The 72,089-nt window shown below is 43.6% G+C and overlaps 1 protein-coding gene across 1 annotated transcript; it reads left to right on the forward strand.

The window, feature by feature from the left end:
• The first annotated feature begins 18,732 nt into the window (after positions 1-18,732).
• OLFM4 (olfactomedin 4) lies at positions 18,733-39,332 on the forward strand. The gene is made up of 5 exons (XM_036832067.1): positions 18,733-18,927; positions 23,832-23,984; positions 29,824-30,036; positions 31,869-32,028; positions 38,493-39,332. The coding sequence occupies exons 1-5, from the start codon at positions 18,733-18,735 to the stop codon at positions 39,293-39,295; spliced, it is 1,524 nt and encodes a 507-aa protein (XP_036687962.1). The 3' UTR covers positions 39,296-39,332.
• The last annotated feature ends 32,757 nt before the right edge of the window (positions 39,333-72,089 follow it).

Below are 72,089 nucleotides of genomic sequence, written 5' to 3' on the forward strand. Positions count from 1 at the left end.
GTACATGAATACAGCTTGGCCCTGCCTTCAAAGGCTTTCGAATGCAAGGGCCAAGGTGGTGCTTTTTTGTTCATTACTGGATACCTGGCACCCCACAATGCCTGGAACATAGCAGGAATTTGAGAAATGGGTGGGAGCTAGGCACCGCCCCAGCCTTGCAACGTGCATGACAAATGCCAGTCGTGACGTGTAGTGGGCACTGTGAGTGAGTTTTTCAGAAAAGCTTTAGGAGGGAGAGGAGACTGAGGAGATGCATACAGGTGGGGGGAGAGCGAGGGGTCAGGGATTGTTGAAGAAAGAGGTGATCCTGCTGGGAACTCCTTTTCCCCAGCAGGTCTGGGATGCTTGGGTGGTGGAGACCCCAGAAGAGGAGGATGTCAGTGAGCAGGGAGAGCTGGGGAAGAGCTGGAATTGGGGGGCCAGCTGGGGCAGAGCTGGTGGTAGGACGGCTCTAGGGACCAGGTGGGGCTGGTGGTGGCCAGCTGAGAAGGCTCTGCTAGGTGGGCATTCAGGCCAGGCTGCTAGCAGGCTCCTAGCCTGTGAGGGCTTCCCATGAGGTCCTACTAGGCGAGTGGAGAGCCACAGAGTCCCAGGGTCCCCGGTGGCCCTGGCCTCTGTGATGTCTGCCATTGGTCTCATGAGAACGCTCCTTGGGTAGGAGTTAGAGACCTTTCCCAAGCCCAGTGTTTTCATGCTTCCTGGCACCTGGAGAAAAGGGTTATCTCCCAGCCCTCTTCCAGATTTAAGTGATAATTTTAATAACTGCAGGGTTTTATGTTGGTTATTCTCCACTGATAACAGAGCTGTTAATTGCAGCTCTTATCAACGGCCGTTAGAGCAGAATTGTGTGAAGTGAAAACGATGTTTTCAGGTGTGACTTGCACTGTCTCCCAGGTTTGGCACCTTGACTTAGTTTAAGGTCAGGACATCCTGTTAGATACTGGAAGTGAGGATCTGAGCTTGACTCATATCTGTGGGCAGCACTGGCAGTTTTTCCTGGTTCCTGCAATCTCACCGACAACATTTCAGCCTCCTCTCCTGCCATTCCAACCCTCAGGACGAGGAGCCAAAGTATTTGCAGTTACTGCACAAGCCGATGTTTTCATACCTGGAGACACTGGATGATTCTGCCTCTTTAGTCTCTAAAAGCCTTGATTTGTGCATTTAAAAAATGGGAATAATCACATCTAACTGTTAAGTTGCTGTGAGGAAGTGTGGTGTGGTTGAAAGAGCATAGATTTTGGAGTCAGATGGAAAAAGGCTGTCATTTCTTCTCTCCCATTTACCACATTACTGTGTGATCTTGTGTTATTAACAAGAGTCTCAGTTTCCTCAACTGGTGAAATGCATATAATCATGATGACCTTCATTTGGCACATAGAAGGCAAGCTTGGGTGATCGCACCCTCCCTTTCTTCCTCATGCATATGCCAAGTCTTAACTCCTTGTGGACACGTAATGGAGGCTCATCATGGCGTCTTATCTCTCACCTTCCCTGAGCTCCCAGAACACTCCTGAGCTGGGTGGTTCTCCCTTTCTCAACCTACTATTCCCTTTCTTGCGAAATGACCACTCCTTTCTCCCTCATCCCACTCTTCAAAGAAGTTGGCCTCCATTAGGTGTTGGGAGGAAAGCAATCTGATTAAATTGATTCATATCAATGTGCTAAGGAATGATCCACCTCTCAGCTTTATAGGAGTATTTGCATTTTCTAATGGAATTCATAATCAATGGTAGAATCATCTTGGTAGAATTTCTGGGTGGAGGACAAAGGAAAGTGTAGAATTTCAGGCATTATGGAGGAGGCAATGGTGTTAAGATTGGGAAGGTGTTGAGGTTGGTCAATTATGCAGCCCAGTCGCCTGCAGTGTCTGCACCTAAATCTGTCCCTGGGCAGTGTGTGAACAAAGAACACAGCTCTTTGAGAGCTAAATCTAGAGGGAGATGCTATCTATCTGCATCCAAGTGCAATTCCTTCAAGACCTGAAGGATTAAGATCTGGCCTCTTAAAATTATTTTTTAGAACTTGCATGGCCCATTTTATTTTCAGAGTTCTTTTATTCATTAATTAGTTATTCATTTTTGGTTTTTTAAAATTTATTTATTTATTTTTGGCTGCATTGGGTCTTTGTTGCTATGCGCGGGCTTTCTCTAGTTGTGGTGAGTGGGGGCTACTCTTGGTTGTGGTGCGCAGGCTTCTCATTGTGGTGGCTTCTCTTGTTGTGGAGCACCGGCTCCAGGCACGCAGGCTTCAGTAGTTGTAGCACGCGGGCTCAGTAGTTGTGATTCACGGGCTCTAGAGTGCAGGCTCAGTAGTGTGGAGCACAGGCTTAGTTGCTTTGCGGCATGTGGGATCTTCCCGGACCAGGGCTTGAACCCGTGTCCCCTGCATTGGCAGGTGGATTCTTAAACACTGCACCACCAGGGAAGCCCAGTTATTGATTTATTTAATGCAGTTTTTAATTGTGTGCTTATTCCATCTCGCAAAGGTGGAATTATTCAGAGGAACATTTAAAAGAAATTAACAGTATGACAGGGCTTATAATTGTGCTTTTATCTTAAATTAATATCCCTCCTGTTTTCACGTTACCACGACGATTATCCTGAACGGTACCAGAAGCAGGAAATTATGTATTGCCCTATATATGGCATTCCCTCCTGGAGAGCACACCATTTATCATGGCTTTTTAATCTTCTCCATGTGCAATGGAAGATAAAACATCTCAACAATATTTCAGGGTTTGGAGAAGATTAAAGCCCTGCAAACATTGTGTTTGTTTCACCCAGTTCCTCTGCTGTATCTAACTGGGTCAGAGTTTACGTGGGTTTGGATATACCTGCAGGAATGTGGTTGTTTATTTGGGGTTTCTGGGGACCCTCTGAAAAAGTCACATAAGTAACCCCAGCAGGAAAAACTGGAAACATGTAGGTTTCTCTCAGTATTTTCTTCTCCCAGAACTTGCTTTTTTCAGTGCTAACAGAGCATGCCTGTGACATTTGCTGAATTAAGAGTAAAGAGGGCAAAGCCGGCATTTAGATCCTATGACTGGCTGTGGATTTCTTTTTCCTTAGAAAAAGGACCCTCATGGTAGGCTGCAACCCCCCAAATGGAAGTGCTGCTGCCACCTTTTCTGCCCTCAGAGGAGGCCTGAGAAAGATGCTTTGAGACCCCTGAGAACAGCCTATTGGAAATTGTCTTAGTCAGGGAACTCCAGAGAAACAGGACCAATAGGGTTAACCAATATAAATAGGAACTATATAAACCAGTATTTATATAAATTGGCTCACAGCCCTGTGGGAGCTGTCAAGTCCAAAATCTGTAGGGCAGTCTGGACATTCAAGTAAGAATTGATGTTGCAGTCTTGAGTCTGAAGTTTGTCAACCCAAGGCAGAATTTCTATGTTTCAGTCTAGAGGCAGAATTTCTTCTTTTGAGGGAAACCTCAAGTCTTTGCTCTTAAGCCCTTCAACTGATTGAATGTGGCCCACCCACATTATGGAGGATAATCTGCTTTACCTAATGTCAACTAATTGCTGCAAATGATCTTGGCCAAAAGGCTGAGAAGTGATAAAAGTCAACTGATTGTAAATGTTAATCACATCTAAAAAAAATATCTTTCCAGTAACACCTAGATGAGCGTTTGACCAAAAAACTAAGCATCATAACATAGTCAGGTTGGCACATAAAATTGACCAGCACTGAGACCAAGCATCTTGCTGACTGTGGAGTCTGTAGTGCCTTCTTCACATGACAAGCAGGGAATTCCAAAGCTGCCTGTTCCCCTGACCATGACTGGTGAGCCTGCCCAGTTGGCAGTTTCCTCCATCAACCAGATTCCTTTCTTTGGAGAAAAGCTCAGTGTGGCCCTTGTAGGATGGCCAAGGTTTCTTTCTGGGCATCTCTTCCTCTCTTTGGCATCACTCCCCCTCTTCCTAGTACAGCATTCCTGACCTCCCACTCAGGGGCACAGGGCATTTCCACAATAGCATTTTTGAAGAGCAAACTCTTTCATCTATGTGTAACATACATCCAGAAAAACACACAAACCATAAGAGCACAGTTAGATGAATTTTCACCAAGAGAGCCTCCTCATGTAACCAGCCCCAGACCAAGAAACAGAGCATTCCCACTCCTCAGAAGCCCCCCTTGTGTGCCACCCCAGTCACTACTCCTGACCCTTAAGAGTGACCTCTATGTTGACCTGTAGCAAAACACATTAATTTTACCTTTATTTTGAGTTCCATATAAGGGGACAACATGGTAAGTCTGCTTGCACCATAGCCTGGTTTTGTGTGGAGAAATACCATGATGGGAAATCCTCTGAGTGCCCCTGTCCTGGTCTTTCATCTCTGCTTGCAAACAACAAACACGGCAGGTCTGTTACACATGGGACATTGTGCCAGAGACTGTGGAAACACACGGTTGCCTAAAGGATGTTACAAACAGCACCTGGTGGGGACATCGGAAAGGGGCCCTGCCTCTGCACTCTCAGAACTGGCTTCAGCCCCTAGTGTGTCCTCTCAGAAACCCCCTCCAAGTGAGGGCAGCACTCCCGATTTGCCCGGTGGAGAAAGGGAGCTGGAAGTGCTCCCTCGAATTTTCTTTTCCGGGCAGAGCCCCAGGCTGGGAGCTTCTGTCACTGACCCACTGTTCTCACCTCTCAGGGACCTCCTGGCTGTCTATTTCTTGATAGGCTGCTTGCTGATAAGCACTGTGATGGTAGCAATTTACTGCACCACCCTTCTGATAAGGTGCTTGTATCTTAATAACATTGTAAGCCACAGGGCAGCCTTGCTCCCGGGGTGTGTGTGTGTGTGTGTGTGTGTGTGTGTGTGTGTGTGAGACCCGTGGGGGCTGTTTGCTTCCATCTCCTTCAGTGGCTTCTTTCCTCCTCCAGACCCCTAAATAGGATATTACCCAGGGTTGAATCCTCCTGCCCCTCTCTTTATTACATTGCTCTTGATCATAGATATTAATTCCTTCCATACCTCCAAGTACTCCTGAATCCTGCTTTTCCACGGCCAGAGGACGATTTCCTCCTGGGATCTTGCCCACGCCTTAGACTCCTGCTCCTGAAATGTCCTCCCCCATCACCACCGTGCTGCTCTCCTTGCCCACCTCTCCACAACCCACCCATCTCTTCATTCTGCCTGCGAGATGCCCATGTGTCTGTGCCTTTTTTCCAGGCCCCCCTGCCATCACCCTCATCCTCTCCCTTTTTACCTCTGTCTGGATTGTTGAAAATGCTGCCCTTCTTGCCTCATCACTCTGTATCCCCATATTCCTTACATCATCACTGGATGCATCATTTAGTCAGCCTTAAATTGCTGCCCAGAGCCTATGGGATAAAGCTTCACTCATTGGCCGGGCATACAAGCCCTCCATGACCTGTCCCTGAAAACTCATCTCAGTGGAGATCCTGTGATTTCCCCAGGCGCCGGCAGCCACAGCTCGACATTTCTCTCTCCTGCTGCTTTTGCTGCTGTTGCTTCTGTGGGACAAAATGCTTTAGCACTGGACAGATGAGTGGGATCACAGAGATCAAGCCCTTCATCTCATGGCGTATCCTGGTACCTCCTGCATATCACACAGCCGCTTGGCTTGGGAAGCCTTTCCTGATGATCCCAGCAGGAAGTGATCTTTCCCTTCTTGAACTCCGTGGCATCTATGATCTGCATGGTTCTTACCTTATTTAGAATTAATTTTATATCTGAGTGTTTAACCTCCTTGTGGTTGACAGAGTAATGCTCCTCACCCACCAAAAATGTCCATGTCCTAATCCCTGGACACTGTTATGTTACAAGGCAAAGGGGAATTAGGGTTGAGGATGGAATTAAGGTTCCTAATCAGTTGACCTTGAGATGAGGAGGTGATCTTGGATTATCCATGTGAGCCCAATGTAATCGCGACTGTCCTTAAAAGTAGAGGAGGGAGGCAAAGAAAAGAGTCAGTGTCAGAGTGATGTGAAGTGGGCAAGACACTCCTGGCCAAAGACAGAGGAGGTGGCCATGAGCCAGGGAATGTAGGCAGCCTCTAGAAGCTGGAAAAGGTAAGGACACGGATACTACAGAAGGGAACTCAGCCCTGATAACACCTTGGATTTTAGCACAGTGAGATCTGACCTAGAATTATAAGACAATAAATCTGTGTTGTTTTAAACCAATTTTGTGCTAATTTTTAATAGCAGCAGTAGAGAATTAATACACTAAATTTTGAGGACGGGGTGAGCAGAAGACATTCCTTATACTTCTTTGTGTTTCTCACAGAGTGTAGCATAGTGCCTTGTATATATTAGGTGCTCAGTAAATGTTTGCTCTATGGATGCAGACTGGTTCCAGGAAACTGAAGAGGGCAAAGCCAGCCTTTGTGCCTTCCCATCACCCCCTCAGAATCTGTTATGCCCTCCTGGGCTCTCATCCTGGCCCCTCATCATCAACCTTTTCTGTGTCCCATTCCTGATCTTATGTAATTTCTGTTAATGGATAATATTTTAAGATTAGACCCTTCCTGGGAATACTTGCACTGAAAAAGGTAGCCCTAGAGCTATAAACACACCCACACCCAAAGGCATTAAGCCATAATGGTGGAACAAGTAGGCCAGGAGGTGATGTTCGTGACCTTGAATCAGCTTCCCATGGGGTTGTTAGTTCTCCTTGTCCATTTCTACTCCGATGGACAAGGACCCAGAAGACATGGGTCCTAAACTTGGCTTCTTCACCAACTTCCTGGGTGTCTTTAGAGGAATCACTTAACCTTTCTGACCCTGAGAACAGGTTTATAAGCTTTCCCCACCTCACAGGCTGTAACTCCAGGCCACCTCCAGAAATGGGGTGAGGGCTGACCCTGCCCAGAAATTCAGCAAGTGAGATAGTGAGTCGAGAATGTACCCTTGTTTGTTTTAATATAAAAATAATATTTAAAATGGACACAACTGGAAGATGCACATTTATCCTGAGGCTTTCTACACTCCTGGCACATTAAGGGTAGAATACCGCAGTCTAGGTGCTTAGTTTGGCTACCTTGTGTCCATTTTAAATGCTGTTTTTATATTACAAAAAACATGGGCACATTCCAGACCCACTGTCTCACCTGCTGAATTTCTGGGCAGGGCCAGCCCTCACTCACGCCATTTCCCAAGGTGGCCTGGAGGTACAGCCAGCAGAGGCCCCGGCTACTGGCCCTGATCTCATTTACACTTTCCTTTTACCCCAAGCCTGGGCTCAGCTAGGTGAACAGGACCCAGAGATGGCCACCCAGAAATTTAGCAGGTGAGATAGTGCCCCTCCTAGGCAATCACATTTCCCCCTCTTCTTCCCCCTGGGGTTAGTTCCTGACCCTCTTGCCTCACTGCCTGGTGCGATGGGCTCTGTCACCTTATCTGCTGTGTGGAGCAATGGCACTTCCATTTCTGTTCAGACACACCTGTGTCCTGCAGGTGGGGCAGTGGAAGGACCTTGTGGGATTGAGGTCACAATCAGGGTTCTGGTCTCAGTTCTGCCATCAGTCAGCTGGGAACACTAAGCAGCTCACCTCACCTCTATGGGCTAACCATCCCTCAATTAAAAAGATGGGCTTGGAGTAGATGGACTTGGAAAATGGGGCAACCAAGAACCCTTACTCAGAATTCTTTAAGGGCAACCATCCCCATCAGGAGGAAGCCCAACCTTCTCACTATGGCTCACAAAGCCTTTTGTGGTCTGGTCCCTCCTTACCTGGAGGGCTTTTTCTTGTTCTCCTTCTCAGATTCCAACTCCTGGCAATAATGAATGCCTTCCAGTTTCCAGAATATGCCATGTTCTCTCTTATTCCCAGAACTTTGCAAATGATGCTCCTCTGTCTTCAGTGTATTTCCTGTGCCCTTTCCTGCCTCTCTCTCTCTTCGATTCTTACATACTTTGGGGGGCTCAGCTAAGACTTCACTTCCTGGGGTAGTCTTTCTGACCCCGCCACTCAGATCCTATTAGGAGCTATTTTCCTGCAGCCCGCGAACATGCGGCCTTTATTTTGGCACAATTCTAATAGCCTGCTTACTTGTCTGAGTCTACCCCTACTAGTCTGCAGGCTTCTCCAAGGCAAGATCTGTGATTTTTTCCCTGTGGAATCCCCTGTGACTAGATCTGTATTGGCCAATATGGTAACCACTGGCCACTTGTGGCTACGGAGTGCTTGAAATGTGGCTACTCTGAGTTGAGATGTGCTGGAACTATAAGATAGACGCTGGATTTCAAAAATTTAGTACAAAAAAATACAAAATAATTTTACACTCTTGTTCATAATTTTTTTAAATGTTAGAATGATAAGACCTAGGATATACTGTGTTAAATAAAATATATTACTAATATTAATTTCACTTATATTTTTTTACTCCTGCGGCTACTAGAAAATTTAAAACCACATATGAGGCTTTGCATTTGTGGCTCAAACCGTATCTCTGTTGAATTCTACTGGCCTAGAGTGTATAGCCTGGCACATCTGTTGAGTGAATGAGTTGGTGGATGGATGCATAGGAAAGGGAAAGGGTAGGTGACTGTCTTTTCGCCTCAGCCTCAGCTCATGTTGCTTTAAGATCTGACTGCTTCAGGTGTGACCCCATGGTCCTATCCTGCTGAATGCTCTGAGCTGGGCAGTCTTGCAGCTGGCCTGGGTTCCCAAGGGATGGAGAAAATTGAGGTGAGACATGCTGCCTGAAGTCTATGGGTCCAGTCCTGCAGGCATATGGTGCACCTTGCCCATATCCTCAGGAATAAAGTATTAACTTGACATCCTGAATTGGGAACGGGGTAGATGCTCATTTTGAACAATCGCCAACGCCCTTCAATAACCATCTGGGCCGTGTCTCTCATTAGCAGTGGGTGAGGACACTTCTCTTACTGGAAACTTCTCATTTTATAATATCTTGATGCCATAATCAAGAGGAGTTGATTGATTTGGGAATTTTCCAAGGCTCTGTACCCCTGAAGAACAAAGACCTCTTTTCTTAAAGACTATCTGTAGCTTTCTTTTGTGTATAGAACTTTGACTTTTTCCTCATCATGTACTTTGTGGGCTGATTGTAAAACCAGATTGCGAAGGGGAGTTGAGTAGACCATGCTTATCACTGTCTTTGAACTTTGATTTTTTTTGAGGATTTAGTGATTGCTTGGAACAGCCATGGGTGTAGTGAGAACACAATCTTCTGAGGTGCTAAAGCTCTAACCGGGCACAGAAATGCTTCAGTCTGGCTGACATTTTGAAAGCCATATTCTTAGAACACAGAAGGTTCAGGTTCTTACAATCATAGCCAGCATTTACATAGCGCATTTATAATTCCAAAGCACTTTCACGCACGGTATCTCACTTGGTCCTTATATTTTATTGGTGCCCTTTTAAACAAATCTCTTTGATTGAATTGTCTGTACTTTGTGGCTTCAGTTTCTTTCTTCTCTGTCGGTTAAATGTCCTCAATCATTTCAAGGCCCACTACTCTGTTAAAACTGCTCTGTCAAGGGTCACCCTGACCCACACATTGCTAGGTCCAATCATCAATTCTCAGTCTTCTCATTTTGCTTGACTCATTTGAGTCATTTGACACAGTTGGTTGCTCTTTCCCTCTTGAAATTCTTTCTTCATTTGGCTTCAACAATGTCACACTTGCCCAGCTTTCTTCTGACCTCACAGGCAGCTTCTTCTCCATCTCTTTGGCTGTTACCTCCACAACTCCCTGACTTTTAACCTTGGAGCCTTCTAGATCTTAGATCTCAGACATTAAAAAAAAAAAAGAAATCTATAAACACTTCATTGGTGATTTCACCAAGTCCCATGGTTTTAAATGTTGTTGATATGCCAACAGTTCTATAAGCCTGGACCTCTGCTCTTAATTTCAGACTTCTATACCCAACTGCCTACACAACATTGCAACTCGCATGTCGAAGAAACACCTCCAACTTTACATTCTCAAAATGAGTCTCTGAACTTCCCCTCTAGACATGCTCCTTCTGTGGTCTTCTCCATTCCAGATAATGCCAACGTCATTCTTCCGTTTGCTAAGACCAGAGACGGCAGGGTCAGTCTCCTCTCTTTCTTTTACAGCCCACAGCAGATATTTTCATCTCTAACATCAAGTTTCATCCAGAACATGACCACGGCTCACCATCTCCACTGCTGTCAATCTGGTCTGTACACCATCATCTCCTGCCTGGATTATCTCAGAAGTCTCACAATCGGCTCAGGACAGTCTGATGTCAACCAAGTAGTCAGAGTGATTCTGCTAAAAGAGAAATCAGATCATGTCATTCCTCTCCTCAAATGGCCGCCACTTACCCAGAGACAAAGCCAACATCTTTGTAATGGTCTTAAAAGCCCAGCACAACATGGCACTCCCTCTGACACCACTGACAGGTCCCTTCCACCTCATCCCTTGCCAGCCAACCTGGCCTTCAGGCTGCATCATTCAATTCCAGGTGACGTGCCTGCCCTGTGGTTTTGCATTTGCTTTTCCCTGGAATGCTCTCCCCTCAGACAGCCTTGTGTCTTCCTCTTCTACCTCATTTGTGCTTTTACTCAAATATCTCCTTCCTACACGCAACCCCTGATCTCCCTATTTCCTTTTCCTTCTGTATTTTTTCTCCATGGCACTTAACACCATCTAACACACTACATATTTTACTTATTTATATTTTTTATTGCCTGTCTTGTATTAAACTGTTAGATCCATGAGGGTAGGCATTTTAATTTTAATTACTATATCACATGGCATCTAGAGCAGTGCTTGACACATAGGACACACTCATTAAAGATTGGTAAATAAATGAATGAATAGTTTTATTAACTAAGAAGAATTATTCTTCTTCTCTCTCTTCTGTGAATGAAAGAATTGGGAACTCAGTAAGGACCCAAAGTGACACCAAACATACATGCACACCTATAGATACCTATACACACAAAACAAAACTTAACTAAACACAGGTATGACATAACTAATGTGTTTGACCCAAAGAAGTGGGTGAGGTGGGGTGCAGGGTCAAGATTATGTAGAGACTACTTATATTTGGTAATGGTTGGTCTGGTCACTGGAGGGTTGTAACCAAGCAATAAACTGAAAAAGAATTCAGCTTAATGTTTTATACATGTTACTTATTTTTCAAATAATCTTGGAAGCTTTTCATTAAATATTAATTTTCATGAAGACATCAAAGTCACCATCATTCTAACTCTAAGCTTTACATCCTATAAGAAAAATTGAAACTGTAAAGTGTCATTATATAGCAACCAGAGTGGGAAATTCTTAAAAGCTAGATTAAATTAGAGAAGGCTCAGTTCCTCTCATCACAGTATTGCTGGCGCCTTCAAGTTCTAGTTGCTGGTTGCCAAAGGCTGCTTGATAGGAACGGGGGGAGTTCAAAGAGTACCTCTTCCATCCTGATGCTGCAAAGTCCATTTTTAGGTGGTACAGATTAGAAAATAAGGTTTCAAGTATCATTTTGGGATTTTACCTCCCGTAGGAAGACTTTCTTAACCCTCCAGAATTGACTAGATGTCTCTTGCTGTAGTCAGGGCTGGCTTCATGGGCATGCCACTTGTGCGGTCCCACAAGGCCCCCTACTTAGAAAGGTTTTGCACTTGGTTTTATGCTTTACTATCACTGCCTTAAAATTCTTAATCATTTTTGAACAAGGGGCCCACTTTTTCATTTTGTACTGGGCCGTACGTGGGCCAAGCCTCGTGGCTAAGTCATAGCTGAGCTAGGTAGGGAGTGTTAAGTGAGGCTCAGGATGGACAAGGCAAGAGCCAACTTCAATTATGTTTAAATGATCATACATGAGGTTGGGTTATTTGATAGTTTTGTGATCATATTTGCATGAATTTCCTGCACATGTTTGGCTATGGCTTCATTTTATGATTCATTAAATTTAGTTCTATTTAAATTGCAGTTTCAAAATTTGTTTCACTGTGTTCTGATAGTTTTCCAAAACTCATAAATCTAAGTTTAGTGATATGGCATGTAATCCTTGGTAATACATTCTAACATGATGCTGTTCTTCTGATGAAATAGGGGAAGTGCAATATCTAAATTGCCACATTCTTTTTCTTTTTTTTTTGAGGAAATGTTCTTTGCCTCTGAAAAGCTGGTTTTTCAAATCTGAAATCATTAGAACAATAATTGCATATCCAAAAGTCCTATAAAGGCTAGATAGATCATGCACATAAAGGAAATAGACTGGGTGTGAATGATAGGAACATGGCCAAATGGGGAATAGGCGTGTGGTGTAAAGGGGCAGCTGCTTCCCAGCTCCAGCTCACTGATACGGGGAGTGTAAGTCTGCTGTCACCAGAACTTTCTTTTGCCCCTGAAGGAACTCCAAACATAGGAATTTATGTGAAATTTCTTGGTTTTTAAAAATGTGGGCTCAAATAAAATACCTTGTGACCATTCTTAATTAATTAATTAATTAGTTTTTGGCTGCGTTGGGTCTTCGTTGCTGTGCGCAGGCTTTCTCTAGTAGCGGCGAGCGGGGGCTACTCTTCGTTGCGGTGCGCGGGCTTCTCATTGCAGTGGTTTCTCTTGTTGTGGAGCACAGGCTCTAGGCACGTGGGCTTCAGTAGTTGTGGCACGTGGGCTCAGTAGTTGTGGCTCAGGGGCTCTAGAGCGCAGGCTCAGTAGTTGTGGCGCACGGGCTTAGTTGCTCTGTGGCATGTGGGATCTTCCCGGACCAGGGCTCGAACCCATGTCCCCTGCATTGGCAGGCGGATTCTTAACCACTGCACCACCACGGAAGCCCCGATGTGACCATTCTTGTAGAGGTAATTCTTAACATGATTCCTTCACTTTGCCCCAAATAGCTCTCCAATATTTTTCCTTTCTCTTACATGATAAGCATTTTAAGATAAAATCTATAATTTCATTTTGAGGCTCTTTAGGGAGAATGTCTGTAACATTTAACACTTATGAAGAAATGTTAAATTTGAAATCTAATGACAGCAACCCACCTGCTTAACTAACCTCCTATCAGTGGGAAGGGCCAAATGGTACAACTTCCAACATTTCTGTAACCTTTAGAAGCTTCTCCATCATAGCAATAGAAATTTAATGTAAGCCCCACAAGTCATCAAATTTTTTCTAGGAGCTACATTAAAAAAATAAAAAAGAGACAGGTAAAATTAATTATAACAATATTTTATTAAATTCAATAAATCTAAAATATTACCATTACAACAGGTGATTAATATAAAAATTACTAATGAGGTATTTTACATTCTTTTCTTTTATACAAAGTCTTTGAAATCCAGTATGCATTTTATAGTTATAACACACTTACGTCTGGCTACTTTATTGGAAAGCTCAGGTTTGACATGTCCTGCTGTGCTTACATGTCCAAAGACACTCAGCTAGCAAGTTGGTAGATCCAATAGTTTTGCTCAGTATTTTAGACTCTTTGCCTTTTTCACTACATAGACCTGTCTCTAAGTGCAGAATTCTGACACCTAGCTTGGGCTTGGCATTTGTAGGGTTTGGGAAGATTCAGGCAGGGAAGTAATGGAAACAGAAAAATAAAAGACGAGACTAAATCTGAAAATGCTGCAGGAGTAGCAGGGGTCACACTTAGAATTTCAAGGTGACAACTCCTCTTAGGTGCAGAAAGTGTGCTTCTTTCTCACCATGAGAGGTGCATGAGGCTGAACATGTACAAGTAACACTGGGGAAAACGGGCCTTGCTGAGACAGCTGGTATCGTTAACTCAGGTGGTTTGGATGTGAGGCAAGCAGAGCTTCTGCAATGGAGCAGGTAAGCAAGAGGAGGATGCACCTTCACCTCTGGTCGGGGAAACCAACTCATCTGGCCATTTGAGGTTGACTGGGTGATTTACAATATCCAACTGGTGTGGGAAACTCAGGTGCTGCTGTTGGGACGAAGTGAAGGCAGTGGTCAGGAAACAGCAAGAGGAATTTATGTGGCAATCCTTGGTCCCAAGTCTCTGGGCAGAGTCTCTCTGGAGGGGTCCAGAGATAAGCCTGGGGTCTGGTGCTTCCTGAGTCCATTGGCCCCTTATGGTGGCAGGTGTTTCCTGACTGTACACCGACAATCCTAAGGGAAATAGTTTTGAGCACACTTGTGGCTCATTAGTCCACGCTTTGTCTTAGAGGATGTAGAGTTTCTCTTTTTCCTAAAGTATTAGCATATGTTGACTTTCAACACATTTTTTTTGGTTGTTGTTTTTGCTTTTCAGCATTTGCACAGAACTTTGCACTGGTTTCCATCAGTTGCGCTTTTGACTAGCTTGGTTCTGCATTCAGTCAACGTCGATGATTTTGCTGCAGATTAAAAACATAAGTATTTGGTTGAAAATTCTGTATTTTGGAGTTGGAATTCTCTGAACCATGATTGGATGGCTAAGTCTGTGAAGTTCCTGATACAGGATATACTTAGGGAATTAGAGTGTTTGGGGGTTTGGGTCAGGCCGAGGAACAACCTTAGGAATTCTGATCTGCGGATGAGTTGCTAGGGTGGCCACGTGAAATTACAGGGGCATGGCCAGCATCATGACCTTGGAGAGAATTCAGGTTGCCTGAGTTCTTGTACTCATGTAACTTCTCTTGCTGGGAGCTCACTCTCTTTTCTCCAATAATTTTAAAAATTCACAATTTTTCACAATTCTTCTTGAATCAACTCATTCATTCATTCACTCATATATTTATTAAATATGTCCCTTCAGTGTACAAATGTCTATTGGGCACCAAGTACCAAGCACTGGGCCAGGTGCTGCGATTCAAAACTAACAAGGCCTTCGTCTCCATCCTTAAGAAGCTCAATACCTGGTGAATTCTTCCTAAATCAGCTCACTCAGACTAGGTCCCCATCATCCAACCGGTCATTCCTCAGTATTCATGTCATTGGCTTTGAGTCCAATTTGTTGTTTTCATTCCTAGGATATTCTCTGAAGTGGCCTGCCTCCCCTGAGCGACCAGACATTTTTATTAGCAATAATTATGCTTTCTTCCTTCTTTTTAAGTCTTCATAGGGCCTGATACTTTGTACAGAGTGGGGCCTGATACACATTGTTAATGAAGGCCTCATACACATCATTAACCTTCTTTCCAGGGTGCATGAATGATGTCAGTTGATTATTATTTTTACACATCATTTCTAGTATTGCTAATAGCGATTCTAGGGTTGTTGGAGGTGGGGAACACCTCCACCTCCAACCTCCAGACCTCCTTGCCTGGAGGTCAACAGATGTCAAAAGGGTCACCCCAGCACAACCTCTGTAGTCAGTCTGTTGACTAAACTGGCCTCTATTGTCTTTTTATAGACCAGCTACCCTAAAGACACTGTCTTCTGAAAGTACCATGGTATGTTTGGCATTGCTTTTTAATGACAGGGGGATTAAATTAAGGCTTTATCTATATGATTATTTTTTCCTGTGTGTTGCAACTGGTCAAAAAGTACAGCTTTAAGGAATTCCCCTAATGAAATGCGCACACAGTAACTTTCCTTCAAGCTGTCGGTGAAGAACGCAGTGTTACTCAAGTGAATTTCAGTGACCTCTTCCTCTAGAAGGAGCCCATTGTCGGAACACATTTTTATAAATAATACACTGTTTGCTTTGCAGTGCTGATAATTTCTTCCTGTCTTTCAGGCTGTCAAATAACAAGGAGGCTTGTTGTTTCTTTGGACAAAAGTATTTGCAGAGGAGCTGATCAAACTCTTATTATTAATAATCTCATTACTGAGTCATCACCAATGCTTTTGTGCATTTGCAGCTACCAAATAGTACAGAATCTGAAAACTATGGAGGCACACAGGAACAAAGCAGCTTGTGAGCACAGTGGCAGGGAGGCGGGTGGGGAGGGGGGAGGCGGGTGGGGGGGGGAAGGGGAGGGGGAGGGGGAGTATCTTCCTGCCTAGGGCACACTTGTGTTTGAGAGAATTGCTACCTCATTCCTGCAGGACTGCAGCCCCTCTGGAAAGGGGTCTCCTAAAGGATTGGTCATAGAGGGCTCTAAAGGTAGTCATGACTACGGGCTGCCATTGTTAATGAGATTTTTTATTTTTTTGACAAGGGCACTGACATGTTCCTTGAAAAAAGGAGCAAGGAAAGCTCATTATACCCACAGACAGAGGCTACAAGCAAATGAGAAGAGATTTTGCCCTTTGCTTTGGTGGGAAGCAGGAGGAAGCGGGAAACCACAATGGGAAGTAGAGGAAGCTTTCCTCCCTCTATTTGTAGTCATAGTGTTCAATCTCAGGATAGTGGGTTCAGTTCACCAATTTCCACTCTCACACATGCCCTCCGCTTTTCCTGTCTTGGGCCAGACGTCTCAGTGGCTAGACCATTCTGCCAAAGAGGCCGAAGCTGAATTGCTTCGGTAGAGAACAGTGAGCTCCACAGCTCACATTCTTTCCCAGGAGGCCCTGCCCAGGTGGAGCAAGCAGCCTTCAGCGGTCAGGTTCCCAAACAAAGCACAAGATATCCGGTTCAACTCAACTGTTAAATAAACAGCCTATAATTATTTTAGCATAGGTATGTCCCAAATATATTGTATGGGACATACCTATACCAAAAAATGATTCGTTACTTTTTAGAAATTCAGTTGGACTGGATGTCCTGTATTTTTGTTTGCTAAATCTGACAACCCACTATAGCGCAGAATATGAGAGGTAGGGGCTTCGAAATACTGCTCCTAATTTTATAAATTAGGAATTTTGGGCTAACATATATATACTACTATATATAAAACAGATAAAGAACAAGGACCTACTGTGTAGCAGTAGGGAGCTATATTCAATATCTTGTAATAATCTATAATGGAAAAGAATCTGAAAAAGAATATACATATATACACACACATATATATGTATACACATATATAAAAATTTGAACCACTCTGCTGTACAGCTGAAACTAACACAGCATTGCATCAACTATACTTCAATAAAAAAATAAAAAAGAAAAAAAAAATACTCTTCCTATCCCCTAACAGATGGCCATGAATCCCCTGTCCCTGACCTCAGTCTTCATTGCACATTGCCTTAGAGCAGATAAGGTAAGCAGACCCTGTTGCTTCCAGAAAGCTTCTGGGAAAATGCTCCTGACCTTCCTGGGTCTGCTCTAACTGCCTATCACCACGTCCACGTGAATGTGGGTATAAAGTTGGCCTGAGAAGGCACCCTGTGTGGCTGGTCAGGTGTGTTTCAATGAGGAGGCAACAATGACAGACTGGAGGGCGGGGGTGGTGTGGACCCTAAAGTTGGGGGACTGGTATAGGTGAGGTGTCCAACTCAGCGCTTGGGGTCTGGGGGCTACATGGGGCGCTGGACCAGGGTGTACCCCAGGGCACCTTGGGTACATCAGACAAAGAGAGACTTGTCCTTTCCCCCTTTCCCTCTCTGTCTCTTTTCCTTCCCTCACTCTCTATTCATTCATTCGTATTTTTCCTGCCCGTCCCCTCCCCTGTATCTGAATAATGTACTAAGGGTTTAAGACCCTGCTTCTCACATGAGTACAGTGTTGATTCTGAGAGTTTGTGCAGCCCATGAGGTGCAAGGATCCTTCAGACCAGGTCTTCTGAACTGCTCCTGGCCTGGGGGTGGGGACAGTGAGGGGCAGGGACCTTCTTTCCCTGTTTCGAACCCAAACCACATTGAGCCGGGCTTTAGGAAATTAAAAATAAAACCATAAAAGCACACACAAAAAATCTGACATTTGTATAGCACTTCAAAGCTTATAAGCAACTTCTTATACAATAATTCATTTAATTCTAATGATTTAGGAATTGTTATAACACTAGGGGGCTCAGTGATTTGCCTAAGGCCACTGACTAAATGAGAGAGCTGGTTTTGAATATTCAGGCCAACACCCTTTTTCCCCTGCAGGGAGGAAGGCAGAGGTCACAGAGGTGTGTGAAACGGTGGAGGGGTGTAAATGGGCCTGAAGACCACCCCTATTTCTCAGTTTCAGGAATACACCTTGAGCTCTTGAATGCCTAACCAGCTCACAACAGGGTCTGGGATAAGGAGGTCAAGAGAGAACCTTCTGGAGAAAGAAACTGTTCAACCATGGGCCTCCCGAACTGGGTCTGGGGCAGCCTCCTGCTTGGGTTCTTTCTCCTCTGTCAAGCTCACGGGGCCGAGTGATTGATAGCGCAGAGCCCTGACTGAAGTCCCAGGGCAGACACGTGGCTGGTGTCTCCTTCTGAGTGGGGCTGTTGAGAGAACTCTGTCTGGAAGCAGACACCGCAAGGGAGCGGTCAGAGACAGCCTGGGCAGTAGCCAGTGAAGAGGGAATCCCCTGGGGAGAGTCACAGTCTCCAGATGGAGTTCCCTAGCTTTCCCTGGAAAGCAGCATGCAGGACAATGGGGGGCAGGGGACAAATAGAGATGGCTTCTGGGCAAAAGATTGAGGCTTACTTTTCCTTCCTGGGGTCCCCAAGCTCTTTTCATCCACAAAGACTACTTTCATCCCATCTGTTTCAAGGAAGCGTCAAGTCGGAAACCAGACATTGGGCTTGAAAAAGCGCATTTGAGCTAAGATTTGGTAAGAGATACCCAGATTTAAGGGCAGCCAGCAGAGTGGGGCCCAGGACCGGATGTGCAGGTGACTCAAGTTCCCGGCTGTCCTCACCTTCCTGGGTGCTCAGGTGCTCTCTGGCAGCTTCCTCTTTCCCTGCAAACTGGCCCGAGGGGAAATCCCCACTGGGCACTATAAGAGGCCCTGGAGTTCCTGCAGCAGCCAGTGGCCCCAGCCCAGAGCACAAGATGAAGCCGGACCTCCCCTGCCTGCTGGCCCTTCTGTGCCTCCTCCACTCAGATGCTGAGAGTGTTTGGGGGACCACCGCCACCTCTACCCACTTTCCCACCACCGCCTCCACCTCCTTCCTCACCTCTGACTTCAGCACCAGCTCCACCTCCACCTCTGGCTCTGGCTGGCCCAGCTCCAGCTCCAAGTCCCAGGTGAGGATGCCCCAGAGTCTGATAGCCACGTTCCTTCCCTTCCTCTGGCTCTTTGGGGAACTGAATATAATTTCACGGATGGCTAGGCCTGAACACTCGAGAAGATTTACGACTCCCTTTGTTAATTGTAGGTGCCCTGAAAATGAATTAAAACCTGGGTAAAATAATTGAATTGTTAGCAGGAGAGACAGCCTTTCGGTTCTCTGGCTGGGGGCTTTAGGGAAAGAATCTAAGCTTTCAAGAGGTTCTCAAACCTGGCTGCACTTTAGAATCGGGGCAGGGTGGAGGGGACTAAAATAAATGAAGATGCCGGGGTTCTCTCCCAGATACCAGCTGTTAGGTGATGAGCCCTGCCAGTAGAAGCTCCAGAAGTTTGTCTAATTGATTTGCGGCTATCAGGGACCCACAGTGCTTTGGTTGGAGACCTGACAGTTTCTCTGAGCCTGTTTGTAAGGGAGATAGGTGACAGAAGGTGGAGGAGGGGTCCCTGGTCTTTGGGAAAGTGCTGTTACACATGCACAGTTCCCTGGAGGAGTGTTAACTCTTTTCAGTCTTTCTTATAAGGAATCTTAAGAGCCATTTCCAGCTCAGAATGACAATAGCAGTAGCAACAAACAAGACAAACAAACAAATGAATGAAAAACAAAGCATGCACTAGAAAGGGACTGGTCCAGCTAGCCCACATCTCTAGAACGTGCAGTGAGCCTCGTTCTTTAGGGGATGAGCCCTCTTTGGATCTCCTTTGAAGAAAGGGAAAGAGGCACAGAGGGGTGAGAAGTTAAGGTGCAGGAAGCAGTTCCTCCCTCCATCACCTCTGGGCTTCTCTGTAGGAGTCCTGCTCTGCAAAACCTAGGCTTTCCTTGCTAAGCTGTGATTTGGAGTGGGGGAGTCTCAACTCCCCCCGAGGCTGTCCTCTGCACTTCTATGATCTTTACTTACAGGTCAGGTCGCTGTTTATAGGATCATCTGAATGGAAGGGCCAACGGGAAAAGAGGAGGAAAAGACTTTTGTTTTCCTTTCACCATCAGAACCTCAAAGGCAATGAAAATTTGTCAATTATGAAATGAAATGGTTTGGACAGGGCTCAGAAATGGCAGTAACAATGTTTACTGAGTGCCTTATAAATGTCAGGACTACGTTAAGTGCATAATATATATTATCTTATTTAACCTCAGAGGTAAGTACAATTACTTGTCCCATTTTAGAGATGTGAAAACTGAGGCTTAGTGAGATGAAGGCATTGGCTTAAAGTCAATAAACCAGCCAGTGATACAGCTCAAACTTAGTTGTTCATGCTCTTCACCATCTCTCTCCATGCAGCTTTCTATATTTTCAGAGAGTATAGATTTAAAGTGCTTATTTTGAAGAAGAGAATGGCTTGGGAATCATGAATATGCACCAAGATTCTTTGTAGCCAGAAATCAGACATATCATTTTATTCCATGATACTAAATGACTTCTGGGGACAATGAGAACTGGTTAGCATTTTTTAAAAAAGATTAAAATGAAAATTAATAGTATATTTTGAGATTTTATCACCAATCAGAAACCAGTTTTTAGGTAAGGTGATCAGCTAAAATAATAGAAAAGAAAATATAGGTCAAGAAACAGAGAAACCCAAAGTGTCTGTTGTTTGGTAAGAAGATAAATATTTAAAAGTAGATAAGGAATCGTAGTTAAATTATACTTAGAGTTTTTAATTTCCTTCCTGGTTTACTTATCTCCCTCTGGTGAGTTAGTATCACATCTCCAACTTCTTTTTTACATCAGGCTAGGTGTCACTTCCGCTATAAACCCAGTTTTCTAGGGCTGCTTGATGAGCTCTTTGCAAAGTGGAAAGGAAAACCCCTTTATAACTGTCATTGAGCAAGTTCCAAACATATCATTTTCTGTACTTTGAAAATGTTGAGTACCATTATTTTATGCCTTGAATCTTTACAGGCACTTAGACTTGGCTGCTAATTAGAACCAATTGCAACCTGAGATCACAAATGTGAGTCGCACCTTCGCTGGAGTGCTCAGAGCACTCCGCCAGCCTCAGGTGTCGCCCTCCAAAGAGGGGCGCTGCTATAACGGTCCTCAACTCACAGACAAGAAAAGGCTTGGTGCTTCGCCTCACACAGCAACTGGCAGAGTCAGAACCTCGAGTCACATGCTTTTGTCATCAGGCTAAAGGGCTTGTTGAGGAAAAAGACACTAAGGCTTTCATAATGACAAGGGGCCTGACTCACTGGGCCAGAAGTGGGTCTTATTTGTCTCCTTATTTGTCTCTTATTTGTCCGGCTCCAGACCAGAGCCTGGCAAGTTGTAGACACCAGTAAATGTGAAATGAACACAAGCCGAGTGAGAACTGATCAGTGTAAGGTGTCTGTGGGGTCCACAGGGGGATCACATACCCTTCCAAAGGCCAAGGGGACAAGTGCTTCTTTCTGTCTCCCATCCCCCATATTACACTCACATAGAGATTAAGCATTTGCCACAGAAAGAGACCCATCACCATTAGTTTCATGGTCTTTGAATACGAGGAGCAGAAATATCTCTAATGGGAAACACTGATCAAACTTATGGACCATTTTGATGTCAGCTGAGCACGCTGGGCTGATGATAAGCAGGATGGAAGGTGGGAAGTCCACTGTGCTAGGACAGAGATGTTCAATACAAGACAGTGGAATGGCTATCAGCAGGTCTCATAATTATTTGCCTGCCTTTCAGGTGAACTTCAGGATAAAAAAGTTGTGAGCTAGTAGTTTCTAGTTGATTGTCTAGAGACTGCTTGATGATCTCTACTGTTTATGGAGTTGACAGAGCTTTTTCAAGAACTCTCAGAATGGTCCAACCCTGTCTTGTACAGCTAATTGACCTCCCCTTGTCAAAATGCGATGCAAGACCATTGTTTTTTTGGTAGACAGTTATTATAATAAGCTATTTCTTCAAAAGTCCATGATGACATGGACAGGTCCTCCTGCAAAAGCCTTGGCACGCTTGAGCTAGAGTCTTTCTACCTTCCGTGGGAGTGATAAAGCTGGTTCCCAGGGAAGCTGCTCTCTGACAGGCTCCTGGTGTGGCTTGTCTAGTCTTTATTTGTCCCTGGCAAAGGCCCTTCCCTTACTCTCCTCCCACCCCCAGTGTTCAGCATAAACCTGCTCGTCCCTCCTCCTTACTCCCCAGTTTTTGCAGGTGTGGGGTGTGATTGGCAAAGAAAGTTGAGGCCAATGTCAAGAATTAACGTGGCACAGAGAGTTCTGCGTACAAATATATATATATATATATATGTATTTGTTCATCTTATAGAAGATTAGGTTAAAATAACAAGCAATTTGGCTGCAAAAGCCTGAATTAATTGGTTCAGAGGTCACTGATGGACTAGATCTTGATTATAGAAGCATCCACGTCCCGCTTGTTCAGGAATCAGGGAAGGTGGTAGACATTAAATCACTGAAATATTGAGAAGTGTAGCCTGCATTTCTTCAGACTCTGAAAACCATCGCTCTCCCCTTGGTAGTTTCAGAAAGAGACCCTTCGGGCTGATGTTCCACAGGTGAGTTTTGGGCTGGCCGTCAGAGAAGATCATTGAAAGGCACAGTCAGTCGCTGCCAAGAGTTACTCTGTAAGGCAATTGTAGTAATAAAAAAAGTTAATTGTGCCGGGATCCCCTTGGGGAAGTTCAAAGGGGACAAAAGAAAAACAGGATCTTTCAAACCTGTCATTTTAAAATATGCAGTGGCACCAAAGTGTGAGCCTGAATATATTAAAGAAACATCAAATATTTTAAAATGACTTTTCTGCAAGTGATAAGCTGGAAAACTTAAAAAGAATTTGCACAAAATCTTCAAACTCATACATTGCTCAGTTTTTAACAAATGGCTGGTTTGTTGCCATTTTGAAGGCTGTTAATTACACACTTTCCCAGGTGAAGAGAGGATGTGAATTTGCATTGCATAGCTTCACTGTAACCCACATCCTTGATGTTTTCCTCACTTTCCTGAAAGGCATTGGGTTGGGGCTGGGGTAGAAGTGTGGAAAAGAAAATGAGGGCGTAGAAGGAAAAGGAGAGTGACATTTACTGATCACTTGCCATGTGCCAGGGACTTGGTTTACATTACTTGGTTCCTCTTGGGAACAACCCTGTGAAGCAGGTTATCTCTATTTGACAGATGAGGAAACAGAGACTTAAAGAGAATTCAGGTCCAGTAAGTGATAGAATTGCCAACTTAGGACTCTCATCGCGTCTTCTTTTTCTTTTTTTTTTAATAAATTTATTTATTTATTTATTTATATTTTTTGGCTGCGTTGGGTCTTTGTTGCTGCGTGCGGGCTTTCTCTAGTTGTGGCGAGCGGGGGCTACTCTTCGTGGTGGTGCGTGGGCTTCTCACTGCGGTGGCTTCTCTTGTTGCGGAGCACGGGCTCTAGGCACGTGGGCTTCAGTAGTTGCGGCGTGTGGGCTTCAGTAGTTGTGGCTCGCGGGCTCCAGAGCACAGGCTTAGTAGTTGTGGCTCACGGGCTTAGTTGCTCCGCGGCATGTGGGATCTTCCTGGACCAGGGCTCGAACCCGTGTCCCCTGCATTGGCAGGCGGATTCTTAACCACTGCGCCACCAGGGAAGTCCTCTCATCACTTCTTTATTTCTTTTTCCTTACATGGGGACAGTAGTAGTTTCCTTAAAGACTCTTCCAGAAAGGAGAATGATATGGTTTGCTTAACAGGTGGAGAGGTGGCTGAACACTGAGCTACACTTGGGAAACATGGCAGCAGCTTTGGGGTGTTTCTATGATTCCATTCATTTATGTATTGAACTCCACTCGCTTGCCTCTGAGCACTCTTTTGACAAGCCAGTTTCTGTCACTCCCCTTGCCAAAGGCTCATTTCCCGGCTTATTACTGATGTTGAACTTATTTTTATTTACAGTCGTTGTCCAATTTCACCGGCTCCAAGGATGACCATGGGACCTGTCAGTGCTCCGTTATCCTGCCAGACACCACCTTTCCTGTGGAGAGAGTGGAACGCTTGGAAATCATAGCTCAAACTGTCACCAAGAAGTTCGAGAAAGAGCTTTCTATAGTAAGTATTTTATTCTTTTTTCCTCTTCCAACAATATCTTAAGAACAAACAAAATACTTTTTATTCAGGACTTTATAAGCAGCCTTTCTTCACTGTATCAAAGAGCACATTTGCATCTAATGGAAGCTTTAGCATTTATTTCACAGTAACCTATGGAGTTCTTTATAGCAGGAAGAGTGAGAGCACAGGAAGAAGATGGGATGGAGGTGAGTCACGCCACAGGATAAACTCTCTTCAGTATCATGGTGTGCGTGCAGCTGGAAAGAAGCCTGAGCTCTCCCTGTAAATTTCAACTCTGAAATCTGTATTTGGTTTTGTGGCTTCTTCCTTTTGGTCTTCTTCTTGGTCATTCCTCCAGCTTTGCCTTCTTTTCTTTCCTCTCCTCTGTCCTCTTTATGTTCTATCTTCCTGCCCTTGCATTTTTTCCAGCCTATTCTATTCCATTCCTCCTTTCCTTCATTTCTATTTCTCCTCTTGCCTCAGTCCTTTCTTTCCCTTTTCCTTCTTATTTTGTTTTTGTTTTTTACTTTTTTTGGTCTTCTCTTGCTTTTGGTCTTTCCCCTTCCTTCTCCTCCTCCCCTCCCACAAATCTCCCTCTCATCTTCCTTCCTTCCTCCCTCTTTTCCTCTCTCTTCCTCCTATTTTCTCTTCTCAATTCACTCTCTTTCTTCTCTCCCTCTCTCTCTTTCTTGGGGTTAGCCTCTATTGTCTCAGCAGGGACATTACATCGGATGCATCCAGCATTAGCCCCAAACCGAAGGCTTCCCTGGGAATTTGAAATGAGACTAGTAGGTGGCTCAGCCTTGATAAAAACCTCCACTTGACCCCCTGATTACTGCTTTCTCCAGCCAGAGGAAGTCATCTCACGGGGTTAGCCCTTCTCTGAGCTGGCTGGAGGAATGAACTTGGCATTCCAGTTTTGACCCCTTTAACCTTTTTAGCCAAGTTAAAAATCAACCAAAAGCGCTTCCATCTTCTGTACAGGTGAAGTCCAAGCTAGGCTATCATCACGTTATGCATTATTTAATACCATTCCATTAATTTACAAGGAGCTCTGGCTTCCCTGCAAGATTCAAAATAAGTTTTCCCAAGAAATTTCAGCTCAGCTACCTCAACATCGAGCCTAGCTCTCTTTTAAGACAAAAGTTCTGATGAGGCTGAGCCCCTGCTTTCAACCTGAATTGGTAGATAAATATTCTAAGTTTAAATGAGTGTCCAGGAAAATGTGTTTGACGACTCCAGGAACCTAGCTTCTCAAGAAATAAAATGTCCTTGAATTAATCAGCAGAAAAGGCACAGAACTAAATTATAAATTCCACTCATTAATATTCATAGTCTTATTCCAGCATAATCAAGTACAGATAAGAAGTTCTGCATAAAAACATAACAAGTGGAGGAAAATCCTAGGTAAAGATCTTTTCAGTTAGAGTCATTTGCTTTGAAATAGTGGAAGCTACTGATATGCATGTCTTCTTGGCTGGCAGGGATGTGAAGGGCAGTTTGAAACCCCAGGCTGCTCCAGGGAGAGGTTTGTGAGTCTGGGACATTTAATTCCAATCCTGTAAGGGGGGCAGGTGGTATCCGCCTCACTAATAATTGGCAGGGAAGATGTGTGGACTAGGTGGAAAAACTTCCAGTTCTGAAAGTGTCAGTAGCTGGTTCTAAAAAAAAATCATGATTGAGGCCTAAGAAAGGAATTGACCTGCCCACTGAGATTTGCATAATGGATTCGGGGTGTGACAGGTGAGGATATTATCAACAATAACAGTAAAAGCTTCCCTTTGTGCTTTTCTAAATGCTTCCGGTTCTACTCTCAAGCAACCCTTTAAGGCACATAAACCAGTGTTCTTTACCCCATTGTAGGGATGGAAAAACTGAGGTTCATAAGGGTAAAGAGACATAAATGTAAAGGTCTTTTGGCTGGTTAAGCCAGGTCAGGAATCTGGGTCTTCGGAATCATTCTCTTTCAGTCATTATCTTGCCTCTCTGCCATGCGGTTATCATTCTCTAAGAAGAGATGCACCAGGTCAGTAATGCCTTCCATCCAAAAGTATCTCTTCAGCTGAGGGCTTTTGAGTTTCCAGGTGAATTATTATAGCTGTCCCTAGGTTGCCTTGGAAATCACCGTTTATCTAGAGGCCTGGGGGAACGCCCGTTTGGGCAGGCCAGTAGAAAAGGATTTGGACTGTCTTACTTTGATTCATTATCTGTCAGGACACGGAGAAGACAGGGACGGCCTCTGCATAAGATGCTGAAAGCATTTTATACTTTTCTGTTGTTATGAGATGTCCCTGTGTGACTGTACTTAGAAAGGAGACAACACAGAGGGCGGCTCAGAATTTTTTTTTCTCTAGAGGGTTATGGTCTTTGGGGCAAGTTATTTAAATATGACACTTTTGCTAATAGTTCCTCATGCATGAGAGGGTTGAGGCAGCCTGGGAGACATTTAGGCAACCCATAAACAAACAACACCTATTGAGCGACATTTTGTGCAGTGAAATATAATAAATTAAAAGGTCAGATTGAAAAAAACCTGAAATCACTGTCTAATAATTGCTGTAATTTATAGGGCATCCATTACACCAGGCACTTAATATACATTATCTCTAGAGTTTACAATCATCTTGTGAGCTTGATACCATTACCCCCAGTTTATAGGAGGAAATGAAGGCTTAGAGAAATTAAGTGATTTGTCCACGAAGTACTGAAGCCAGATTTGAGCTTAGGTGGATCTAGCTGCAAAGTGCTTCATATGTCTTGACGGCCAATTCAAGCTCAATTAATCTTGCTGTTAAAAAATATATTAAAATGACAGTATGTGGTAAAGTACATTTATTTATTTCAATTAATCTAGCTATGGTGATGATCACAGGTTTTGAGGAACTGGCAGAAACACAAGCCAACTAATTCTTTAGCTTAATAGCCAGCTGGGGCTGCATCCCTATCTATTACAAGACCACATTGACTGTATAGAGCAACAACCCCCCAAAGAGATTTTGATGCTTAGAACCCATCAATGACATGATACGTGCATAACAAACAGAAGAATGGGAGCTCTGAATGAAGGGCTGAGGGTTTGAGGGCAAGTGTAGATGAGTCGTCTAAAGCTCAAACTTGTAGTGACGGGGAGCTTTACATTAAAAATGTTGACCCAGGGAAGTGTCCCTGTAGGGCTGGACACATATTCTTGCTACACATCCCCAGGTAAACCGGGCACCTCTGCTGAGGCTGCACCTCCCAGGGAGAGTTGGGATGTTTCCAGAATTGTCCATTCCATCTCAACACTAGAGATCCGTACACGTGAAGAGTTTAGACTCACAATCTATTTAAATTAGTAACATTCACACCACGACGTCTTTCTGGCCCATTCTCAAATTCTCTCCTGCCTTCTGTAACTCCATGGACGATTCCAATTTTCCTGAACATCCCGGAGCTATTCTTAACATTCCAGTCAAGTCCAGTTCTTGAAGGAACCTCAAGATTTTCCCCAAACAGATCTGTAGAGACCCTTTACTTTGGGGCAGAACAAGGGCAGGCCCACCACCATACGTTCTCTGAGGTTTGCAGTGAGAATCCGGGAGAGCCACATTTTATTTAGCAGAAATGACAGTTGAACTACTCATTTTTTATAGAACAACAGCTGTGATATGCCACCAAAATGTTCCAGGAAAGCTGAGGGTGTTTCATTTGTTCCAAGAGCTGGCAAGGCCAAATGCCAACAAGAATATTCATTTCACAAACTTCCATTTCTGCCATGGGTTGGCACTTCATTATTATTATTATTTTTCTCACAGCCAAGGTTTTATGCCTGATTTTTGGAGAAGTTGAAACCTGGCTACCTTACATATGTGTTTGTACTTTTGAGTGGGACTTGCTAGGTATATATATATATATATATATATATATATATATATATATTTTTTTTTTTTTTTTTTTTTAACCTCCTTATCCACCAAAATGTCACCAGCCTTATCAGCATCCTCTAATGGCAATGAGCATCAGTTGATGAAGGAGATACACTAGCAGTGCCAAAGGCTGCGTTTTCAACTTTCATTAAAATCCTCTTTACCTGAAGCCTTAGCCCTTTATGTTCATGGCCTATGTGTCTAATTTGTACAGTGGGGTTAAGTGGAAGGGCTAAAATGACAGAAGTTAGGGCTGCTTTTGGTATTAGGAAGATTAGAGGCTGACATCTGGCTCTGAATTCATCCAGGCCCTGTGGATCAGCTTCTTGACATTAGTGAAGTTTGGGGGAAAAGTATTACTTCTCTTCAAATTTTTAAAAAGAATATAAAACCGGCAACTTTTAATGAGCAGGTCCTTAAAAAAAGCCATGACATTTCTTCCAGAGATCAGATACGGAAAGAGCCACCAACTGTGTTTATTGAAATATCCATTTGGAGATTCCAATTATACACTAAACCACCATGGGAATTTTTGCAAGTATTTTAACTTAATGATCAGACATTCAAAAATATGCAACAAATGTGTAATTTAAAGGTCTGATTGCAATAATCAGTTCTTGGAATAAACTTGGAATAAATATGTGGGTGCACTTAATGAAATGTGTACTTTACAGTTGCACATACCCTCACATATTGTGGAGAAAGTTGGATCTTTTTTTTAAATTGAAGTATAGTTGATTTACAATGTTGTGTTAGTTTCAGGTGTACAGCAAAGTGATTCAGTTATACACATATATATATATATGTATTTTTTTAAGATTCTTTTCCCTTATAGGTTATTTCAAAATATTGAGTATAGTTCCCTGTGCTATACAGTAGGTTCTTGTTAGTTACTAAATAGACATTTCACCAGAGAAGACGTCAGATGGCCAAAAGGCACATGAAAAGATGCTCAACATTGTTAATTATTAGTGAAATGCAAATCAAAACTACAATACCTCACACCGGTCAGAATGACCATCATCAAAAAGTCTACAAATACTAAATGCTGGAGAGGGTGTGGAGAAAAGGGAACCCTCTTGCACTGTTGGTGGGAATGTAAATTGGTACAGACCCTATGGAGAACAGTATGGAGGTTTCTTTAAAAACTAAAAATAGAGCTACCATATGATCCAGCAATCCCACTCCTGGGCATATATCTGGAGAAAACCATAGTTTGTAAGTTGAGTCTTTATGCCACTCTGTAGAAGGCAGAGGGGCTCAAAACTCATTGCATTTGGTGGTCAGAGAAGAAATTCTTCTCAGAGCATTTCTCCCTCTTCTAGAAAATACTTAGATTTAGAGCGGTGTTTCTAAATGGAGGGAAGGGGGTGGTGGTGGTGATTTTGCCCCTGGGGGATATTTAGCAATGTCTGGGACATTTTTGGTTGTCACAGCTGGGGGGTGGGTAGGTGCTATTGGCATCTAGAGGCCAGGGATGCTGCTAAACATCCTATAATACACAAAAAAGCCCCCCACAAGAAAGAACAACCTATTCCCAAATGTTAATAGTGCTGAGGTTGGGAAACCCTGATTTAGAGCCTGTGTACTAAGCAGAGGAGGGCGGGCAAAAGACATTCAAACGAGTTTAGTTTGACGAGCTAATATCTTCAAACATTAAAAGGGAGATTAAAATATACTTGCGAATGATGATCCTGAAGCACAATTACTTTTAGTCTAGGCGAGTGCAAAATCCACCCTCTCCCCCACTGTAATAATAAATTCTTTGTATTTGGATAGATTTTAAAAAATATTTAGGTAAATATATTTTTGATCCATTTCTTTACTTAAAAAAGATTGAAGGCAATCAAATAGTCCCCGAGGACTTGGTTAGTGGAGGAACGCTGTATGACATCACTCTGAAAACTGACTTGAGCTGTTTGATTCCCCTCCAGGTGAAGGAGTATGTGCAATTAATCAGCGTGTATGAAAAGAAGCTCTCAAACCTAACTGTCCGAATAGAGATCATGGAAAAAGATACCATTTCTTACACTGAACTGGACTTTGAGCTGATCAAGATAGAAGTGAAGGAGATGGAGAAACTGATCAAACAGCTGAAGGTCGGTTTTGTTGGAAGCTCAGTGATCGTTGACCAGCTGGAAGTGGAGGTAAGGAATGAAATCACTTCTTGTGCATTAATAATAAAGTCTCTTCAGTGAGCAAGTGCTAGGACCAGGATCGGAGTCCCTCTTCCGACGTCTAATTCTCTACTCTCTCATGACCGCCTGGCAAGGCCCGTGTTCTGTTTTAGATGGACGCCTGGCTTTGAACAGTAAATTACACACATTGGGAACATGCTGATTGAGGAGTAGGTGTTGTCTAACGGTCAGAGTCCTGCCCCAGAACCAAATGGCCTTTCAGTGTCTCTAGAAAAGAGATGACATAAGTGTGAACAACTCCATGGCCAAGCTAGATCAAGGGGTCTTCTCTGTTCTGGATTTCTCCTCACGGGACTAGAAGACCACAATTTTGGATTTGCTAGGTCTGTTTCTCCTTTTGAATGATCACATAGTCCGGATCCCTCTTGGAATGCTTCTCCACATACTCCACAAGCCTCTTTAAAGGAGTTTCTTGTGAGGATGTTTTCCTGAAGTCTTTTAAACTCTGTGGGTAAAGACTATCCCATTAATGTTATGCTTGGGTAATTTATTTTTTATTTTTTTTAACATCTTTATTGGAGTGTAATTGCTTTACAATGGTGTGTTACTTTCTGCCTTATAACAAAGTGAATCAGCTATACATATACATATATCCCCATATTTCTTCCCTCTTGTGTCTCCCTCCCATCCTCCCTATCCCACCCCTCTAGGTGGTCACAAAGCACCGAGCTGATCTCCCTGTGCTATGCAGCTGCTTCCCACTAACTATCTAAATTACATTTGGTAGTGTATATATGTCCATGCCACTCTCTCACTTCGTCCCAGCTTACCCTTCTTCCTCCCCGTGTCCTCAAGTCCATTCTCTACAGCTGTGTCTTTATTCCTGTCCTGCCCCTAGGTTCTTCAGAACCTTTTTTTTTTTTTTTTTAAGAGTCCATATATATGTATTAGCATACGGTATTTGTTGTTCTCTTTCTGACTTACTTCACTCTGTATGACAGACTCTAGGTCCATCCACCTCACTACAAATAACTCAATTTCATTTCTTTTTATGGCTGAGCAATATTCCACTGTATATATGTGCCACATCTTCTTTATCCATTCATCTGTCGATGGACACTAGGTTGCTTCCATGACCTGGCTATTGTAAATAGGGCTGCAATGAACATTGTGGTACATGACTCTTTTTTGAATTATGGTTTTCTCAGGGTATATCCCCAGTAGTGGGATTGCTGGGTCGTAGTGGGTAGTTCTATTTTTAGTTTTTAAGGAACCTCCATACTGTTCTCCATAGTGGCTGTATCAATTTACATTCCCACCAACAGTGCAAGAGGGTTCCCTTTTCTCCACACCCTCACCAGCATTTATTGTTTGTAGATTTTTTGCTTGAGTAATTTATATCAACAAGAATTTACTAGCACAGTCATGACATGGGCTATCATTGAGAATTCCAGTTCTGTATTTTAGAGTTTAGGTTTTCTCTGGCCCTCACCATTCATTAGAAACTTAATTATAGTACGACATGAGTAAACACGAGTTTATAGGGGAAGGTTATTAGAGATGAACTTTAATGGACACTTGTGGATACTTAGACAGAGCCTGTTCTCTGTTATTAAAGCTGTTAAAATCTTTGCCATTTTCTTCTTGTCACACACATCGGCCTGCAATCTGACAGGCATTCACGCTAAACCATGAAATGTATTCTTCCAAATGAAACCAGTCAGAAGAATCTCAGGTGTATTCTCTGGCAATGTTTCCCTAAGTGACATATTCAGCCCTGGAATGTTTATGAAGGAAATTGCACAATAATATAAAGTCACTCTGAATTTTGATTTCCTTAGATAAGGAATATGACTGTCCTGGTGGAGAAGCTTGAGACGCTAGACAAAAACAATGTCCTTGCCATTCGCCGACAAATCCTGGCTCTGAAGGAGAAACTCAAGGAATGTGAGGACTCTAAAGTCGAAAACCTTCCTGCCGTACCCCCTCCCCCTGCACCAGGTAAGGGGGTCCCATTTTTACCAGGCCCCATTAGGAGCTAAGGGTTGGGTGGGGAAGGGCTCTGGGATTGTGGAGGTGAAGGAAGGATGGGATTTTTGTAGCTCTGAGTTTACTCTTCCCTGCTTTTTAATCTCACCTACCAGAGCTCTACATACTGTTGTGTCCTGGGGCTCACAGAGGAAAAGCACAGACGATGAGTTGATTTAAGACAAAATTAAATAAGTTACGCATAACCTCTTTGCATTTACTAACAGAAGAAATGTCTCTACGGTGATTGTCTGGTTATCAAGGGCCGGGTGAAAGCCCCTGCAATCTGTGTGGCATCCCCTCCAGGCTGTCCTGGGGATTGTAAGGGCTGATTGGCTCATTTATGTGATGAGCTGGGTTACGCCTTGAATCCTCCATCCCTCCTTCCTTCCTTCCCTCCTTCCTTCCACCTCTTTATTTCTCCTTCCTGCTTTCCTTAAATGCACGTGCTGTGGAGTGCATCCCAGGATCCACTGAGGATTTAACGGATGGCTCCACGTGTCCAGTATGTGAAGGTGTGTCCTGCCGTCCCTCCTGGACTGTGAATTCTTGGAGGGCAAAGATGGCGTGGCCGTCTCTAAGGAACCATCCTTGGAGGGGGTTAAGTGTAGCATAGAGGTGGGTGCCCATAAGTACCTCCTTGAATGGGCCGGTGGAGTGTAGGGGTCAGGGGCATGGCATTGTGACCCCAAAGGCCTGAACTTTCCAGCTCTGTAGCCACAGCAGAAAGATTCTTAATCTCCTCCTTGGTAAAATGGGAGAACAGTAATACCTACCTTGCAGCGTTGCTGTGAGGATTCACAAAACAAGTCTTGGGAAACTCAGAGCTCTGTGATTGGCATTTATACACTGGTGATTGTTATTGTTGTTAATGAGGATAATTGAAGTGAACACCTTGCTGCAAACAAAAGCAGTGCTAGATTCGTGTGCATTCCGGCACATCCCTCCAGGAGAACTAAAGCCGCAGGGTCCAGCCCTGGAGCCAGGGTCATAGGGAAGCTCTCTTTGCACATCCTGAGCATCTCAGCCTGAACGGGGACAGTATCTGTTCATCAAATCATACAGCTCTTGTTATTTTCATTCATTCCTATTGTCACAACCTGCTTCCTTTTGGGCCATGCGTTTCTGGATCCTTGTCAGTGTCGCTGGTTTCTTTAAGGCTTTAATTAAGTACTGCCACAGTTATAAGCCTCTTGGTGTTGTTCAGAGCCCTACCTTCCCTCCCTCTGCAGTTGGGAATCTGTCACAGTATGACATGCAGAGGTTTGGGACAAAGGCCATGCTCTGTCCTCTGTAACAAATCTGGCTAAATGTGGTCTGGGATCAATGGTGTCAACGTAGTCATTGGAAATGAGAGCTCATTCTGTGGGGCCATGGAGGGCTCCCTGAGGGCAGGAATCAAGCAGCGACCACTCCTGATACTACCTGAGCAAGTCTTTCTTTCCTTCCTCCATCCCTCCCATCCTTTTTTCTTTCTCTCTCTTTTTTAAACCTCAGCAAATTGTCCTCATGAAATAGCTTTTTTTCTGCCACAGTTTTCTATGCATCCCTTGGAATGAGGACATTTTAGAGCAGGAAAGAACATTCAGGGCTGTCATGTCTCAGAGGAGGGGACTTAGTGGTGAGGATACTGCTTTTCCTGAGGCCACACAGGCAGCTGGTGACAGAGCTGAGGCCGAAGTGCAAGGCCCCTTGCTCCCTGTCATCTCAGGACCTCGAGGGTTAGACTTCAGTAACTCAGGGCCGGTGGTGGGGGAGAAAGTACATGGCTTAGTATCTAAGGAAGAAAACAGTGAGTCTGTTTTCTTATTTTTGTTAGCTTTTTTTTTTCTAGAACTTTCCCCCAGGTCCTCACACTTAGACTTTTGTGAGCCAGCCCAGCCCAGCTGTGTTGTTTAAACAAATTGGACGCAGATTTCCTCTCACTTTCCCACAACCTTGGCTGTAGCTGGATCCCTGCCAAGCCACTTGGCCCTCCTCCAGCTCTGTTCATATTATATTTATGATGTTTATATTAAACTGACTTTTTGTCATGTTTTGAAATCAATTTCTTTCACTCGCTCTCTTTCTGTTTGGATTGGTTGATAATGCAGAATTGGAAAATCCCCAGGCACCACAAAGTTGTGAGCCTGTGGAGACTTTAATTAAAGTTACGCACTATTATGGGACTTTAAAATCTGGCCTGTCTGCTTTTTTTCACTGCAGAGTTGCGTGGAACAAAAAACACTCTATGCAAGTTTCAGCTATAAAGTAATTCTGTGCTCTCTTGGGCCCTCTGGGCAGCTGCAGTTCGCTACCCCAGCGGTCAGCTTGATCTGAGAGCCAGTACATAGCATTAGGGTTCGATAAAACCTGCTTTATAGATGGCTTATGCTGCAAATGGCATCCTTTTCTGCTTCATTTCATGGAACTTTCTAATCTAAAATAATTGGCCTTGTGTGCTCATTAACTGTTTTTCCTGAAAACAACTGACTTCAGTTTCTCTCTGTTCTGCCCCTGAATCTAAAGGACTGCAGATAGGAAAATGGGATGTGAATGCCCAGGGGTCATCACTGTTGTGCTCAAAGATGCAAGGATCTGTGTTGGCACATAGTAGGTGCACAGTAAATGGTCCATGAAAGATGTAGGGTGACCGGCCAAAATTCCAAGCCTAGGGAGGAACAGAGTGTTAGGTAACATATATACATTTTGTCAATTTCATCTTAATCATTTTATGATTATAACCATTTTAATTGTATTATTGTCTTTGCTCAGACAAAGTTCACTTGCCCAGGTGAGAGAGGGCATTGATGGATCCAAGATTAAGTTTCCTCTGCTGGTATATAATCTTCAGCTTTAAAAAGAAAAAGTGCTACTAGCCATGAGACTTTAAAAAAGCCAAGTTAGAGTATTTTAAAGTCTCACCATGTGGCCTCCCAGGATATTTTCAGAATACCATGGCCATATCTAATAAATTGCATGACAAAGAAGAGATTGCCAACCAAGGCTATCGGGTGTAGAGGGTTCCTTGCATTATGTTCAGTGGAGTGAATACCAGGCTCTTGGAAACTTTCAGTTATGTACCAGGGTAAAGAGCTAGAGTTTTATAAATAAGGGTAAGGTGAGTTTGGGGGATTTAATCAGTTTTTATTTCCACAAACATAATTTGGTGCCACTGGGTGGCTGGTCCTGTTCTGGGCACTCGGATTATCAGGGTAGGTACAGAAACCTGCAGAAACCACTATCTTGGAGGGGAAACAGTTGTGTAAACCTTCATCTGTAACATGGATGTGATTATAATGCTGATCGTTATCATTTATTGAGTCTAATGTATATGTCTTCTGTCTACTCTTCCTCACAATTCTGCAGAGTAGGTATCATTATTTTTCCTTTAATGTAAGGACACTGAGGCTCAGAAAGTTAGGTAACTTGCTCAAGGATACGCAGCTCATAAGTGCTGGAGTCAGGATTTGAATTGGAATCTGGCAATGTTTTCACTGTACCAGGCTGCCCTCCACAGATGCTCTAATGGAGAGAGAGGTGCACCTGTGATTCCTAGAGTGACAAGGAAGTTGCAATAACTCACCAACCTGATTAACACCAAATTAGCTTGGCTTTTTTGCTTGCGGAGTAGCTGAAAGGGTACCTTCGCTCTCAGTTCTATGGTGTGTTCTCTTCCATCAGGAAATGCAAAAGGATTCGTTGGTTTTTCATAATTCTCGGGTCAGGGTTGGACAGTGGGTTGTTGTTCCAGTGGTAGGATAAAGTTGGCATAAAGAAAGAAAGGAATGGAGTATCTCTAAGACCTTGAAATGCAGGCTGGGAAGGGGTACAAGATTAGAAAGGGCGGGGAGAAGCTCGGTGTAGAAGGGGTGGGCGGATGGGGTCTCTGCTTGGGCTGGATGAGCAGTGGGCACTGGGTCGGCTGTCAGTTTCACTCCTATTTCTAAGATGGTTTGTCGCCAGGAGTCGAGGAAACCCGCCATAGCCTTGTCAGCCGTTTGTCACTGCTGTAGCCACATCTGTAGCATGGACAAGAATACTTAGTTTTCTTCTTATTTCCACTTCCTTTGATGAGAGCCAGGGCTCTAAAAATGGTCTAAAGGAGATAGAGGATAAAGAGAGGATGACAAAAAGGACAGGAGATGTTTAGAATTGTTGTGGGGTGAGGAAAAGAGATTTAAATGACATGCAGTTTTAATATTTGTACCAGCTACAGTTTTAATCACCTGGTCAACTTGTGAAATGATGAGACATTAGTAGTAGTAGTAGTAGTGATTTTTAAGAGAAGTTTATTTTGGTTCCTTCATGTCTGAGGATTTCCACATCTAGGACAGAATAGTTTATTTTCTTTAATCTCATGATAAAATGCTTGAATGTGTTATATGCATCGTAAGTTTTCCTTAAATAATTTGTTGCTGTTGGTTTGGAATCTTTCCTTTCAAGGAGGGCAAGATTCAGTTAAGCAAATAATGCCTAAGTCTTCTAACCTGCAAGGAAAAAGTGACTTTCTTTCATTTCCTCAGAGTGAAATGTAGTTGAATAAATAAGTTCTCGGGAAGGTATTTTAACTAGAAAATCCAGTTTGTAACATATGGAAACTCAAACAGTTTTTGTTATCATTAAACTGAACACACCGCTAACTTTATTTTAATAATTCATGCATTGTTTCGTAAACAAAAGCAAACAAGCATTCATCTGAGAGATCACTTTTAGAAGAGGAAATAATAATTTATAATTTTATTTATTATTTCTTTAGTGGAGAGCAGTCTCTTGGCTGAACACACGTTGCTTTTTTATTTATGAAATGGTGCATGCATTATTAAAATAAACCCGCGACTGTGTTCTGCTTAATGATATGCAAAATTATTTGAGGTTGGGTACAGAGTGGTTTCATTTCTCTACCTGTTGTATGGCTGGCTGGCTTTCCCACCAAATGCGGATTTATGAGAGCATTTAAGGAGCACGTATTTAATTCCAGGACCAAAAAGCCCCAACAGATTGGAAAAATAAAAGCAGGATTTCTAGTAATGGTTTCATCTCTGAACAGTCCTTGAATGAGGAGGGGAGAAAGAGGAGGCATTTAGCAAGGAAAGGAATGGGTCTTTCCGTATGTGTCAGAGGCAGGGACTCAGAGTCAAACGCTTTGCACCCCCTTGCTCCCCACAGTGTTAATCTCGGGCAATTCTTTGGAGCTCTGCTTCTGGCCCAAGCCCACCTCACACACTCTCCATGGCTCCCTGATTCCCTCCAAGCATTTAAAGGATGAGGGAAAATGATCTCAAATGTATCTGAAGTTGACTTTTCTCTGTAATTCCAATAAAATTTATGACCAGTTTTTTAAGGGTATTTGTTAAGATTCCAGAAAATGTGTGTTCAAATCTTTAGATAGCTATTGTAAAAATACTGGAGGAATTTTATTTTATTTTTTATAACTCAAAAACGGTCTGGGTTGGCAGGCATTTCAGAGGGAGGGCTCTGCAAAGGGCCAAATTGCCCAGACTGAGTTATGCGCCCAAGTGTTACAGGGAATGTAGATTCAAGGACCGGTGAGTCTGGTCCCACTTGATTGTACACATTGTGACAATGACAGCAACAGATTGGGAACGATGAAGTGCTTGCCTGTCATTCTGTGGCACAGTAGACTATGGCTTATGAACAGCAAGGCCCACCTTGTAACTGTGCAGTGAGATGGGTCACCAAGTGATCTGTGTGATCGGCTATGCTTTGGGCACAGAGCAGGCAATGTTGCCCTATAGTAACTTCCATGGCTTCTCAAGGCTGAAATCCCACCATTAGAGGACCTCTTAGATGTCCATTAGGGGACCATCTTTCTGTATCTTTTAAAATGCCATAGTAAAAACTTCCTCTTTTGAGAGTAGCTTGGGGCATCATTGGTACCTGGTGTGGATATGCCCTTGGGGTCCCAGGGAAGAGCAGAGGGTGAAGGGAAGAAAGACTTGCCTAGGACAGACTCCTCCTTCATCCCAGTTCTCCCTGACCCTAGTGAATAGCAACTTCTGGCTTTATGAAAATAGGGTAGCATTCTCATGTGATCTTACTTTCTTGATCTCTCTATAAGAAAAAGGAAATAAAATAATATTGACAAAACGCTTTCTCATAGAAGAAAATATATTAAATTCACCAAGTCCTCCTTTCCTCTTTCTGGGCCCTCAATGCTTTTTAATATGGCTCTTGGGAGTTTCATTATCCCCATTTTCCAGATTGAAAGCTCATCCATGTGAATAGAAGGTAGTGCTCTCTAGAACTGACAGCAGGTTTGCACTGAGACTGAAACCAAGAGTAGGTTTTGCCTCTTCTCCATCAGGACCACGGTTGTCATTGAACGTTGACAAGAAAAATGTTTATGGATTCCTTTGGTTCTTAGGGTATTAAACTGTTTGTATCTTGTCATTCCTTTTCTCTAAGAACGCCCTTTTATTTGCTTGTTCCTCTAGGGAGCTGTGCTCACGGCGGTGTGGTGAACATCAGCAGACCGGTTATGATTCAGCTCAACTGGAGAGGGTTTTCCTATAAGTATGGCGCCTGGGGTCGGGATTACTCTCCTCAGCATCCAGGCAAAGGGCTGTACTGGGTGGCACCTTTGAACACTGATGGGAGATATTTGGAATATTACAGACTCTACAATACACTGGATGATTTGCTGTTGTACACACATGCCCGAGAGAACTGGATTGCCTATGGCCAAGGTGGTGGTACAGTAGTTTATAAGAATAACATGTATGTCAACTGGTACAGCTCCCGGGACATTGCCAAAGTTAACCTGACCACCAACACAGTTGCTTTGACTCGAACTCTCCCTGATGCTGCCTATAATAACCGCTTTTCTTATGCTAATGTTGATTGGCAAGATATCGACTTGGCTGTGGATGAGAATGGATTGTGGGTGACTTATGCAACTGAAGCCAGCACTGGTAACATGGTGATTAGCAAACTCAACGACACCACACTTGAGGTGCTAAACACTTGGCATACCAAGCAGTATAAACCATCTGTTACTAACACATTCATGGTGTGTGGGGTTCTGTATGCCACCCGTACTCTGAACACCAGAACAGAAGAGATTTTCTACTACTATGACACAAACACAGGGAAAGAGGGTAAACTTAACATTGTAATGCAGAAGATGCAGGAAAACCTACAGAGTATTAACTATCATCCTTTCGAGCAGAAACTTTTTGTCTATAATGATGGTTACCTTCTGAATTATGATCTTGTCTTCCAACAGATACCCCAGTAAACTTTTATGTATTAGGGTAGAGAGAAATAAAATTTTTGTTGACAAAAAATGGTCTTCTCCACTTATTTAGGTACCTGTGGGGGAGTGAGGGATGGGAAGGGGGGGCGGGACTCAGGATTCAAAAGTGTATCTGCTTAGTTGTAATGTTTGGGAGCAGAGTTCTACCACACTAGGGACTTAGGACATTGCCCTGATTGGATGAGTTCACTTGGAAACCACCTGCTTCCTGGGATGCATTTCTCAACTGAAATAAGGTCATTTCAGGGTGGATGGGTTGTCAGAGGTCTCGGGGCATCATGGTTCTAAGGAAGCCTTCGGTGAGGTGACATCTGGAAATTAAGGAACTTAAAGAGAACTCTGTATGGCTTTGGGGATTCTTTGTACAAAAGAGAGGGCTCAAGGACCAGTTCCCCTCCATATAGCTTGGTTAATTCTTCCACATCTGAAAGAAATCTGGGGCTTAATTAGGCAGATTAATATCTGAAGCTCCTTGAGGGTCCAAATCTCCAACTTTGTTTTTCTTACTAGCATGTGGAATGATGTTTTGTATGTATCAGATAAGTAAATTCAGTGTGCTTGTATTCTATCTGTGAAATGCTCTCAGTTTTCTGGAGAAAAGTCCTTTTAGGCATTAAATTATCTAATCAGTCCCAGATGGATCTGCAGAGGAGGCACTTGGGTTTTTCTTTTCTCTTTTGACCTTCATAAGAGTCAGTAGAAGACTCCTACCTCATAACTTCATTCCAAAGGCAGCTCAGAAGATTAGAACCAGACTTATCAATCAATTCCTCTCACACCTCCCCCAAACTCCTACTTAAAAAAAAAAAAAATTAACCAGTTTTTAATGGAACAGATATAAAACAAACAAAACTAATTTTCTTTTGTTTCATCATGAACTTTTACTTTCACGACTCTAAGACCATAAGAAAAGCAAACGGCCGTGATAAAATGGTAGCCTATCTGGGTCTATAATAAAGCCCTTAGAGCATACGTTAGACTTGTATTAAGTCATTTCAATGGCTTCATGCAATTTTTGTCTTTAAGCCTGAAACTTGTAAGAAAATAAAATTTTAATTTTTTTTGAGGAAGAAACGTGGAAAACAAATGGCTTTATCATCCCGTCTTGGTCTATTTTCATTTGATGTTCAGAAGTCTTCGTTGATAGGACTGGCTCCTTAAATGCTGTATTCTTCCCCTTTTAATAAATGATTAAAATGTGGTTTGAAAAAGTGTTGTCTCTTGTGTTTTTTCACTCTTTTATTTTACTGTTAAAAAACCCTCTTACCAGTCCACACTTTGCTGTGAGGTTCAGAGAATGGCTACCTCCCAAACGCCAGGACACCTAAGAGCAGAGAAGAACATCAATACCTTTTAAGACTCCAAAGTCAGGGCTGGCTCTTGAGTTCTCATTTCCCTTTAAAATCCATTCTCTCTGGCAGCTTTTGTTGTATGAGCCTGCACTCTTTTCTTTTGGGATGTGATCTTATGTACTTATTAATTTGCATGACTGATCTGATTATTTCCAATGTTAGACTATATTTGTGTGGCTTATGTTCCTTTTCCAACTGAGCTATCAACATGGGTCTGAAGCTTCCAGATCTTCCCCAAACAGGAGGTCTTGGATAGAAAGCAAAGAGACTAACTGGCCACACTGGGGAAAGAATACCTTTCCCCAAAAAGAATGTGTCGGGGCACAAGTGACCTAGAGCTGAAAGGAGAGATAAGATAGCGGAGTGAGTTTTACTGAAAGGCTTCTTTTTAATCCATGCCAAGCTTTTTGAGTATTTTTAGCAAGATTTTTTCTCTATCTTTCAGGGCTGAGCATAGAGACAGGTATGGCCTTCAAAATGCAGCAAGATATGAAGATAAAGACAGGTATGTCATGTGAGATAGTAGTTAAAAACAGTGATGTTATATTTAATCTGGCTCTAGGCAATTTTCCAGATGAATGTTTCTACCAAGTACACAGTATGACCTCTGAAGATTCAGGAAAGGAGACAGGAAGCCAAGATAGCTCTAGCAATCAGCTCCTTATTTAAACTTCTACAGAAGCGTTTGCATGAAAATTCCCCTCAAAACCTTGCCACTGGACCTGGTGTATCAGCCTGCAGTGGCTGCCTGTAGGAAATCTCCCCGCTGGGAAGGTTGAACAACCGAGGGATTCTGGTCCGAGGGTTTACTGCAATGTAGCTACACAATGGAAATTTTAGCTCAAGGTTCATCAGCTAGCACCCTTTTGGGAAAAAAATGTGTATATATATTTAAATCAGCTTTATTGAGACGTAATTTACATGCAGTAAAATCTACCAATGTTAAGTGTATGATTAAATGAATTTTGACAAATGTATACAGTTGTGTAACAGCTAGGATAATTACCATATAAAACGTTTCCATCATCCCCCCAGATTTCTCTTGTGCCTTTTGTAGCCCACTCCTCCCCTCAGCTCCTAGCCCTTGGCAACCACTGATCTGTTTTCTGTCTCTGTGGAATCACACCACAGGAAGATTTTTGAGTTTGGTTTCTTCCGGTTTCCTCTTGAAAAAGAGAACTAGTGGGCTCAAATTACCGCAGAGGGTAACTGGACGTTATCAGTGGCTCTCAGGGTTCCCTACATTTTATTATTTGGGGGGAGGTTAGATAAGGGATTGTGGAGAGCTATGGTGAGCTCCTGCTTTTATAAGTGTTCCCTAGTGAGCTGAAATTGCCATGGGGAGTGGTCAGTCAAGCCCATCTGGCATCACTCCCCAAACTGGGAAGTTCCCTTGCTACCAGCTTTATTCAATGTGTGTTCTCTAATCTCGACCCCTGTGCCATAAGCATCTCGACCCAGGTGGGTCCTGAAACAGAAGAACGATGCATAGTGGGTAAGAGGACAGGATATGGAGTCAAGTAAAACTGGATTTGACTCTTGGTTCTGCTGCTTACTACTGGCATGGCTTTGGGCAAGTTCCTTAATTTTTCTGATGCTCAATGTATTTTCTGTGTAATGGGATAAAACCACCTACCTCAGAGCCCACTTGGATGAATTAAATGATACCAAGTATATGAAGTATGCAGTTCAGTGTTTGGCACATGCTCTGCCCTCAAAAAAGAGTTATTATCCCTGTTTCTCATATTGAATTTTAGGTTCAAAGTGGTCAATGAGTTGACAAGATATAAAGCTTATTGGGATCAGAGTTTATATCCTCTCCCCTGTCAGACTTGTGGCAAGTAGTAACTCTTTAAGCAGGTGCCATTTTGGCTTGGAAGAGTTCCACCCATTGGGACATCCTCTCTTTGTCCTCAGCTCCAAGATTGATCCTCAGAGTTGAAGTTTTCTATCTTTTGACTCCAAGAGACACACTGACATGAGCAACAGAAACTGAGGCTGCTTCCCTTTGCTTCTGAGCCACTAGAAACCTAAATGAAGGCTGGCTTTCATCAAGCCCTGGATGGGACCAAAATAGATGTACATGTTCTCCTGCTGGCTTTGCTGGAGTCAACAAGTACATCCGTCCTCTCAGAACATGCATGGGTATTTATTTTGTGCTTCACTCTTAATAAAATACATTTATCTTTTGGGGATTTGTTGTCATTGCCAGCCTTAAGAGTGTGTTTTCCTCTCTTCTTGATTCGTGAACCAGTGAAAGGGCAATGGCAATGAATGGACTGTGGGTGACTGCGTGGCCACCTTAGGGATGATGTTTGGGAGGTACTGGGCTTAAGCTGTCAGCCACCTCCAGCAGATGTCTCACCATGAAGGATGATTAGCCTCCTGTGCTCCAGAATGTTCCGGAACAACAAAAGGGTAAATTGTGACACATCAGAAAATGAAAGGCAGGCACGCTTCTGAGGCATGCTCCCAGCCAGGGGAACAGACCAGCTGGCTTGGCTCCTTCATGAGAGATGCTATTAGAGTTGTCAGTTCAGCTGCCAGGCCTCACATCTGTAGCTTGGGATGTGCCCACTTTTCTCTGAGATCTGCATCCGCTCCTGGAATGCATTCAAAGGGAACAGCCCTTGGAATCAAGGTCCATTGTGGAGAAAGATGGCCTTCACTCTGTCCAGAGAGGAGGCTTCTTCTTGGGCCCCCTCCCTGGACACCTTGGAACAAGGAGTTCCCCTGTGAGGATGGCTCCCCAGACCTCAGCCCCTCAGGAATATTAAAGAAAGACCTATGGTTTATTTGGGGGCTTCTATGTATTTTTTCTGGAGCTCAGTGTATGTGGTGGGTGGTTGAGGATGAGGATGGAGTGATGGGGTTTATATGATCGAAGGAAATTCCTTCCTGATCTTCCACCCAGGAAATTTATACTGACCTCCAACTCTCTCTTTTTTTAGTTGGATTCTGCCAGCTTACATATTGTTGTTTGTTTGTTTTTGTTTTCTTTTCTTTTCTTTTTGGTTGTGGCCTATAATGTTTTCATGTCAGTATTACCAGTGACTTAATCTGACTTTCACCCTGGTGGCTGTTATCAGTCAGAGTTTAGTGCAGAAACAGAAACAGCCTGTTTTACCTGGGGTGCCGCTAATGCCATATTAGATAAATCTCACAATCCCAGGGACTTAGCACAAGAGCAGGTTTTTCCTCCCTCACTTTGGTGACCACTGCTTTCACCATTTCATCCTTGGTGATTGTGTCCATAACATCTTCCCCATCTACCATACCACTTTCCCCCCTAACATACCAGTTGTATACCAGTTGCCACTATGATGGGATAGAGCTTCTCTTCCAAGATGACTCTCTTCCAAACAGTGATTCAGGGACCCAGACTCATTTCCTTCCCTCCTGTGTCTCCAGCATCTTCACACATAGCTTCCAAGGTCACTGTGCTTGTCTGCATCAGACAAGCAGATGGGAGAAGAGTATGGAAGATCTTAAGTGGAGGTTGTTTGGCTCAGGTCAGAAAGTGGTATCCAGTTGTGATGGATCATGATAGTTCACCATCCATTGACATAGGGCCACACCCAACTTCAAGGGAGGCTGGGAAATATAGAGTCCAGCTGGGTACACAGGAGAAAAGGAAATGGGGGGCCAGCCTGCCTCACCACTCTAGGTATTGCAAGGAGAAAAGGATTTAGGTGCTTTACAAAATCACTGGAAAGGCTGGAGGCATGACAACCAGAAGCTGCCATTTTAGCATTTAGCTTTGAGGTCACACCCTTACCAACCACACAGAAATCAAGAAACCACATGTACTACCACATCAGCCACAGAAACCACTGGTGTCCTCTCCACCCCCTTCAAACTGGTACCAGACATTACAACATGGAGTCCATTTGCTGCCAACTCTCACCTCTGCTGGGGCCCACTTAACTCCTTGTACTCCTGGAAAGCTTCCACCTTCCAAAGTGGATCTTGTTCACTGACCCTAAAAGAACCCAGGACCGTATCTACACAGGAGGCTGGGAAATGTAGTTTATTCTTCCTTCCCCTGTGACACAGGGAAGATGATAGAAAAGTTTGGAAATTGATGCCAGTGCCAATGGACAGTGTCTGCACAGCAACCTCATTCGGTCACCACTGCTTACACCATTTCTGCTGCTCCCATTTTGTCTCTGCTGACTATTTCTTTCAGCACATCTTTCGTCCCCTGGTCATTCATCACCGTTTAAATTTTTTTTTTATGCTCACACCTAGTGACAGCTTTGCCTGATGCCACCATAATGGGAGAGTTCCCCCTCTAGCAGCTCACTCTGAATGAGCTTAAGAAGGGGACCTGACTTTTACAACTTTATAGCTCCTCTGCCAGACTCTATCAGAGACGTTGGAATGGTAACCCATGGTGAATCCATCTTGTGGGCCCACCAGTGTCCTAAAAAAAGGCTTAGGCTCTTCAGTTCCTTTTTGAGGATAAGAATAAGAATCTCTTCTATTTGTGGTACCGTCCAGAAACTTCCAGAATTTGGGGTAAGAGAGGTCCCTCATTTTCCCCCGTTCATCATCCCTGAAGTATTGGCTGATATGTACCCCCAGCAGACCTAGGGGGTCCTTGGGCTGATGGGCTGCTTTTGGGAAGTGATGCTTTATCCAGAACTTCGGAGGTGACAGTGCAAATAGGGACACCCCAGGGCCTTCCGTAGGCTCTGATCTGCTCCTGAAGAGAATCCAGGTAAGTATGAGTATGTGGTTTTCCTTCTAAGGATACCACACCGTTTGTGGATTTTCTCAGAACCATTCTGGGAGGGGCTGTGATCCACAGCCCCCCTGAGACCATCTGCTGCCTGCTGGAGCCAGGGTGGCAGATTTTCCAGCAGGATCTCAGGAGTCAATGAGTGAAGGCAGAACTGCCCTGGAGAGGGGGGATTCTGGCAACATAAGCTCAGGGAATTTGTTTGGGAAAGAAAGTTTATAATAACAGTGTTCCAGCTTCTGCTGAATAAAACATTTGGAGAGCTTTTCTTCTCCCAGCAGAAAAATAAAATACTCTGGTGGCAATAGAATGGTTGTTCTTTTTAAATGTTGTTTTTAATAAAAATCAGATGGTTGCAGTCATTTGATGGCTACACTGTCCTCCCTTCTGACCCTGTCCTGGGCATCGTGTGGGAGCGCATGGGACCCCATGGCTCGGGGCTAGAACGTGCTCTCTCATCTAAGCAGATGGGGAGACAGCTATTTGAGCGAATGGGGCATGATCCCAGAGAAGGTACAACCAGCTGCAAACAGACCAGTAAATAAGGTTGTTACTCATCTGGTGGGTAGTTCTATAGCGATACAACTTAATGGTGTTGGTAATGTAAACGGCTATTAGTAGACTCTGGATTCCGTGCACCCAATTAAGAAGTAGCCTGGAAGCTGTCTCTTGGTGCTGTTCCGCTGTCGTTTGGCTACAGACCCGGCCAGCAGCAGAGCTCCGGTTTGCCTAGCTGTCATCACTGCCTGCAGGGAGAGAAACTTCATTTCTGTCAATAGGAGACAGGAGATTCTGGAGTGGGCCTCACACCGATGGGGCATCTCAGAGGTGATACTTCCCTTGGCCCTCTCCTGCATGCGGGAGGATGACAGCCCAGCACATCATGTGTTCCCAGTGTCTGCCTCCCATTAATCCTGAATCGACAAAACTCAGAGCCAGTTAATTCTAGGGATTCAATACTCGTGAGTGCCAAGTTATTCCCCTTAAGCCCTCTGGCAAAGAGAAGAAGAGGAGGTGCTTTTTCATTCTGAATCAACCTCACCTGATCAGTGACCTGGGTAGGCATCTGCCTGCCTCTTATAGGATTCCAAGGACCCGGGCTGCTGAAGGTCACTCCGTGCCTTAGGGATTTGTTCTCAGTTAAAATGCAAATGCTTTGGCCAAGAGAATATATTCAGAATGGCTTGGGTTTTTACACCTTGCCTGAAAAGTTTGAATAATGGAGAGCTTGAAGACTTTGAAGGTGGGGCTACGTGTAGATGGGGGAATCTCTGACAGTTTACAGGATGGGAGAAGGAGAGAGAGTGGCAGGAAACACACATTTTACCTACACTTGCTAACACCGCCCCTTGGGAAAACACCTGCTTTTTTTCTTCTTGTTTTTACAGATAGTATTAAAAACAACCACCACCACTATGACCACCTTCCAAAATGCTCCAAGCTGCACGGAAAAGAGCAGAGATATGGACCCTGCTCGCTGAGACTTACTTTCTGCTTGCACATCTTGTTTTGCTGGGGCTGGTTGGTTTACGCTTGTTGCCCTGCTATAATTGTGACTAGTGGGCCCCCTTTCACTCTTAGAAGGTTCTAGTGTGACCAATCATTTGGTCACCCTATCTGTAGGTATCTCATAGGAAAATATCATTTGTTTTGTCTCTTTTGTTTAATTTCTTCATTTAAAATTTTTTTACTTTTTTGGAGGAAGCCGCAAAGAGACACATGCTTCTACTTTCATACAGCAATTAAGTGACAAGCAAAAATGTGAGTCGACTGGAAAAAAAAACATGGCCAGCCTAAAATAAATCAGGCTTTACAGCGATGCAGAATGAGGTGGAACTTGGGGTTCCTGGTTCCTCTTTAGGCCCCTGGGGCTCACTCAGCACCAATGCTCATCTTGGTGGCCACAGGGAGGGACATCAGGGAAACGGCCCTGGTGGGCTGGTCTGCTGATGGCCTGGTGGCCTGAATGGCACTTTTTTGGGTAGAATATGCTGGAGATGTGGCTATGTGGTAGGGGTATCCTGTGACAGAGGTACTCAAAGTGGAGGTAAGTCACCATCACATCGGCTTCTAGCTCCAGTGGTGAAGTGAAGGCTGGTAATGTGACTTGACTGCCTCCACTGGGGAGAAGGGTTCTTACAATTAGGAAAAGATGGGCAGAGCTGGGCTTATAGGCAGTTTGCTCTGCTAGACTGACCTGTGTTCAATCCCCAGGGTGTTTAGAGATCTGTATACATACATGGGCGCACACACACACACAGACACACTTCCATGCATAGTATCTACTATATGGCAGGCACTTAACATATGGAAGGGAGGTGATAGTGTATGTGATCTGTTAAAGGAAACAGATCTGGTTTGGGGGGCAATCAAACTTGGGTTCAAATCTTCCCAGCTCCATGATTTACTAGCTGTGTTACGTTGGTCAGGTTTCTTAACTTTTGGCATCTCAGTTTTCTTTTTGAGGATGAACTGATAAAATATTTTCCAGCCCTTAGCTCCAGGTCTGACCCATAGGGTCAGAAAATAAATGGTGTCACCAGCTACTTCTCCTCCGTAACCCAGCTCTAGTGTTTAAGAACCTTTAGGTTGAATAAACAACAAGGACCTACTGTGTAGCACAGGGAACTATATTCAAGATCTTGTGAATAAGAATATTCACAATGGAAAAGAACCTGAAAAAGAATACATATATATGTATACATATATGTGCCTATATATTTCTGAATCACTTTGCTGAAACTAACACAACACTGGAAATCAACCATCTTTCAATTTTTAAAAAAAGAACCTTTAATTTGAGCAGGAGAGGCTTGCAGAAGAGGAAAATGTGCTCTTCTGGTTAAGGGAGTCTGCCCACAGTCAATCCTTTATTTAGTTCCAAATCACCCAACTTCGTATACTGCATAGGGCTCGTGTGCGCCCACCCCTGGCTGGCTCAATGTGTAATAATTGCTGCTGAATGAGGGAATGACGTCGGGTAGGGAGCAGGGAGAGTGTTTGGTGTAGCAGAGTCCTGCAGCTCAGAGTTCCGTCTTGGTGCTTTGAGGTTCCTGCAGGTGGCTCCTGTAGAGATTTAACAAGGGTGTTTGTGTCTTAAAGACACTGCCTGCTGTTCTTTCTGTGTTCTCCTGTCCCCAAACATTAAAGATAACAGGATCTGTCCCCCAGAAAATGGCCTGCGCTTGGCCTGTTTCTATTGTGCATCATCTGGGTTTGGCCTTGACTCTTCTGTGTTCCGTGCTGTGAGCAGAATATCAATTAGTGTGGAGGAGAAGCAAGCCAGGCGCTGCCGCTCATTGTGTACAGCGTCAGGGGGAAAATCACGCTCCATGCACAGAAAACAACTTCTTTTCTCATTTTATAAATTAGCTCAGTGGTCCTTGGGATTATGCACCCTCATTCCCCCATAGATGGTGTTAGGAAAAAAAGAAAAAAAAGAAACCGAAAACAAAGAAATCAGAACGCAGCGCTCTTGGCAGTTCCGAAAAGGAAGCACGGGGTAGGAATGTGATCTATCTTTAGAGCACCCAAGAGTTCTCCACCTGCCCTGATCTCGCTTTTTCTCCTTAGCATCACCCCGCTTTGGCTGCATAAGCACATCAAGCTTTGGTTAAGGCTTGTAATCTCAGCTGGGGCTGCTAGGCTGGGGAGAAGGGAAAGGGGTCCTGCTTTCTAGAGCAGGAAGGTCATGGGAAGGGGTGGATTGCTGTGCCTGGTAGTCTCCCTGACTTTTCAGATATAGGTTTATCCTGTATCCTGATTTTGTCATAGAAATATTGACAATCAGAGCAAGAAATGAATCAAAACATCATCTAGACCAGGCGTCCACAACTCCCCCGCTGCGGACAAATACCGGTCTGCCGCCCGTTAGGAACCTGGCTGCACAGCAGGAGGTGAGCAGCGGGTGAGCAAGTGAAGCTTCGTCTGCCGCTCCCCATCGCTCCCCAATCACTCGCATTACCTCCTGAACCATCTCCCCGGGACGAAACTTGTCCCTGGTGCCAAAAAGGTTGGGGACCACTGATGTAGACCAACTCCTTTGTTCCATAGATAAAGAAATTGAGACCCAGAGAAGGTGAATGACACACCCAAGTCCTCACACAGCTGGTCAGTGTCTGGGCTGGACCCTGGGTCCAGGTGAGCATCCTAGGGCATTGCTTTGACTCTGAAATAGACAGACTTTTAGGTGTCCCAGGGGAAAAGTGGGCAGCTCTTTCCCATTTCATTTTATTCCAAAGTAAAAACCACATTCCTATGTGTTCTTAGTCTACTTATAAATGCTAATGAATAGTCCTAGTGTTAAGTACTGAACATAATTTACTGAATTAGCTAATTGCTAACGATGGAAAGTAGTTTTCTTTGACCTTTTATAATCCACGTTCCTCCCACAGAAAAGAAGTTCCAATCATCAGTGTTTTGGTGACACTGGCATAAAAGGTGAATTACTTGGCAGGAAAACAGAGTCCAGTTCCTGAGGGCCATGATTTCCTCTACTCAACACCCTACACTATCTTATTCAGTAAAATGCAGTGGAAAAAGAAGGACATTTTTAATTAGAAGCATTACACACACCTATATATTTGCTGAGCGTGGAGGAGAGGTAAGTGGTAAATCCATGTAGGGAGACGGGGGCCAGGGGTCTGACTTTAAGCCTTGCCTCCACCCTTTCTTGGCCGGATAACTTTGAGCAGAGTCTCTAAGCCTCTGCTTCCTCAGCTGTAATATGGGTTTGATAACTGCCTGTTTTATAGAGTTATGAAGATTAAGTGGGTTGGTATATACATAAAGTTCTGGCACATAGTAAGTTTTCAGTAAATGTTATTATTATTGCTGTTGCTAATACGTGTTTGTAGAAAAATGTGCAAGTTCCCAAAAGTACAAAGAAGGAAGCTGCCTCAGCTTGATCCCTGAGAGTTCGCTCCTCAAAACCCTGAGGAGCATTGTAATATATGTATAATTTAGTAGGCTGTTTCTTTCATTTAGCATTCTTTTATAAACATCTTCCCTTATTCTTCAAACACATGGTTTTTAATGTCTACACAACATTTTATAAATAGACCATAATTTAACTATTTCCCTATTGTTGCAATTTAGTTTGTTTTCCCTATTTTTTTTTTTTTCCTTTATAAACATCCTGGCTTGTGAATCTTTGTCTGCACTTTTGATCATTTTCTTAGGATAGATTCTGAAAAGTAAAATTATTGGGTCAAAACATAAACATATGTCAGAATCTTGATCCAAACTCCCAAGTTGCTCTGGAAAAAAGAAGCCATGCTTTACTTCGTAAAACTCATTCTCCAAAGCTGCACATGTTGACATTTCCCACTGGGCTGATTCTGTGAGAGGGGCAATCAAATACTTAACTAACATCCTTGGTTAATCAAGAGTCAGTTTCCTTCTCCTTCTCCTCCTGGACTGCATATGGGACTGTTGGAAATGTCCCCAGCTCGAGGGTCCTTTGGAATCTCCTCTCAGGGAAGCCGTGTGTCCTGGTTTGGAGAGTTACCCAAACCCGAGCTGACCTTGAGACCTCAGCCGATCTAATCCAGTCTTCTGACCAGTGGAATGAATGGCATCCTCCATCATGCCCACCTTTAGAAGCTTTCAGAACAGTCGAGTCCATGGGTCCTTTGCTTAGTCTATTGCTCTTTGGATAATGCCCCTCATTTGCTAGAAAGTCACTGCTTAAGTGTACCCCCCAAATCCTTGACCGGTTTGTTCCCTGTTAAGCAGAGCTCTGCAGGTGCACATCTTCTCTCCACAGTGTGGGTGGTGACCATGTCACAGGTGTGCTTTGCTGCTACATCTCTGGGTCCAGCACAGGGACTGCTTGCCACATGGCTTAGGCATTGCTCAGTTTCTCTTCCTCGGATCCAGAATCATTACCTTTTCTGGGATCAACCTTTCTGTTCTCACTGGCCTTCACCACTCCCCACCCCCATCCAGGGTGCCCATTCTTTGTGCCTCAGGTGCTGCATCCTTACCTAATCAGTCTCTCTGCTGCCAACCTCTTCCTCCTCCAATGCGTCCTACCCCCAGTTGCCAGATTAATCTCCCTTAAACATAGTTCCGAGGCTGCCACTCTTCATTGAGGACCAGATTAAGCACACTCTCAAGGCCATCCATTGTGTAGCCTCTATTTCCTGGTTACCCCATAACACTTTCCAGCCAAAACGCATGGCTCTCCGTTCCTGAATTGACACCATCCTGGTCCGATTCATTATTTCCTCTTGGCTTTTACTGCCCTCCCTTTTCCCATGTCTCTCTCAAAATTTCATCTATTAGTGCCCATCCCAAATACCTGTATCTGATGCCTGTCTTAACGTCCTCTCACCAGCATGAAAGCTCACCCACCATGAACACCTGTGCACATTACTTCCCTTTTCTCAGTTTCTCTCATAATACAATGATTTCTAATCCTCCCTTTGTCCCAATCTTGGTAGATAATAGAGATTACCAACCTTTATTATCTACTTCTTATTATCTCATCCTCCCTTTGTCCCAATCTCCGTAGATAATAAACTCCTGGAAGGCAGGACAGTGCCTGCCCCCTCTGCCCCTTACAAAACCCCACAGAGTGCTTTGTACACGGTGGACGCTTGTTCTGAGACAGACGTTCTCTGACACAGCCGCCCTCTCATGCTGCCACAGAGTGGGAGTTGCACAGCTGCCTGGATTTATTGCTTTTCCCTGGAGAGGCAATTATAACGCTTTATCTTCCCTCTTTGGCTTTAAGCCAGTGGCTCTGCACCTAGTCTCTAATTTTCTTTTTGTTTAAAAGGATATTCTGTCTACTCAGTTAAATGATGATGGTAATGAAAGTTGCTACTATGTGCTAGACACTCTCCTTTACATATAAGATCTTACTTACAAATCTTCATAAAAATCTTATACATTAGCTATTATTATTCTACTTTATGGATGAGAAAATGGAAGCTCAGAGAGGTTAAAAAACCTGCACTATAAACCCTAAAGATATAGATCAGAGTTGGAGTCAAAAGTTGAAGCCAGATCTATTGGCCTAAGTTCTTTCTAGTAAGTCCCACCAGAAAAGGATGACTTAAAGGTAGGGAGTGGATGTGAGGCTCTGGCTCAATGTTCCTGAGATCTAATACCCTGAGGCTTTTCAGTGGGGAAGTGCTTACTTCTACTGTGGCTTAGTTATGCTAAGCCCCAGTTTCTCTTGATCTAGTTGCAGGGCTAGGAGAGGACAGGGAAGTGGAGCGGAGCCCCTCCTTGGATCTGAGTGCCTTTGGTGAGCAGCACGTAATTTATAAGGATCCAAAGATCTTTGACTCTACACATACTCTATGCTTCCTCCAGAAATCTCCATAGTTTCCAGACCTATCACTGCAACAGTGAGCAAAATGTACTCTTGACACTAAACTATGGGAAACCTGACCCTTGCTACACTCTCCAGGTCATCTTCTTGCTGGGGGGAAGACAGCTGAATGGGTACAGTATATACCAAGATTAAGACAATATCAAACTTCTTACTTTAGGCATGAAAACTGGGTATGTTGGGATTATTCAATGCTAATTTTTAAAGAACTCTAGAAAGCAGCATCCTAGCATAGTGCTTGAAATAAAGTAGGTTTTAAAGAAACATTAATTGGATAAGTGAGTGAATGAATTCAGGAATACACTGTATAGGAATGAATGAATGATATTTACAATCTTGTTTTTTCATGGCAAGCAATGGGGAATAACGGAGAAAATGGTATCTTGCAGTTATTAGTAGTATGACTTTGGGTAACTTTCTCTCTGAGGCTCAGTCTAGTCGTGTGTAAAATGGTGATGCTAATACTGGCTGTCAAGAACTGTGAAAAGTCTAAAATTTTACCCTACTTTCAGCTAACATGTGAGTCTGCCACAGTTTCAAAGATGCTGGCAGAAGGCATGGACTTCTGGGTCAGATACACTGGCTTTATTACTCATGGCACAGCAAAACATGAACATCACCATGTTTGTAAAAGTCTCTCTTGCAAATGACTCAGATGGATGCCTGCACACACAGAGAGCTGTGTTATAAGAAAGAAACCCCAGGCTTAGGGATCCTAAATCTATAATGGGGAGGAAGCATGCCTGCCCTTTCCTCTGGAGCTGCTTGCTATACAAATATCCTTGAGAAGATATTCTGGAACAAAGGGATCTATTGCTTTGCTTGTAAGACATGCAGAAATGCATGAAACTCAAAAAGAATCATCTCCTAACACAACTTCTGAGATTTTTTTTTAAATGAGGATCAAATGAACTATCATATTGCATCAGTCAGGATAGTCCAGGTTATGCTGAGGTAACAAATGACTTCCCAAGTTTCAGTGCCTTAAGCCTCCAAAGATGTATTTCTTTTCTTTTTCTAATTGAAGTATAGTTGATTTACAACGTTGTGATAGTTTCTGGTGTACAGCAAAGTGATTCAGTTATATATATATATTCCATTTCATATTCTTTTCCATTATGGCTTATTAAAGGACACTGAATATAGTTTTCTGTGCTATACAGTAGGACCTTGTTGGTCATTTGATATATATTAGTTTGTATCTGTTAATCCCAAACTCCTATTTTATCCCTTCCCTACCCCCTTTCCCCTTTGATAATCAGAAGTTTGTTTTCTAAGACTGTGAGTCTGTTTCTGTTTCATAAATAAGTTCATTTTTGTCATATTTTAGATTCTGCATATAAGTGATACTTGGTATTTGCCTTTCTCTTTCTGACTTACTTCAGTTAGTATGATAATCTCTAGGTCCATCCATGTTGCTGCAATTGGCATTATTTCATTCAAGGAGGTATTTCTTGCTACTGTCACCCACTCAGGGAGAATCAGCTGGGAACTCTGTTCCAGGTCATCTTCACTCTGGGTCCCAGGCTGAAGGAGGCTGCATGAAGGAGGCACACTGCCCTGGCAAAGGGAAAGTGAGTGTGCAAAATAACAGGCTGGCTCTTAATACTGCATCGAAAGTGACGTGCATTGCCTCTGCTCAAACGTCATTCATTGTCCAAAGAAAGTCACGTGGCTAAACCCAACCTTGAGGGGGAAGGGAAGTGTGCTCAGAAGAAGAGCACAAAATATTTATTTGGTGGGCCACAAGAAGTACTGTGACACAAATGCTAAGTCCTTGCACAAGGCCCGGAACATTAAAAATTGTAGCGTCCATCTTTTTTTCCACTCTTGGAGCCATGAGATTGGGCAGGGTCAGAAATGTGGGTCTTTGGTTCAGGGGAAACTCATAGTGGTCAGGCATTCACATTGTTCTCTGGCTATCTGTGGCCGTGGTCAAGAAAATTTGCAGAATTCCCAACATAAAGTTATCTGCACAGCCTTGTAAATCAAGTTAATCAGTACTGATCATTAACATGCATTCAAGTCCACAAATTTGTTGGTCAACATTAAAAAAGAAGGAACATAGGATTTCTCCCAATCCCCAATTATTGCACAGAGATAATAACTAGATTGAGAAAGAGAAGGAAAATGTTGATTTTTTATTCATGATACAATGCAATCACAGATTCAACAGCTGAAATACTTCTGACTTGAATTGGTCTCCCCCCGATCTGACTAGAAATCATGAAATGTCATGGAATGAAATAAACATTATAGATCATCATGACCTCCATGCTTTAGAGTTAAAATATGCCAGACAGGTCTTAATTCATTTCTTCAGTAAATAGTCATTGAGACCCTCCAATCTGTTAGGTTCTGTGTTAAGGATCTGAGTACAGAGTGAGGAACAAAACAGACACAGTTCCTGACTCCATGGAGCTTAGAGTCTAGACGGAAAAAAGATCATAGTAAAAGCTAACGCTTATTCATGGTTTGCTTACTAGGGGCTGGGCACAGGGCTGTGCAATGTGTTAGCATTTCATAAAAGACTCAATAGCTTTGTGGTGGTTTATTACTTGTTCTAACTCTTTGTGGGAACCACAGCTTTGACCTGGTGTAGTCAAGGCTCAGAAAAGTAATTCTGGGGGCACCAGGGTTACCGGGACAGAATTCAGGTCTTAGGAGCCCAGATAATAGATGCATCAACACCTAGACATTTTCACTAACCTGTATCACAAGAACCAGCCTTGTCCACGGGCTGTAGATCCCCCGTCTTCAGGCTGTGCCTTCTCTTAGTTACTATTCTCCATCAATGATGAATGAATCATTCAGAAAACTTATTGCATACCTATTAGGTGCCAGACACTGTGCACCTACAATTATCTGCAAGGTAAGGAATGACTATCATCACTTTATAGATGAAGAAATTGAGGATGAGAAGGAAAGACTTGTCTTTTATTCCAGGGCTTCAAGTTGGTAGAGTGAGCCCGGATTCAACCCATCGTGCCTGAGCCAGAACTCCTCCCAGGGGCACAAAGCTGCCCCTTCCAACCACCAGCGGGCCTGGTCAGTGGACGTGCCCGGACCTATAACCATGGCTCCTGCCAGACATCCCTAAGTCCCCCTGCAATAATGCCGGGTTATGAAATCCAGGCAGCTCTAGCAGAAACAGACTCATTTGGAGAAAACTGTCCTCTCCTCATGGCAGCAGTACAACATGCAGCTTCTACTCACCTGTTCAAATGGATACAACAAACATTGACTGAACATCTTCAAAGTGGCAGGACTCAGAGGTGAACAGGATGAGTCCCTTGTAGCCCTGCTCTCCAAGGGCTCAAAATCAAGATTGCGAGAGAAACTTCGAACCACAGCCAACTATAATGCAAGTAGATTTAACTCAGGGTTATTTCAAATAAAGCCCAACAGGAGGACAAGGAGAGAGACACACACACAGTCCTACTGGGGAATCTAGGAAGGCTTTGGGGGCAACTGTGATTTGTCAGGGTCTTGAAGGATGTGTAAGATTCAAGTGCTAGCGACAGGGCAGGGAAGGGCGAGGAGGGAAAGAGTGAGTTTGAAGAAGCCAGGTCAGGCAGGCAGAAGAGGGTGCCGTTGCTTCTAGAGACGGGTAACCTGCAGAAGTTGTTTTTCCAGAACTCGCAAGGTCTGACCCATTTTCCCAGAGCCCCTGGGGAGGAGCAGCTTGTAGGAGGCAGGTGTAGTCGGAAGGGGCTGCCTCAGGGGTGAGCGGAGAAAAAGGATGCTGTGGACACTTGGAAAGTCTTATCTGAAGGGGAGCCATCTGGTGCTTAGTACCAAGCAAACTTCTTTTTGTTTTCTCGCGGCATCTGGAGTGTGGTGCCTGGTGAGCCGTCCCCTGGGGCTCTGTAAGGGTGGAAGGACCCGCGATGGACCCCTCCCCCCCGGGCTGGTGAAGGGCTGCATCTCCTGTCTGAAGCCTGACTGGTCCCAGGCCCCGTACCTCTGCAGACAGCACCGCCCAGGGTGGGCAGATGAGCTGACAGCTGTCTGTTTAGGAGCCCCCTGTGTCTCCACCGCCTCCATGTGCCTGTCCCCTTGCGGGAGAAGCATGGTAGGTTTTTAATCCTGACCAGTTACATCTGGGAAAAAAAATGCAAATGTTAATCCATCTGGAGAGAGAACGAATCCATATCTTCTGCTACCTGTACCTTTTGTTTTTCATCTCTGGATCTTTAAATATCATTATAAAGCCCGAAGGAACCCCCTGCAAGCCTGTCTCTTACCCTTCAGGCAGCTTTTAAAGCATTTCTTTGTCCTCCCTCTCCTCTGCTCCTCACTAACAGACCTCCTTTCATCTGGATGTGGCACTGCTCTCGAAATAGCTAAACAAAGCCTCACTGCACCCCCATGAGGAAAGAGGCGATCGTAACTTGCTTTCCTCCTGCCTGAGAGGAGACAAGGCATGGAAACTACAGAGACTTGGTGAAGGTGCTCCCGCAGCCACCCTAAAACAGCAAGAGCGCGGCCACAACGTCTGCCCAAGTGTGCTTTGGCAGGAGTAGACCCACAGGTTCAGAAAGAAATTTGGTATATTTCTTCCAAAGCAGGTTCCTCCCCCTCTGTGCCCTGTTTGGGAAAATGGCATCAACCAATCCCCCAAGCCTGGAAACTTCAACTGTCCTAGGCTTTAGGGACTCAGCGGATCTCCAGTGCTCATGCGTGTTCTACCTCTTCCCTCGCTCCCTCCAACACGTTAGGGCACCCTGCTTGCCTGGATTACAGCTTGATCTCTACAGTCCCTGCTCCTACTGTGTTTTCCTCCTAATCCACCCTCCAGGCCGCTCTCGGAGTAATCTTTCTAAAATACACGCTTCGTTATGTCATGCCTCTGCTTAAAACCCCTCTCCAACAGGGTAAGATTTAAACTCCTTAATCTGGCATAGAAGCTCCATGCTCGAGTTTACCAGTCCAACCTCATCTTGCACCTGTGCCACTCCAAAAGCTCCCTAACTGGCCATTTAGAACCGCTTCCTGTTCCTTGGGCATGCGCATCAAGCATTTGTGCATGCTCCGTGCATAACTCTGACCTTCTTATGGGGGAATTCTACACCATCAAAGCCCGGTTCAAGAGTGGTCTTCGCTCTGAGCACCAAATGGAACCGACCACTTGCTCCTTTGTGTCACGTTATAGCTCCACTGGTTTTCTGTTAGAGCACATAGTAAGATATCATGCTTATTATTGACGTACTTCCACCTCTGCCCCCAAATGGTCTGTGCATTCCTTCTCGGCTAGTGCTGTCTTGCTCATCTTGGCCTTGCCAGTAACTGGTACCGGGCCTTGCAAATAGTCATTCAATAAAGTTTGCTGAATGAATAGGATCATAACATCAGTTCATGGGAAAGGGCAAAACTAACAGACGGGGAACCTGAGGCCAAGGACAGTTAAGAAGTTTCCTTAGACTCATGTTGTTAATTTAAGGAGCAATGCAATGACTAACACACAAGTCTTCTGGTTTCTAGGTCATGAGAGCTTTCCAGCCCTTAAAACCAACAAATACAGCGAACTGTTTCAGGGGAGATTTTGTATTCCTCTGCAGGTTACAGATAACATTCATTCAGATATTCAACCAGTATTTTTGAGTGTTTAGCATAAGGCAGGCACTGTGCTAGATATTGAGATTACAGAAGAGCACAAGACAGAAAGATATCCTTTTCCACCAGAAACTTTCTACTGGAAACAGATACAAAAATGGTTAAATAAGTAAATAAATAAGATATAAGGTGAGCAGGCAGGGACCAGAGCAGGTAGAGGCTTGGAGGCCATCACAGGGAGCCTAGATTTTATTCTAAGAGCAGCCATTGGCTTCTTCAAGCAGGGAGTTTGATGACTGCGGGGACAAGGGTGTGGAATAGAGTGGATGCAGGGAGGTGAGTTGAGTTATTGCACTGCTCCTGAAGAGATAGGATAGGGCTTGGATCAGGGTGGTGGGAGTGAAGGCAGGTTGTGGTTAGAATCTTTGGTCTGAAAGAATGGTCATAAGCCATTATTCTCATGTGCCAGCATCAAGTTGATGACTACAGAGGCAGTAAGTTAGGATCCTTGAGTCATCGAAAGATTTCAGCATTTGGTCATTGCCAGCTGTTTCTGTGAACTACCCCAGTATACTTTATTAGGTGAACAATATTATCAAAGTCCTCTTTCAGGGGTCAGACTTTTTCTTGTACCTCTGAAGGCCAAGGATGATGGCAATAGGACCCTGGCCATCTTAAGGCCAAGGATGATGGCAATAGGACCGGTCTGGCTTTGCGTGTGGCGTCTGACCATACCTTCTGGGGTTTGACATGACGGCCAGCGTGGTGTAGGAAGAGCATGGGTTTCGAAGACGTACTGTGCCTGTTTCAAACTGTGTAACCTTGGGAAAGATTTATAACCTAAGCCTCAACTGTCTGATCGGTCAAATGAGCATTAAGAATACATATCTCAGAAAGTCAGTGTGAAAATTTAATGACATAAGTAAAATGCTTAGTTGGCCTCAGTGACTTTTGGTTCTTCTCCCCAAAACCAGTATGTGGGTAAAGTTGAGGTAAAGGAAGGAAGAGTTTTCACATTCTCTGGCACCAGCTGGGGCCCTGGTGGAACTGCACCCCCAGAATCAGCATCTCCATATCCCTAAATAGGTGCTCACCTAGTTTTAGGGAAGAAAATTTTTCCTCCTGTTGGAAATTTGAGGAGATATACTATGGGGCACAAAGTAATTCTTTTCACCAGCTAGTGGCTTGCAGTTTCCTCTGTTCCCAGTGAGGATAACCATAGAGGAATAACGACAGCATGATAAAGATGTCCATCTTGAGCCAGTACTGTGGCATCTGGTGTTTTTGATTCTGGACCTGGGAATTAGGTGGAAAGTACAAGAGGAGACTCCCGTGAAGAGCCTTATCTTACTGACTTTCAGATGAACGTGTGTTTTGAGTTGGTGAGTTTAGAAGGGCATCTCTGTGGCTGGTGTGAGCATCTCTGGCATAAGTTCTTCCTGCAGATCATTCCCTTGGACACAAGGTGGTCCTCAGAGGAAACCAGAACTTGGAAGGTGGGCTTTAGGCAGGCAGGAAAAGGAATGTTCTAGCTTTCTCCCAGCTCTGGCCTTTTAGATAAGGACTTTGAGGAGTGTAAAGCAGGGATGAGTAAAGCAAGCTGGTTTAACTTTGACGGATTGGTAGTTGATACCTAGAATACTGAGTCTACTCTGCTCTCAGTGAGGAAGAGTGCTGTGGTTGATTGGTGATGTCTGCCATGAGCAGTATAGGGAGAACATGACGCACGTGGGCTACAAATCAACCATCTCTGGTGTAGAAATTCATGAGATCCCTATAGGATGGCAGGGGCTAAATGTGGCCTCCACAACATGGAGGCAGCAGGACTGCCGGGAAGGGAGGCGTCCCCGTAGGGGCCACTTACTAAAGATGGACAAACTACATGGTGTAAATCAGATGATCTGGCTGCTTGTTACTTTTTGTTGATTTATCTTTTTTGATCCCTAAGCCATTAGTGTAATCTCCTAAAAGTGTTGTGGCCAGGTCTCTGCTTTATCTCAAGGAGCTGGGGGAAGGTCCATGTTTGGGCTGGAGTACAAAGGGGAAATACTGGCCCCTGAGAACCGTGGGGCAGGCAATGGACAGAGCCCTCAAATCCCAAGGAGAAGGCCAACCTCAGGGCCCAGCCCTCCCTCCTCCTGTGTGGATTTTTCCTCCTTTGGAAGCTATAGGCGAGATGAATTCTTAATTCTCTGCAGCTAGCACACCATTCTTTTAGCTTCACCTTTTGCAGAATTTTGCTGAAGACTATTGCCAGGCTAGTTAATCAACCATTTCAATTCTTAATTCCATTAGGAAAAGAAGGGAAAATTACATAGACGGGGAAGGCAACCAAGAAGACTTAAATTGAGTGAACATTTACCAAGTATTTTTATGTATTTTATTTATTTTTCTTTCCTTTAAAAAAACCCCACTTTATTGAGGTGTGACTGATGTATAAGAGCTGGATATATTGAATGTATACAGACCCAATGAATTTGGGGATAAATATACGTCTGTGAAACCATCCCAACCATCGAGGCCATAAACATATCCATCGCCTCCCAAAGTTTCCTTTCACTTCTGTTTTCATCATCATCATCATCATCATCATCATCATTTGTCATAAGAACATTCTTATCCTACAATTACCCTATGAGGTAAATACTATTGTCACCATCTAAACCATGACGAAACTGAGGTTCAGGGAGGTCCAGGAACAGGCCCCAAGTCTCAAGTCCAGCCAAAGGCAAAGCCATGCCTCCAGTACCAGGAGTGCCAGTGCCCAGGGTGCATGTTCCTTGGGCCCACCGCGTGGCCCCCACGGAAGTTTGTGGGGTTTGTGGTCCTAATGGAGCCTCCTGAGAAGGGTGGGTCCCGCGAGGGCAGAATCCGGGCAGCCCGGCATCTGGGCCAACAGGAGAGGGCTGGGATGCCTGACGCTCTATGAGCGGCCTTACTTGCCGAGAGGGGGCACTGTGGACCAGGTGCCCATAAGGAAGAGTCCGAACAGCATTGTGTTGCAGGGAACCCTCGGGGGTCCTCCTGTCCCGGCTTCTGTACTAAAAATGCTTTTAACCATGAGATTGGCTCTATGGATTTTTATTAATAAAAATTTCAAAGCATTGCATGGAGTGTTAGCTATATAACTTTCACTGAGTTTGAATGGAAATTGTGTAGCTGACTTCCCAAGCCAGGCGTCCTTGCGAATGTGTTGGGGAGATGGGGGTGGGACAGCATGATTTGACTTGATGTCACTATGAATATTTTTAGAGACCTTTTGAATCCTCTGTAATTACACTATCTGTGCTTTGGGCCTAGTGTTGTTGTTCAGTTTACAAAATACTCCTTGCTAATTACAATAGACAAAGGGTTTCATTTCTCTAAAAAAAGGGTTCTGAAGCTTCTCTTTGCCTGAGCAGCCCAAAATACCTACCCAGATTTTTAAAAAATAAATGGCTAAGACAGGCACACCCAAGACAATTTTTATCACAATTACATCTGTATTGCTTGCAAATAAGGAAGGCTTTCTTCCCATGTTTTGTCTGAATGTGGTGACAGAGATGGGGGGCGGCTTTCTTCACATGTTTTGTCTGAATGTGGTGACAGAGATGGGGGGGGGGTGGTTTGTGTGCAAAGTTTAAACTGAAGCCTGGATTTTGTGTAGCTGAAGAGCGATGCGTACTCCAATATCGTTCGTTCCCTTCTGGTTTCAGTGTGCTGTGTAGATGGAATCCCGGGGATTCTTCTATGAGCTACTGGAAAAGGAATTGAGGTTTGTAGCCTCTCATTTCACAGATGAGAGGGGCAGAGGAGAGAGAAAGCACAAGCTGCTGGAATTTTAGCTCTGCCATGTGCTGTGTGACCTGTGGCAAGTTACCTTACCTCTCTGAGCCTCATATGCAAAATGGACAGACTATCAGTATCTTCCTTACAGTGTTGTTGGAAATGGATGGAAAGCACTTAGTACAGCATGCATACAGGGTATGTTGATATGGAGTTGGCTATTATTTTTAAGATGTGCTCAATAAATATGTGGTGAACGAATGAAGAATATTTGTTCTGATCACAAGATGCTTCAGGCAGCGTTTTCAATTTTAAGTTATGTTAGGAAGAAAGCCTAATGAAGTGCCAGCCTCCTCTAGGAACCTTGTAACTTCTGATTGACTCCAGCAAGGCTGGCTGCTGTGCTTCCTGTGTAACTGTGGCTGTCTGTACTTTGCAGCAACAGTAGCCGGGAGATCTGACTTGAGCAGGGGTGGAATTAGGACTGGGCTGACAGAGTAGGGCCCCAGGGGGCTGGTGAGAGATTCTATAGCTATAGATAGTTAATGCTGACTGAACTCTTGCCACCAGGCCCTGTACTAAGTGCTTTATGCTTAGAACAACAATCCTACTAACAGGCACTATTATTATTCCCATTTTACAGATGGGAAAACCTGGGACAGGCAGATTCATTTAGGAAGTCTCTTGAAGTCCCCGGCTTATAAGGGATAGAACTGGGATCTGAGCCCAGCTTTAGCCCTGACCACTGTGCTCTGTGGCCTCTCTGAACCCTGCAAATCTGAGGGTGCCTTGAATATGACATATGTGATGAATTGGGATGCAAATTGGGAAGAGGGTATTGGTTCTCTGATCCACAGAAGCCCTGCTAAGAAATGGACCCAGAGTAAGAACTCCAACTGGGTGTCTGGAGCTGGCCTTGTTTAAATCTTCTATGTGCATGGTGGCGCATGTACACACACACACACCTGTTTGTGGATCTTAAGCATTTCATGGGGCTTAGATAGGCAAGTGAGAAATAGTGTGAGGACAGAAGGACACAGCAGCGTCCCTGAATTAAGGAATTTGGAAGACAAGGGAAGAAATGGACGTCCAAATACGTTGTGTTTGCTGGGAGGCTCTCACAGATTCATCTGATTTCCATTTACTCTTAAACATTTTTTCAGGTTTGCCTATCTGGGCGGAAGATAAAGTCGCAGTCCTTCCTAATGTGTCCACCTCCCCTAGGGACGCTCTCCCCACTTTAGGCGAGGACAGCCTTCAGTCACAGAGACAGTGCTGGCAGACAGACTCCAGCTTGTGCCCTGGTCTACACCCTCCTGCCTTTCCTCCTGGGAGTACAGGGCTGTGTGAATCAGCTGTGAGGAAAGTTTAGCAATTAAGGAACCTGACACCTACGTGATCGCTCCATCCCCAGGGATTTCCAAACCTTTTTGAGCCATGAATTTCTGTGTTCAAACAAAATCCTACCCAGACACCCAGTGTGTGAGGCAGCCAGAAGCGGAGCTGCTCTGGTGGAAGCTGGGATCCTGGAGCCCTGCCCCATCTCCCCTGATGAAACCCTGGGGTAGAGAAAAGCGATTTGAAAGCCCCAGTGTGCAGCTCTCAGCTTCCCTTTATAATCTGAAGACCAGCTTGTCCCTCTGCAGTCCTCCATCCTTCTCATCCTCTGGGTGCCTGTGATCCATTGGTTACAAACAGGCACAGCTAGAACGCAGGGATCAAAAGGCAGTTTTAAAGGGCCAGACAACACTCATTCTGCTCCAATCTTCCTTAAAAAATGAGAGAGGTGATGGTAAAAAGTTATCAAAAGGTTGAATAGTTTAGAGGTTGGGAACATGGATTGTGGAGTCAGTTGCCTGGGTTCAAAGCCCTGCTTTTCTACTTACTAGCTGTGTGACCCTGGGCAAGTTTCTTAACCTCTCTGTGCCTTAATTTTCTCATTTGTAAAATGAGGATTAAATAATAGCAAACTACCTCCTTGGGTGGTTGTGAGGCTTACCTGAATTGATAAAGATGATGCATCTATTAACAGTTCCTGGCACATGGGAAGTGCTCAATAAGTCTTAGCCATTTTTATTTCAATAATCTTTTCTCTCTTCCCATGAGTGAATTACAGTGTATCCTGAGGTGTAAATGACAGACCTTCTAACAAGTAGGCTTTTTTTTTGAGGGGAGGAAGAGCAGAACGGTAAAGGAAGGAAGAGAAAGGGTGTCACGGAGGGCAGAGAAACCACAGAAATGGAATCCCAGACTGTGAAAGACATGACCCCCTCCCAACATTCCATACCACATGGTCTTGAGCAACTGAAGAAATGGGGCTGTACCTTATACATACCGAAGGGAACAAAAAGACTCATTGGAATTTTATATAACAGTTTCGTTTTATGAACCAACACTATTTCACCCAACCATTTTATAGTAAGTCGTTTTCTTTCTCTTGCTTTTGGAGTTGGACTCCCCTTTATTATGGGAGATGCTGAAATATTTCAAGATATTTCAAGCCCTGTAACCCTGCTCCAAGTGCTGAGCCAGAAGAGCATCACTTATTCTGGCCAGAAGACTTCCTGAGGGGTTGAAGGAGGCTTCAGGGCAGGAATGCCAGGTTACTCTGGAAATCACTAGCCTGCTAAATATAGCGGGTGATTATACCTTTATTCTGTTGATTTTTTTCTAATCACAGTTTACTGGAGGACTTAACCTTTAGAATTCTTAACAGCAGGAGGGCTGGACAAACTGTTCTGGTATCTTCTTACAATGAACATCTCTGAAGAATAATTAAGGCATGGTACTGTTACCTCTATTTCACAGAACCAAGTCTAGAGTGTAACTGCTTGGTGTCCAAAGCCAGGGGGTCAGGAAATAAGCAGACTTCAGCTGAGCTGAAGCAAGGACACAGGTACCCCGGGAATGTGAAATCCAAGCCGGGCAGCACCACAGATACAAGGGAGCTGAGTTAGAGGATGCCACTCATTAATTCTCCAATTTTTTAAAAGCTGAAAGCAGTAAGAGTTAAGTCTAACATAAATGTAACAGGATGTGATGTTAGAATCTAAAGAAACATTAGACATATGTAACCATAGGACATATATAATAATACACTGGGCAATTATACGACATAAATAAAGGCCATGATAGGAATAATTATGCTTGAGGGAGTGATAAATAATCTGCAAGGAAAGTATGATGGTCTAAAGACGTATTTCCTCTCTTGTTCCTCACAATTTTGACTTTGACAGGACTTTGATTCCAGAGTCTGGTGGTCAAATATTTTAGTTTGGTGAGACCATGGGGGAGTGAGAAGGGGCAGCGGCAACTAGACATGGCTTTATTGCCAACGACTCTGGTGGTTATCTTGGCCCTGGGTTTGCAGGAGAGGCCTAGAGTAAAGTTCATCCAGAGTCAGTGATGAACCTGGAGATGAACAAAAGAATAGGACAGATGCTGAATCTCTAGAGAAAGCAGAAAGGATATAAGAAGAGAATACCCCTCCACCCCAAAATTCTGGGGTCACTGGGGAAGAGCAGGATAATTTGGAAGGAACTCACAGCTGCTCTGAGGCCCCCACTGAAAACTCCTAGTTTGTAATTTTTATTTATTTAATTTATTTTTTAACACTGGAAGCTATTTACTGTAATCTTTAGGTATATATACATTTTTTTTTCTGGTTAGACAAGTAATTCATATTAAAGAAAGTTTGGAAAATCAAGAAGGTTCATTTAAAATTCATATAAAATGCTACTTCCCAAGAATAATATTTTTTTTTATTATATAAGTTTCAGGTGTACAACGTTATAATTAGACATCTGTGTACACTGCAAAGTGGTCACCACTACAAGTCTAGTTACCATCCACTGCTGTACAGTTGACCCCTGTCATCCATTTTTGCCATCCCCCCAACCCCTTCCCCTCTGGTAACCACTCACCTGATCTCTGTATCTATGAGCTTGTTTCTGTTTTATTTTGTTTGTTTTGTTTATTTAGATTCCACATATAAATGAAATCACAGTATTTATCTTTCTCTGTCTGCCTTATTTCAGTTAGCCTGATACCTTTAAGTTCCATCCCTGTTGTCACAAATGACAGGGTTTCATTCTTTTTTATGGCTGAGTAGTATTCCTCTGTGTATATATACCACATATATTTATCCATTCATCCATCAGTGATGCTTAGATTGTTTCCATAAGTTGTCTATTTATTGTAAATAATGCTGCAATGAATATAGGGGTGCATACATCTTTTTGAATTAGTGTTTTCTTGTTCTTCCAGAGTGGAATAGCTGGGTCATATGGCAGATCTATTTTTAATATTTTGAGGAATCTCCATTCTGTTTGCCATAGTGGCTGCACCAATTTATAGTCCCACCAGTAGTGTACTAGGGTTCCCTTTTCTCCAAATCTTCTCCAACATTTGTTATTTCTTGTCTTTTCCATAATAGCCATTCTAATAGGTATGAGGTGATATCTCACTGTGGTTTTGATTTGCATTTCCCTAATAATTAGTGATGTTGAAGCTTTTTTCATGTGCCTGTTAGCCACATGTGTGTCTTCTTTGGAAAAACGTATGTTCAGATCCTCTGCCCATTTTTAAATTGGGTAGTTTTTTTTTGTTATTGTTGTTGAATTGTATGAGTTCTTATATATATTTTGGATCTTAACCTCTTATTGGATATATGATTTGCAAGTATCTCCTTTCATGCAGTAGGTGGCCTTTTCTTTGTGATGATGGTTTCCTTCACTGTGCAGAAGCTTTTTGGGATGCAGTTCCCTTTGTTTACTTCTGCTCTTGTTTCCCTTGCTTTTGGAGTCAGATCCACAAAAACATCACTAAGACCATTGCCAGTGAGGTTACTGCTTATGTTTTCTCCTAGAAATTGTATGGCTTTAGGTCTTATGTTCAAGTCTCTAATCCGTTTTGAGTTGATTTTTGTGTATGGTGTAAAATAGTGATAATTTTTATTTTTTAATTTACCAAATATTTGTTGAGATTCTGGGCTCTATTTTGCATATTGAAGGATGCAGAGTGGGGAAACAAAAATAAATAGACGTATTCTCTGATCTCAGTTTAAATGTAATGAGCAATTTAGAGACGTGTACACAAATAACATAAAGCAGCAATGGGGGAACAGGGCTTATTCTAAAATTCCTCAGTCTCATGTTTCCAGATTGGAGCACTGGGCTGAGTCCCCTGTCTAAATCCCACTGTGGCTACATGGTGTATGTTGGCATGTTTGCCCAGGTCTCAGAGCAGAGAACAGGTTGAAAGAGGGGGTCCTGTTAAAGCCTCATCTCTTTTTGTCCATGTGGGAAATCCCACCTGGCTCTGGGGCACTTTAATCTTTGTCAAAATTTGCTGTGTTTTTGGCCATTGTGCCTGAAAAACTGAACTTGTCAGCATCTTTCTTCTGATCCCTCTGGGGCAGAGGTCCCCAACCCCCAGGCCACGGACTGGTACCGGTCCGTGGCCTGTTAGGAACTGGGCCGCACAGCAGGAGGTGAGTGACGGGCGAGCAAGCGAAACTTCATCTATATTTACAGCCGCTCCCCATCACTCACATTACCACCTGAGCTCCGCCTCCCGTCGGCATTATGGTGAGTTGTATAATTATTTTATTATATATAACAATGTAATAATAATAGAAATAAAGTGCACAGTAAATGTAATGTGCTTGAATCATCCTGAAACCATCTCCCCCCGCCCCCATCTGTGGAACAATTGTCTTCCACGAGACCAGTCCCTGGTGCCAGAAAGGTTGGGGATTGCTGCTCTGGGGGAAGAAAAGTGCAGAAGGGCAGTGAGCAGCCTGGCTACCCATTTAGTCCCTCTCAGCATTTGGTCCTGAGCAAGGCAGCCGGCTTCGGTAATTAGACTCAGAATCCTGATGGAGGTACTTTGTTCAAAGTTCAGTCACCGTCTGAGACGGCGAACTCTGCATGCCCACTTCCCTTGTTAATAGCTTTGCTGACCTTCACCGAAGAAAAAGTCATTAGAATGTTGAGTTATGATCTGTTTCTTGCAAAATCGCACCAGTCCCCCATTTATAGCCCTGTATTTCAACCAATTCTAATTACCTCTTAGAATATACTTCTCCCAGCCCTTGGAGAATATTTCAAATCCTGATCCAAGCAATCAAGCATACTTCTTGGTTAGCAAGCTGATTGTGTCCCGATGCACACAAGTCTCAGTGAGAACCCCCCTCCCCTTTCCCAACAGCCACATAATCCTTATCTCAAGGGCTCCAAAGAACTGGTCTTTTGGTTTCTTAACCTTGGAAGATGACCTTTCATGGAGGAGGCTGGGTGTCAGGAAGTTAATGAGGATGAGCAAAAAAATTCTTGTCTTTTCCAATCATTTATTGCATCTCCCCAGGGAGGTTCTTTCCTTCCCTCTCATTACTGACATCATTTGAAGTCACTGGCCATCTTCTTCTTCGACCTATGGAGAGTATGCTGGTTCAGTTCAGAGTCCATTGGGGGGTCCCGGGTAGTGGAGTTCTTGCCTCACTTTTGCTTTATTCCTGCAAAAAGCCCACAAGGTGTAAAAAAAAAAAAAAAAAAAAAAAGTCTTTGTTGGCTTATGAAGTCAAGAGCTCCTTGGTACATCTTGAACTTGGCTGTGTCCAGTGGATTTTTTTCCCTCTTCTACCTCGTGTTATATATTAGCCTCTATCATTTCAGGCAGTTCAAGTGACTCAAAGATTTTTGGAGGTCTCTGTTCCTTTTACACTTTGAATGGGACTAAACGCACCAGCATCGCTGAGAGGAAACGTTTTTATAGACTTTCTAAATCTCTCCACTGCCGAGAAGAATTAAAAAAAAAAAAAAAAGTAGAAACATTTCTCTCGTCTCTTTATTTCTAATCACTTTTTCCTTCTAACGGGACTGAAGCACCATGAGAAATGGCGCTCTTTTACGGCAAGGACTCATTTGCCCATAACGAACACTGAGTACAAAAGCAAATTTAAAAAACCCAACCCTATGCTTAGAGAGACCATTAGGAACGATTTGACATTTATTGAACAACAGATGGCGATTAAAAGCATAAAAACTAGATTGCCTTGCTGGAAACAAAGGGTAGTTCTACTGAGGAAGTCTAACGTTTCAATTAAAATACCTCACAATGCCAATTAAATCATATGAAGATAAGACTGAAAATGGTTTCTATCTGCACTATAATCAATAGTGCAGTTAAAATCCTCATCAAGAAGCACCCAAGTTTTTAGTTTGACAGTTTGCTAAAAGATTAGCCAAAGCTTCAGGAAACCATTTCCTTCAGTGTAGGGTTCAAAAGATAAACATTTAACCAGGAGTGTTTCATACGTATTAAACAGATTTATTCCAGTGATGAGAAGACAGCCTCACTGCCTTTGTTTTGTTTCAAATCTCACCCACCTTTCAGTGGATGAAGCATTAGTGAGGGGTGGAAAAATAATCCCATTATTTCCATAGCAAGAATGTTGCTTTAATGATGTTCGTATTCTTTTGGGAAATAGCGAGTTGGAGTAGAGAGGGAAGTGGTTTAGTGGTGAGACAGACCTGTGTTTGAATCACAGCTCAGTCACTTTGGGCAAGTGTCTTAAATGTTGACAATTTGTTTTCTCATTTGTAAAATTGTCATCACAGTATCACCTTTCCTGGAGTGCCTGGTGCATTCTTGGGTCTCGGTGAATGAGGGCCCCTATCTTTATTCCTCTTTTGGAAGAACCTCAGGATATAGAATCTATTCTAGCAGATCTTACCAAAACTCAGTTCAGTGGGATACTTGTTCTGCTACGTATCCCGTGCCAAGAGGTTACTCTGTATTATGGGTTGAATTGTGTCCCCCTAAAATTCATATGTTGGAGTCCTAACCCCTAGTACCTCAGAATGTGAGTTTATTTGGAAACAGGACTGTTGCAGATGTAATTAGTCAAGTTAAGATGAGGTCATACTGTAGTAGGGGGAGCCCTAATCTAATATGACTATTTCCCCTTTTTATAAGTGTTCTTATAAAAAGGGGAAATGTAGAGACAGACATCCACACTGAGGGAAAGACCATGTGAACATGAAGGCAGAGATAGGGGTGATTCTACAAGCCAAGGAATATCAGAGATAGTCAGCAACGTACCAGAAGCCAGGGGAAAGGCGTGGAAGAGATCCTCCCTCACAGATGTCAGAAGGAACCGACTCTGCTGACAGGCTTGATCTTGGACTTCTAGCTTCCCAAACTTCAAGGCAATAAATTTCTGTTGTTTAAGCCACCCCGTTTGTGATACTTTGCTACAGCAGCTCTAGAAAACTAACACACTATGTCAAATACAATTGGTAAACATTGGTACAGCATCCTGCTTTTGAAGGTTCATAAAAAGGTTTACCAAAGTCAAGTCTGAGAAATCCTGCCCTAAGAATTATCTCTACCTTTATTTAATCCAGTGTTTCCCAAACATCTGGCCATGGAAGACTTTCTTGCCTGCATAAATACCTGTTTATATACTTTGGAACTCTGTTGGGAAACAATGCTCTGGAATGCTTGCCTTTAGCCCCACCTCCTAGCTTACATCATTCCCATGTCTTCACCTCAACCCCAGGGCTTTCACTCCATGTCTTGCTTCTCACCAGCCACAACCAGTCACCTAGCCGTGTGCTCGGCACCGCCCAGAATGACGTCAGCCCCTTAGTCATCACTGCATCCCTAGGCAACCTTCGCTGTTGCTCCCACCCTCTTTTCTCCACTTCTGCTCTGCAGGTGTGAGGTGTTGCCTGAGAATGTAATGAAACTGAGTTAAATGATGAATTTGGATTTGGGGCAGTGAAATGTAGAATGTCTCAAGCTGAGTCTCCATCTCTGCTCAGTCATCCTTATTTTCTTGTCTTGCTTCTCCATTGCTTGCATGCATTCCTTCATGCCTGCACTCATTTACCTTCTAGTGTATGGCCCACTGTAAGCCAAGTCCTCTACTAGTCACAGGGTAGGTAGGGGAGCAAGGGCAGGCCCCGATGAACCCCTTCCCTCAACTTCAGTTGGTCTAGCAGAAGAGATAAGCTAATACTCTCTCATAGAGAGTATTTCTCTCATAGAGAAAAAACATTCACAGAAATAGTTTCATGTTGAACAGAAAATGGAATAGAGTGAACAAGAGTTTGTCAGCCAAATGTGGTACAGTATATTTCAGGAAGAAGGAATAGCAGATGTATTCAGGAAATTTCAAGTTCTGGTCAGGTGTTAGGTTACTAGATGGGGGAAAATAGAATGTGAAGTTAGGAAGGAGACAGGGATAAAAATATTACATGCTAAGGCATTTGCCATTTATCTCATGGGGAAGGGGGCGCCATTGATGACTGTAAATAGATCAGATTTTCATTAAGAAAGGTCACTGTGAGATTATAAGTGACTTTAATTTTCTTCTTTGTCTTTTTTTTGGTATTTTCAAAATTCTCTGCCTGTTTTGGTTATTGGAAATATTATATGTATTGCATGAATATATTTTTACTAAAAGTATTAAAAAATTCAGGCATATATAGAGAGCATCCTGGGTTTTCTTACCACTCTCCAAATCAACTTATATTCCCTCCCAATAAGTTTGGTTTATTTTTTTGGTCCCTCATTTATCTTTCTATGAATTTGTGTGTGTGTATATGTGCATACACATATACATATGTACATCCATATATGTATACACACACATGCACACACATTCATATATATGCATGACTCAAATTTGTTAGTTAAAAAACATGAATACAATCATGCTTTGCCTCTGATGGTGACATATTTTTTCACATTTGCAATGTCCTGGAACTCTTTCCACATACAGGTTTATCTCATTCTTTTTAATGGTTTCATAGTATTCCATACAATAGATGTAATTTATTTTAACCCCTCCCTTATTGTAAGAAATTGTTATTATTAGCAGTACTTCAAGGGTATTTTGTACATAAATTTTAGTGCACATGTGCAAGTATTTCTTTAAGACTCCTAGAAGTAGAATTGTTGGATCAAAAGTATAGCATTTAAAATTTTGAAAAATATTGTCAAAAA

The sequence above is a fragment of the Balaenoptera musculus genome, chromosome 18 (assembly GCF_009873245.2).
Source record: "Balaenoptera musculus isolate JJ_BM4_2016_0621 chromosome 18, mBalMus1.pri.v3, whole genome shotgun sequence".
NCBI lineage: Eukaryota > Metazoa > Chordata > Mammalia > Artiodactyla > Balaenopteridae > Balaenoptera > Balaenoptera musculus.

What these genes read in the sequence shown, in the direction of transcription:
- OLFM4 (XM_036832067.1), top strand. Translation starts at nt 18,733, where the DNA reads ATGAAGCCGGACCTCCCCTGCCTGCTGGCCCTTCTGTGCCTCCTCCAC. An exon ending in GCTCCAGCTCCAAGTCCCAG is followed by an intron (nt 18,928 to 23,831) that starts GTGAGGATGCCC and finishes TTTTATTTACAG; the next exon opens with TCGTTGTCCAATTTCACCGG. An exon ending in TCGAGAAAGAGCTTTCTATA is followed by an intron (nt 23,985 to 29,823) that starts GTAAGTATTTTA and finishes ATTCCCCTCCAG; the next exon opens with GTGAAGGAGTATGTGCAATT.